This window comes from Panthera tigris, chromosome A2 (genome assembly GCF_018350195.1).
Source record: "Panthera tigris isolate Pti1 chromosome A2, P.tigris_Pti1_mat1.1, whole genome shotgun sequence".
NCBI lineage: Eukaryota > Metazoa > Chordata > Mammalia > Carnivora > Felidae > Panthera > Panthera tigris.
The window spans coordinates 114,595,079-114,660,601 of NC_056661.1; the positions used below are offsets into that span (position 1 = coordinate 114,595,079).

At 38.8% G+C, this 65,523-nt stretch overlaps 1 protein-coding gene across 1 annotated transcript; it reads right to left on the reverse strand.

The window, feature by feature from the left end:
* Positions 1-496: 496 nt before the first annotated feature.
* TRA2A (transformer 2 alpha homolog) lies at positions 497-22,430 on the reverse strand. The gene is made up of 8 exons (XM_007089054.3): positions 22,220-22,430; positions 11,749-11,882; positions 7,931-8,096; positions 6,205-6,393; positions 3,386-3,501; positions 2,196-2,321; positions 1,636-1,703; positions 497-1,479 (listed from the first exon to the last, which is right to left on the reverse strand). Exons 1-8 carry the CDS (start codon positions 22,253-22,255, stop codon positions 1,469-1,471), a joined length of 846 nt encoding a protein of 281 aa, XP_007089116.1. The 5' UTR covers positions 22,256-22,430; the 3' UTR covers positions 497-1,468.
* Positions 22,431-65,523: the final 43,093 nt, after the last annotated feature.

Sequence of the window (65,523 nt, forward strand, 5' to 3'; positions counted from 1 at the left end):
CTTTGCTAAAACACTTTCACCTAACATTAGAGTATGTTCCCTATTAGAATGTGGGCTTCTTGAAGACATAAACCATATTATCTTTCCTTCACCACGGTGCCTGGTATTGAATACTGTCAATATCAACAACTTGGCTGACAGAAAGGGAAGCAGGAGGAAGAGGAAGAGGAAGCACCTGGGTAGCTCAGTTGGTTAAGTGTCTAACTTCAGCTCAGCTCATGATCTGATAGTTCATGAGTTTGACCCCCAGTCAGACTTTGTGCTGACAGCTCAGAGCCTGGAGCCTGCTTCAGATTCTGTGTTTCCCTCTCTCTCTGCCCCTCCCCAGCTTGTACTCTGTCTCTCTCTCTCAAGAAATAAACCTTAAAAAAAATTTTAAAGACTGAGGAAGAGACAGAATTATACAATCAGGTATAGCAAATATGTTAGGAAAGGGACTGGTTCCCAAATCAATCCAGTTATAGTTTCCCATTCTACCACAATAAAAGAGACAGTCTCATTTTCAAAGAAATTAACTTTTATTTGAAAGGAGACTACTTTTCCTCACACTTATCTTCTAAGGACTCTATACTATACAATAATAGCCTGCTTAACCATTGTCCCAATACCAAAATTTCTAACAGCAAAGTATACAATTGCTCTAAGTAATAAATAAGAGTTGTCCTTCACTGATTAAGGGAATACTTAAACTTCAATAAATTCAACACAAAAATCACACTTTAAATTTTAACAGATGTATTTTAAATACAACATGTTTTGTAGGAGTCCACAAGCTTTTCATCTCTTAAAAAAAAAAAAAAGAAAAAAAAAGGACAATTTTTAGGGTTCAAAAATTTCATTCTTCAAAAGAAATGACCAAGTGTTTTCTTTTATAGCTTCAAACTTTCTACACTATTTGACTGCTCCATGCCACCCCAGACAAACTTGACATGACTGAACTACTTTATGTGTTACTATCTTTCCCAAAAGTTGTTAAAAAAGGAGTTTTAAATGCAGGTCTCTAGTACAATGTCTAATACAATATCTAACACAAAAGAAGCTTTAAAAAGATCATTTCTTTCCTCATTTGATTAGCCAGGAGTTAATTTTCTGTAAAAGCAAAGCAAAGGAAAAAAAAAAAAAAACATTTACAAAGTGTAACACTGGGGATTCCTTTTTTACTTAAGATGTTTACTCAAAATGACAACAATTACATCTTTAAGAGTATACTAAAAGGGGTGGAAACAGCAATACAACTGACAAAGTGTAGATGGTAAATAAACCAAAGATTTTTTTTTTTCAAAGGTTCTTTTTAAAGGAGTAAGAAGGATTAGAAGCTTGGGGAAATCCAGAATTAAACAAAACAGAAACCAAACCAAAATCAAAAACAAAAACAAAAACAAAAAACGAAACACACCAAACTAAACCAAAAAAAAAAAAAAGAGAGAGAGAGAGAGAAAGATGTCCTCATCTGCAACCATTCTGTTTATCAATAGCGTCCTGAAAGAGAGCAAAAAATAAAAGTCAAAATGACAATTATAGTTTGACTTGCCTACTATTCGTCAAACTATGAACAATCTCCATATATGCTGATTTTCTAAAATAAACCATTGATTACGAATGGTTCTTAATGCCACAAAGTAAAAGTGTACATACGTGGACTGTAGGAACGAGATCTTGATCGTGATCTGTATCGACTATAGTAAGGAGAAGGTGATCTTCTTCTGTAGGAAATAAAAGATTACTTTGCATACCACATAATCACTGAGGCAGATGAAAATAACCATTACATTCTCTGTGTGCCAATTAATACTAGAACAGCAAGCATATGACACAACAAAATATTGGCAAATACAGATTACTGACCTCTGTTCTCAATCTTGAGAAAATAATTTCCCCCTTCCTCAAGAAACCATCATATAAAATCTATTTTTTTAAAGTTACTTAATTTTGAGAGAAAAAAAGCACAAGTGGGGGAGGGGCAGTGACAGAGGGGGAGAGAATCCCAAGCAGGCTCTGCAAAAGTGCAGAGCCTGAATTTATAAATTGAGATCGTGACCTGAGCTGAAGTCAGTTGCTTAACCAACTGAGCCACCTAGGCATGTCCCTGTAAAATCTATTTTAAATATTTTATTAATGTATATGAAACAAAAATTAAAAGTACTAAATACTATTATAATCTAATTTAGAATGAAAATTACAAATTAAAACATTACCTGTACCGGTAATCATAGTCTTCATATCTGTCATACCCACGATCATATCCTCTATCATAGTAAGAATCCCGACGCCTGCCACCTCCTCCACCTCCACCACCACCTCCGCCACCGCCACCGCCACTACTACAGAAAAATATAAAAATTTTACATCAATGTGATTTTCCAGTATCATTTAATACCAACTGGTGCTTAAATAAAACGGAGGAAGGAGGGAAGACAATGTAGAAAGAAAGATTATCCCTTTTCGCGTCGGTTACCTCCACATCTCACTTTGCTGACTCCCATGGTATTATTCTGCTTTGGCTTCCTATTCATTACATAAATAACCAGGAATGATTTCCCAAAACTCTCCAAATTATAAACTGCTCTTTTATACTACTCAAACCAGCAGGACCTTTTCTTTTCAACAAGGTGAAATGAAGCACTGTGCTAGGAAACAGTACCAAAATGCTTAAGATGTGAGTCCTTAAGACTAATTCAGATGCAATTAATAAACATCATGAATTAAAAAAGGTTAACCAACCCGGAACAGCAAAAAGAATTAACTACCTTACACTGAGGCGCATCACTACAACAATTTTGAGATCTGGTTTATAAGACTTTGGCAGTGAATTTAAACTCTAAGCACTTTCTCCTGTACTTTTCCCAACTCCTAATCATAGGTACATTATTTTCACTTTAGTTTTCTGTAGGCTCTCCTTGCCAAACCCTACATTTTCCTCAGCAAGGCTTCAAAATAACTGAAAGTAATTCCTTCTTTCATTCTTAGCAATACTGTCTTTGGTTGTATTATATTAAAAAAAACATATATAAAAGCCTCTTTATTTTCTGCAATGTGAAAACTGACTTAAAAAAAAAATATGTATCACTATCCAATAACCCTTCCCTATTCACAAGGCTTCCAAAGTCATGTAAGAATAGAAAGAGAATGCTTAAAAGCATACACTATTTTTCTCATCTTTAATAATTTTTCTATTTGTATTAGCATCAAGCAAAGAGTCAGGAACAACTGTGATGGCTTTAATTTGTCCCCCTCCTCAAACAGATATTAGAATATGTACAAATTAAGCTTTCCATTCTAATTATAGGAAAAAATCATTTTATGTGCTAATTAATAAAAAAATTTGCATGCATTTCTGGTGAATTTCTGGCTCTTACAGTTTAGCTTAGAAAACATGTTATCTTACTGAGTTGGTCTGCCCATGTAGATGCCAGGTGTAGGTGTGTGCGCTCTCTTGGTAATAGAATAATCCACACGAATTCTTCGACCATCCAGCTCCATTCCATTTGCTCTTTCCATTGCCTTTAACAGAGAACAGGCACAGAAAGTCATGCATATTTTACTAAGAAGAAACTACTAAAACTGCCAACAAATTTAACACATTTTCCATTTGAAGTCAAAAAAAATTAAAATTCTCTAAACACTTCTTTCCTAAACAATAAGGACCAGGATTTTATATTATTAATCCTTGCTCTATGCATGTCAATAGTATTGAGTTTTCTAATGTACACACAGACACTTAAGCATCCCTCTGCTGAAACACTGGGGGCAGCTACAGAGAAAAAAACCACACAAGTTGGGAAGCCTGCATAACTCTCGAGGCTGCAGTTACTAGTTTCAGTCTAGGCAACTCAAAGCAGAAACTGCCATTCAGCTCACCTAAAACTATTTCTTAGGTAACACACCGCCACCTAGTGAACTCCAAATATAAAAGAACTTTTAAACCGGCCAACAAATGCTCCTGTCTTTATACCTGTGCTCACATTCCCTAACATTCTGCCCTTTGGCACGAATACCAATAAATGTGACAATAATTCAAGTACATTACAAAGTTCTTTGGAACCAATTTCATTTTATCTTATAAAGGAAATAAACCAGGCGGAGTGGTTGTGGGAAGAATCAAGAGCTAGGACAAATAAGTTTCATATTTAAAAAAATCTTAATTGTGGTATTGTTTTATACTTCACAACCTTCACTTCAGGTCAGATATCCTAGTATTTTTATTAAAAAAAAAAAATGTTTACTAATTTTTTTTTTTTTTTGAGAGAGACAGAGCACACACAAGAGGCAGTGAGGAGAGAGAATCCCAAGCAAGCTCCATGCTCAGTACGGAGCCCCCGAGACACTGGGATGAACCAGGAGATCACCAACTGAGCAGATTATCAAAGAGCAGGCTGCTTAACCAAGTGAGCCACTCAGGCACCTCCTCCAGCTACTTTTTAAGCTTATAACTTTATCCCTTGAGACCAGAAATAAATCACAAATATGTAACCAAAAAAGGTAATATTTGACAGATTAAAACATTTAGAGAATGCTAATTAGAACGTCTATTACATAAATGATTTACAACCTGGAGGATTATTTTGTTAGAATTATCTGGGGTTTTTCAACCTTTGCACTTTGGGACTGCTAATTCTATGTTGTGGGTGGCTAGCTTGTGCACTATAATTGTAAGATGTTTAGTATCATTTTTGGCCTCTATCCACTAGATGCCACTAGCATCTATTATTTTTGAAAAATATGCGAACTTTTATTATGACTGTTTATGTCGCAATCAAATACTGTTGATACATAGAGCAACAACCCATATCCAACTACTATCACATGTAAAATAGTAATTGGATAACTACTATAGGTAAAATAGTACCAACGTGAGGCTCAAACTCACGACCCTGAGATCAAGAGTCACATGCTCTACCAACTGAACTAGCCAGGTACCTGACATTTATTAAGGTTCGATAAGAACAAAAAAAGTTTTGATAAAAACTCAACAATGGGCTTCAAATTCCTTAAAATGGAATTTTCTAACCCGATCGCTATGAACTCTAGTATAGAGAAAGTAAGCCTACTGCTCCCTTTATATTCCACTATCAAATACATTAGAATAGCACAACTTCCGGGGTGCCTGGGTGACTAAGCTGGTTAAGCATCCGACCATTGGTTTCGGCTCAGGTCATGATCTCGTGGTTTTGTGAATTCAAGCCCAACATCAGACTCTGTACTGGCAGCGCAAAGCCTGCTTGGGATTCTCTCTCTCCCTGTCCCCAACTTACACTGTGTCTGTCTCTCTCAAAATAAATTTAAAAAATAATTAAAAAAGCAATTTCTTAAAAAAAAATAGCACAATTTCAAATCATTGATATTGATTATGATCACTATTAGGAAAATGAAGAATGGCAATAAAAACAAGAAATGAAAAAAGAGGGGCGCCTGGGTGGCGCAGTCGGTTAAGCGTCCGACTTCAGCCAGGTCACGAACTCGTGGTCCGTGAGTTCGAGCCCCGCGTTGGGCTCTGGGCTGATGGCTCGGAGCCTGGAGCCTGGAGCCTGTTTCTGATTCTGTGTCTCCCTCTCTCTCTGCCCCTCCCCCATTCATGCTCTGTCTCTCTCTGTCCCAAAAATCAATAAAAAACGTTGAAAAAAAGAAAAAAAAAATTAAAAAAAAAAAAAAAAGAAATGAAAAAAGACCAGTTTTTTCTAGGTATATTTTAATTATAGAACAAAAATAGATGAGTATGAATGGAAACATACTCTATACATGGGGAGCTCATGTGACACAAAATTAAACAGATTAACCTAAATATTATATAGTTTCTCTTTAACTTTTAAAAAAAGATTTTATTTTTAAGTAATCTCTACACCCAGCATGGGGCTTGAATTCACAACCCCCAGATCAAGAGTTGCATGCTCCACCAACTGAGCTTGCCAGACAACTGAAAATACCATAGAATTTCTAGAAAGTTAGTTTAATCACCTTCTTGGGAGTATGAATAAGACTTAGTCAAAGAAGAATATTCATATGCTTTATTTTTTCTATTAACTCAAACACATACATCTCACTTCCCAAACTGTAACACTGAGAGGAAGAGTTTGAATAGACTCAGGTCAGGGAATGAAAGAGAACATGTTATGGAACTGGGAGACTATCAGTCAACTTTTAACAATAACCTGACATTATAATTATGTACCTCAAAAATGTCAAATTGACAGATAATTATAAAATTACCTCCTTTGAGTCATCTATTCTTTCAAAATAAACAAAAGCAAATCCTCGTGATCGTCCAGTTCGCTGATCATAAACCACATTGACACCACTCAATGGTCCGTATCGAGAAAATACTTCACGAAGATCTCTCTCTGTTGTGTACAAACTGAGGCCAAACACTCCAAGGCAAGTGTTGGGATCTGGATTTGCCTGTTGAATATTTAAGATGTGATTTAATTTCAAGCTCCAAACTGAAGTAAAAATTAAGCCACACAGAAATACTTTGAACACCTCATCTAATACACAAAGACTATACACTACTTCAAGTTACTTGGAAAGAAGAATTTAAGAGGAAAAAACCCAGATGAGTAATATTTTACAGTTTACATACAGTACACTCACCCCTTCTTTGGAGTATACATCCAGTTGTATCCTAAATAAAAACATCCCTACTTTCTATTTCTAGTCCCGCAATTTTCAGAATGTATCCAAAGAATCCATCCTAGTTTAAATTTAAAGCCTTATTCGTGGCTTATTCAAATGTTATATACCTTACAGATTTGTACTTAATATGACTTCATCTTTAAGTGCTTTCCTCCATTTTCATTAAGGATATTCTTTCAATTTTCCCACAATCCTAACTTGAAAAATGTACTTACACATTTCAAAGCATCATTAAATAACAGCAGATTCTGTTACAGTTAAATGATTCAGTATCACATAGAGGGAAAACACAGCACCAAAGTTAAGCACAGGAAGTTTGAGGCAAGCAGCCTGGTTGAAACCTGGACTCTGCCAGTTAGCCAAAATCCAAACATCAATGTCACATATCCAAGGCTCAACTTGCTTATCTATTACATGCATTGAAAACCTCTGCACAGTGCTGAATGTGTGTTAGCTATTATTATTACTACATGTATTTCCCTGCCAGCTTCCCTCAGCCTCCACCAAAAGTTTTTAATCTCAATATTTTCAGCTCAGTTTTTCATTTTAATTCGTAGAACATATATTTTCTTCACAAATTTCAACTTTTCACTCAAAAGTCAAGAAAATAAAATATATAAAAAATATATATTTTTTAATATTTATCTTGAGAGACAGAGAATCCCAAGCAGGCCCTGCAGTTGGGGCTGAAACCCATGAACCATAAGATCACATTTTGAGCTGAAAACAAGAGTTGGACATTTAACTGACTAAACCACCCAGGTACCCCAAGAAAATAAAATATATTTAAATGAATATAAATAATATTCATATGCTTAAGGATGTTTCTGGAATATCACTTTATTTATTTTTTATTTCCTAAGTAATCTCTACACACAATGAGGGGCTCGAACTCATAACCTGAAGATCAAGAGTCGCATGCTCCACCGACTAAACCAGCCAGGTGCCCCTGGACCGTTTAAAATAACGGTCTAGGGGTGCCTGGGTGGCTCAGTTAGTTAAGTGTCCAACTTTGGCTCAGGTCATGATCTCACTGTTCGTGAGTTCAAGTCCTGCATCTGGCTCTGTGCTGATAGCTCAGAGCCTGAGCCTGCTTTGGATTCTGTGTCTCCCTCTCTCTCTGTCTTTCCTGCGCTCATACTATCTCTCTCAAAAAAATGAATGAATGTTAAAAAAAAAAAAAACAACAACAAAAACCAAAAAAATCCAAAAAGACGGTCTAGTCTCATGAAAGCAAGATATTATGCTATAACTAAACACCTAAGACAAAATAAGTTTTCATTAATTTTTTAAAACTACATACCCTGCTGCCTGTATGTCTTCTCCGGTTAGACATTGGAGAGTGACTTCGGCTTCTACGACGCCGGTATTCAGGTGTATATGACCTACTTCGAGATCGTCTCCTATGAGAGTGAGAATGGGATCTGGATCGAGTGTAACGTCTATGAGAATGCCTCCTTGACCTCGACCTGTGAGAGAAATAAATTTAAGTGAAAATACTGAAGCAAATGGGTAATGCCAAGGATTTATACATGTACCCCAGCTCCTTTTTACTTTCTGAGGCAAGTATATTCTTCTTGTTCTCTTAATCATACAGTCATCTTGTTCTCAGTCTATCCCTTCTACATTCACTCTTTTCACACTATACCTTACAAGCATGTTACACCTCTATCTTCTTTTAAAAGAAAAACACAAAACAAGCACTAAGGAAATCCTGCAATATTCTGAGACATGGATGAACCCTGAGGACATTATGCTAAGGCAAACAAGCCAGCCACCAAAAGACAAATACTGTGATTCCACTTATATAAGGTTCTTAGAGTAGTCAAAACCATATAGCTAGCAAGTAAAATGGTGGCTGCCAAGGGCTGGGAGAGGGGGAAAACAAGGGGCCACTGTTCAATGGGTATAGAGTTTGTTTTACAGGACGAAGAGTTCTGGGACAGATGGTAGTGATGGTTGCACAATGTGAATGTATTTAATACCACTACTCAATAGCACACTTAAACATGGTTAAGACTGTCAATTAAAAAAAAAAAATTTTTTTTTAAATGTTTACTTATTTTTGAGAGACAGAATGTGAGTGAGGGAGGGGCAGGCAGAGAGAGAGAGAGGGGGAGAGAGAGGGAGGGGGAGAGAGAGGGAGGGGGAGAGAGGGGGAGGGGGAGGGAGGAAGGGACAGAGGGGGAGGGAGGAAGGGACAGAAGAAGAGGGAGAGGGAGACAGACAGACATAGAATCTGAAGCAGGCTCCAGGCTCCGAGTTGTTAGCACAGAGCCCGATGCGGGGCTCGAACCCATGAACTGTGAGATCATGACCTGAGCCAAAGCTGGAAGCTCAACTGACTTGAGCCACCCAGGTGCCCCAAGACTGTAAATTTTGTTATGTGTATCTTACCATAACAAAGACCAATCACCAACTGTCATTATCACCACAGTAAAATCCTTTGATTCTTACCATCTTCTCAATATAGTTCTACATTCCCTTCACTGTTAAGTGTCATTTCCTTTCCAATCTTTCTTTAGCCCACTGCAATCCAGCATCTCCTAAATTAATCCAACAACCTAAATGCCCGTGTAATAGTCTTCATGTCTAACAGTCTTCATTTCTTCAAGTTTACTACAGCATCTCACTTGTCTTTCCCCTGCTGATTCCCTAGTTCTTCTCCTTTCTCTATTTCCAGCCACTCTGCTATTTATTTACTATTCACATGATCCATCTTTGATAAACACACAGACCAGGAGCGAGCGATCACAGTCCTTTTTTTTTTTTTTACGTTTATTTATTTTTTGAGACAGAGAGAGACAGAGCATGAACGGGGGAGGGGCAGAGAGAGACGGAGACACAGAATCAGGAGCAGGCTCCAGGCTCTGAGCCATCAGCCCAGAGCCCGACACGGGGCTCGAACTCACGGACCGCGAGATCGTGACCTGAGCTGAAGTCGGACGCTTAACCAACTGAGCCATCCAGGCACCCCATGGAGCGATCACAGTCTTACAAAATAATTTGTTTAAGGCATTCAATAAATGTTATACATGCTAAGGGCCAGAGTGTCTAAAAAGAGAGCACATGCGTGAAGAGAATTAAACTAACAAGGGAAGATTATTCAAAACAAAGAAGGCTAACAATGAAGCTGGGAGACATTTTACTAGGTAGACAGGGGAAAAGTATTCTAGGAACAGCAAAAGCAAAAGTTCCTTGGCAAGACCTGGAGATGTAGTTCCTAGCACATTTAAGATATAGAGATTTCCCATTTTCCTTAACACTAATTTACAGCCTCACTGTAAAAGATAAACAAACATTAATAAGAAATCCTGTCACTTAAAATATCAATTGTTGGGGCGCCTGGGTGGCTCAGTTGGCTTAGTGTCTGACTTTGGCTCAGGTCATGATCTCACAGTTCATGGGTTCGAGCCCCGCATCAGGCTCTGTGTTGACAGCTTAGAGCCTGGACCATGCTTTGGATTCTGTGTCTCCCTCTCTCTCTCTGCTCCTCCCCTATTCACACTCTCTCAAAAATAAATAAACATTAAAAAAAATGAAAAATATTTTTCGCGGGGCGGGAAGGGGCAGAGACAGCGAGGGTGACAGAGAATTCAAAGCAGGCTCTGTGCTGACAGCAGAGAGCCTGATGTATGGGTAGAACCAATGAACCTTGAGATATGACCTGAGCCTAAGTCAGACACTTAAGACAACTGAACCACCCAGGTGCCCTTCAACTGTTATTTTTAAACAGTAATGATAAATGACATAAATTAAAAACCCTTCAGGAGTGCCTAAGCTTTTCTCTGAATCAGATAGTGGTAAGTATTACGAAAAAAAATTAAGAGTAAGGCAATAAGGTGTGTATGTTCTTTAACGTTCTCAGGTGGCACACAGAGAATGAATTAAGTGACTGAATATCTGAGGGAAGAGAATTCTAGGCCGAGAACAACAAGTGTGAAGGTCCTAAAATGAAAACATGCTCATTTCCATTTGCACACCCAAATTCTACACAGTGCTATTCTGCACATGATTTAATTAGAGTGGTTAGTGAATCAAGTTGGATCGTGGATATGACAGAAAAGATAGCTGTGGACTCAAGAAAAGTATAGCCTTTTAATGGATTTTTTTTGTCTCATGCTCCCTTGCAAACAAACTCTACACAAAGAAATTATGTCTCCAATTAAGAAATTATAGGGGCGCCTGGGTGGCTCAGTTAATTAAGCATCACTATCTGACTCTCAGTTTTGGCCCAGGTCATGACCTCATGGTTTTGTGAGTTTGAGCCCCACATGCAGCCTGCACTGACAGTGCAGAGCCTACTTGGGATTCTCTCTCTGCCATTCCCCGACTCATGTTATCTCCATCTCTATCAAAATAAAAACTTAAAAAAAGAAAAAAAAGAAAAAAAAATTACATCGACAAGAGTTCCAACCTAGACCTACTGAGTCACAATCTTCAGGTAAAGGATGTAGCTGGAATATGAATCTTGAAACAGCTTCTCAAATCATTGTGATAGCCAGTACAACATAGACACATCAACCTTCTCCGCTCTAAATTACATGCCAAGTATCCAATGGAGAAATTTACCTTTTGGTTGTACAAATACTGAAATAAAAAACCAATCCTCAGATGCCAAATGCATTTAAATCAATCAATACATATTGAATCTATATTAACAGCCAGCATCTGATAGGTTAACTGGGCTAAGAGATGACTCTGCCTTATCTAAATATTTATCTAGAACACTCATTAAAAAAAAAATCTTTTATTTATTTATTTTGGGAGAGCGTACATGCATGAGAGTAGGGAAGGGGGTAGGGAGAGAGAGAATCCCAAGCAGGCTCCACACTCAGTGCAGAGCCCAATAGGAGCTAGATTCCAAGACCATGAGATCATGAGCTGAAACGAGATCAAGAGACTGACACTTAACTGACTGAGCCACCCAGGCACCCCTAGAACATTCATTTCTAAACTCCACAGTTTGAGAAAAACTACTTCATGTTTTGGATGAAATTTCTTTGGTCTTTGGTCTAATCTTTATACAAAATGCAGCAAAAACAAGGAATTTAGTAAAAAACCACTTTGCTCTGAAAAATCCAAGGAAAGCATTTTAAGTACTATTTTAAGCACACTTACCTGGATTTTGATCTTGATCGAGAATGGGATTCAGAGTGTTTGGAAACCCTTGATGGACTACGAGATCCTGACCTGCTCTCCGATTTTACACGAGCAGGAGTTCCCGTTGGAGATTTTGACTGAGAGCGAGACTCCTAACAAAGAAGACAGTATTACAAATGGCACTGGTCACGTAGATGCCTAACACCTAACATTTAAAGTACCGTAATTATTTATATTGATTGCTCCTGAAAAACAAATGGTTAGGCAACACCCTCCAGAAAAAATTTCAGCTCATTAATAACCCATTGTTAATACTGCTAACTGTCCTCAATAATTCCCTACTTGAACCAGATCACCAATTCTCTATTAACTAAGTAATCATGCAAATTCATCTACAACTTGATCATACAGACACTGGAACATAAACCATACATTTACTTAACCTAGGACCCATTCATTCTTCCAGATTCTTTTAATTCTACTTCACTCTTGCTTTCTACTTCTCTTCATTCTTCATTGAGTTTTTCATTTTTCATACTTCGTGTATTCTTCCCCAATTCAAACAATTCAAAATAGCCTTAAAAAAAATATTCAAGTGCTTCTATCTGACCAATCTTCTGTTCAATTTTTTCCCCCATTCAATTTTAATTTTCTGATCTTTAATACTTTTCATTAGCCTTCTTTTATCTTGATTTATCTTCCACATTCTTGGAAAAAACTCTTCAATTTCTTCACGAACATTAACCTTAATGGAAAAAGAACATTTAGTATATTTAAGCACGTGGGGATTATAAAACTCTGCTGGAGTTCAGAATGTTATCTACCAAATGGAAAAGCCAGCAGGTAAAGTGCAAATAACTAGTTTATTAAAAAACAATTTTATAATCTTTAAAATTTTTCAAAAGTCTAGTTTCTAACAATTAAAGAAAATTTACTGAATTTCTCTAAATGTTTTTTACCATATTCTTCACCCTCCTCCCCTTTCATGTTTCATCCTATTTCCTAAAATGTGAACAATTTTAATATAAATAATTAATCCAAGCATAAATCTAACATTAACTGTAATCCCCCCCACGTATGTATTAAGTATTTACTAATTTATAACTTGAAGTCTTAGTTATCTTAAAATGAGCTTTCACTAAGCCATGCTAAGATACCAAGATACAGTTAAAGCAAAGCATTCTGGGCTGAAATTTGCACACATCTACCTAAACTCAATTATTAGAGAACACATGCTGATGTTCAAAGTAAAAAAAAAAAAAAAAAAAAAAAAATTAGTGAAATTACTAACATCTTTTCCCAATTATGTTTGACCACTATCTTTGCACACTCCAACTTAACCAGAAACATATGTTCTGAAATAAAGCACAAAGATAAACTTACGGGGAAAAGAGGACATGAAATTCTTAAAATGCCCCCTTTGGCTTATAAATTACTAATACATGTAATTTTGCAACTGTGCCATTTTAATATTCTGTATTATCATGAAGTATCATAATGTACAAAAAATTATACAATTAGTATCATGGTCTTTATTTTTTGATCCCACCAATTTTATTAGTTTTCCATGTTTTATGCAGTTACACATACATATATTCCCTTCAGTAACTATATCCTATATCAGAAAACTGACTGGCTTCTGAAAAAGTTGGATATAAATCAAAACTTTCCAAATCAAATGATTTAAAACTGAATAAGAGACTGTTTCTTAATCTGACAGATATATGATTACGACCAAAGTAGGATGGGACAGTCCGGTTTCTCTGTCCATTTACGCCTTGATTATCATTGTAAATAATTACCCCAACCTCACACGCATTTTCATTTATGCCATAAGACTATCATGCAACTTCCTTAAAACTTTCTCTTTGAGTTTAATGTCCAAAGATTTACTTATCAAGAACTGTACAAATGCTGCCAGGCCTATTTATTTTTTCAGATGCAAACAAAACTGAAACATATAGCTACCTTTTCCTTCAATATCAACCTTTCCCATTTAGCTACCTGTAAGTCTTTCACCACATCTCTCTAAATTCTCTATAGTCTCTAAATTCCTGGACAGATGACTGGAGCAGGGACAGCAATTTAGGCTTTTTCATTCACTGAAAACTGTAAAAGCAGCATATTCTGTACTTCAAAAAAAAAAAAAAAAAAAAGTATGGCCAATTTGCTTGTAATTGAAGCATTACACAGGCTGGTTCATTAAGGTGAAAAGAGTATCTTCCCCTCTCTGCTTTCCCTTCTATAACACAGATCCTATGTTATTCATTTATGCTGTTGAACAGCAGTAGATGAAACACTATATGACCACAGTTCATGTTTACATACATAGCAGAATACTCTGTGACACCGTAAAATGTTTAATTTTACAACTGTATAAATCAGTCTTATATTAAAATCTAAGTTTTTTCTTAAATGCTTATGTGAAGCTTTCTAGTACATGGTAAAAATATTATGGTCCAAATATGTGTATGTTTGATTTTCAAGTCTTCCCTCAGAAATAAATATAACAACTGAAAATTATTCAATAGTGCTGAAAATTGCCATTTCTTAGAAATTAATGTAAACAAGCTAACTTAGTAACATCTTAAAATTTAAAGTTTCAATCTCAGTTCTGGCACAGAACTTACTGGAAAAAACTAAACTTTCCTTTTGGTTTGTTAAAACATTAAGACATGACAGAGTATTTTTTCAAAAGACATTAGGCTATTTTAAAAGAAGTCTTGCTGGGGCACCTGGGTGGCTCAGTTGGTTGGGTGGCCAACTGTGGCCCAGGTCATGATCTCCCAGCTCATGAGTTCCAGCTCCTCTTCGGGCTCTGTGTTGACAGCTCAGAGCCTGGAGCCTGGTTCTGTGTCTCCCTCTCTCTCTACCCCTCCCCTATTTGCATTCTGTCCATTTGTCTCTCTCAAAAATAAATAAACATTAAAAAAAATAAAAGAAGTCTTGCTTTTTAATTATCTAAGGTTTCACAAACACCTAATACCTCTTTTGTTGCTTATCCTTCAGTTTTTCTATCATGAAAACTTAAATCTGCATAAATTTCTTCATGGAATCATTCAAGGTTAAGAAACAGTCCTCTTACCTCCCTTGTTAACAACTGGTTACAAAGTTGTCACTATCATTTTAACCTCTGAAAACAATTTAGATACAATCTAAAAAGGTAAAATTAGTAACTGTCAGTGAACTTAACTTGAAGAATAAACTAATTCTTCAGAATTTTTACTGTAATACAAAAAAAAGGCCCCTCATTCTAAGAACTGATATAGTTAACAGTCTTCACAAAGAAAAATGGTCATATCAATTAATATTTGCCATTTTTAAGTAACTTATTTGTCAAAAGCTGGTACGAAGTACCATTTTCACTAAATTGTGCATTAGAAACCAACCTACAACCTTTGTGGACAAATGCTAGATTATCCTTTTCTACCTTTGAGACTTATCTTTATTACAAAATCATAACTTCAACTTTTCCCCCGGAGAAATACATAAAACTTAAATAAAATACTGAGAAGGGCTGTTATCTGTCCTGTTTCACTTGATTACACTGAATCGGCTCTTAAAGCTGCCCAGTCAAGAAATTCTGCAAATTCTTCAGTAACCTGCATTCGGATCCAACAACCATTAAAATAAAAAAAATGGACAGAATGACTCAACCAAGTCATATCCAAATTTTTATAAGCAATCTTAAACAGGCTTCCAGTCTACCTTACCTACTATAAACCAGAAGCCAGGCAGAAAGTTCTCATAGTACAACCTGCTTAAACGGTGTCGGTTCTTTCAACTATTCTTTATTATCAAGGTACCTCTGGTGGCAGCTGAAGGACACAGCCAAAAATAAAAACGAGAGAGCTAACCACAATACTAGGAATGTACCACGGTATATCCAATTCAAGCAATCTGTGTTAAAATACAGCAGCATTTTACACACCGTACATAACTACAACAACCATGTACTATTCTTTTAATCAAGAAAAAAAGGTTATTAAACATATGCACACATTGTTGCAGAACATGAACAATTCCTAAGGTAAGCAATAATTGCAGTCTTTTAATACAGCTAGTATCATAATAGATGGAAGAAAAAAATTTCAACATATATGTTTAGTACTTGAAAGCCCATTAAAATGAACACATCACAATATAAATGCTAAGCTGTAACCCATTCTAATATTATGGCAATGCAAATTCCATACCAATAGTGCCAAGTTTATACAAATTCAAGTTTCTATGATAATAGTATAAACTTTAAAAAACAAGCTCTCTCAAAATATATTTTCCCACTACTTTATGAAATTGGAAATCTATGTCCATAAAAGTACACTAGTGCATTTAGGCAAATTTTATGTCCCAAAGCGGGGGGGTGGGGGTGGTGGGGGGTGGGGTGGGGGTGGTGGTGTACTTAAAATACTCAAATAGCTTATAATATTTATTGTACTAAGAACTTCATTCTTTAGGGCTTATTGGAAACCTGTGTTTATCCAATTCTTTAATTTCAGTCTACATAAACAGCTGTTCTGCCTCCTTCCTCTTGAGTATGATAGGCTGCTTCTCTTAGACTCTTAAGCTTATAAAAGAAATACTTTCACTGTCTTAACCCATAACTGCTATCAGAGTAATTCCTTAAAAAGAAAACACTTGTGTGCTGCATTCTAAGTGAGGTTAAAGTGGTCTTTCCATCTGCAAAGGCTCACAGATATACTAACACTTTGTCTTTACATTCTCTACAGTTTGGAATGATTTTGGAGATGCTTAAAGAAATTTAGAATTGTTACTTATGCATAAATAATGAAATATAAACTAGTCACAACCATGAAATCACCTGAAATATTTATAGCCTTTTCTACAAATTTTAAGTGTGGTCAATAAACTGGCTAGCTGATATGTCATGACCAATTTTAACATGAAAAAAATTTAGTTATATTAAAAGCCAATAAATAATAGCTAAAAAATTTTACTAAGAACCTGCTATAGAATTTCTTAGGTTCTCATCTTCTAATATCATGGGAATATTTATGAATCTTGAGTAAACTACAGGGCCTTAGTTTAAAAAAAATAACTTTTCTTCTACCTCAGATTGGTCAGGCCTAGTCACTCATAATTCAAAATTTCATTTTGGTGAAAATCATGAGACAATAAGGATTATATACAACTATATATTGGCAATAATCTAGAGGAGGGAGGGAAACCACATTTCCTTCATTATTCCCCTCTTAACTTTTTTTTTTTTTTAAACACTGTTTCCAGATTCTTTTCCCCATCTGATCATTAACGCTTCCTCACCTGCACTTCTGTCCTGCTAAATCTGGTAGGACAGGTGAACAAATAACAATCAGTATTAACTAATTTAGCATGTGACTATATACCTTTTACAAAGGTCCCAGGGTTAGTTATTTGATGCCTGAGCACCCAATGATAGTATCAAAGAGTAGGTTTTTACACTGTCAGAAAGGTTCTAAGAAACTATTGATTATCCTTGGCCATTTCACACTTGTTACACTACACAGACCATAGGTAAATAAATTCTGTAAATCCGTAAACAAAGCTCATTCCTAAATATTTAAATCCCTTCACATTCTTTCAGATCTCAAGATTTTTTATTCTCATTTTTGGAATGGCACGAATCATTAAGCATCTGTGACAAATCTGCACTGGGGGTACAATTAGTTACATTGCTCCCTTTAGAAATCCTACCTTCTACCTATATTGAGCAGCGAAAGAATCTCAAATATTAAAATTTGAGCATTAAAAATGTTTCCTTAAGTTTAGCAATTCCTTGCTTAAAAATCCAGAGGGAATAAAAAAAGCATTAAAACTGGATGAAAGCACTAAACTTTAATAAATAAATTAAACGTAAAACAAGACTGTCAAGTTTAATACTGTCACTACTATGGGAAAGAAAGTCTTACCCTTTTGTAACAAGTTGATGTGATGATATATATGAAATTAAATTGCTTAAGAAACTGAACTAAGTATTTTTAAAAGCTAAACGCTGACATTCTTATCTGTAAAATAGAGATTCTTTTTTATTCCTATTTTTTTAAAAGGAAGGGAGAGCGCAAACCTCCCTTGTACTCCCACATTTATTAAAGTTTCATCAATAGAAAAATTTTAAGCCCAGTTTTATTTTATTTTTAAAAAGAAGCCAGTCACCAAGATGGGTTTTGAATAGCTCAATCATCACCCCAATTATTACAAATCAGGATTCAGAGAAGAAAAAAGCTTCCGCTATTTCTGCTATTCTTTAACAAAATATCTTAACGCACACACATTTTAATTCCAAACTGGTACAGACGAATTTTTATTTTGCTCTTTGCTTCTGTCATCCAGTCAAACCATATCATGTGTTAAGAGGAACACTAGGAGTCACTTAAAAATATTCTAGCTACTCAAGAAGCTCTAACAAACTCTGAAAAGGAGACAAGTAGCATTTTTCCTCTTCAACTGTGGAATTATAAGACAGACCCTACATGAAAATCTTTAACCTCTATTAAAAACCATGGGCCAATGAATGAGAAAAAAATGGACTTAACGTTATTCTAAGTTACGTTAAAAAAAAATTAGGGGTAGAGGGTGAATAAGTAAAATGAAAATTTCCATTCCCCATAATTTCTATGAAGAAGTCTAAACATTTTTTGGAGACCTAAATCCTAACTTTAATCGAAGCTGTGGGAAGCAAACAACTCTTTATGAAGATGACATGGAAAGGCACAGCTCAAGTACCAGCCTCACTCTCAGCTCAGAAAGACATTTCCATTTAAAATATTTCTGTAAACTGGGGCGCCTGGGTGGCGCAGTCGGTTAAGCGTCCTACTTCAGCCAGGTCACGATCTCGCGGTCCGTGAGTTCGAGCCCCGCGTCAGGCTCTGGGCTGATGGCTCGGAGCCTGGAGCCTGTTTCCGATTCTGTCTCCCTCTCTCTCTGCCCCTCCCCTGTTCATGCTCTGTCTCTCTCTGTCCCAAAAATAAATAAAAAACGTTGAAAAAAAATTTTTAAAAAATAAAATATTTCTGTAAACTTAATATACATGTCCCAAGCAAATTGTTTTAAGGAACCTACTACTTATTTTAAAGTAAAAATGTCTCATTCTTTACGGACCAGAGTCTTTACAATTTCCTTCCTTAAATACCTCGTGTGCCTTGCTGCTCTTCTTGTACCACCAGTCCCTCTGTTCTTTGCTAAATTTCCTTTCATTATGCCACTCCCAGAATTAAGAATCCATACATGCCTTCTTATAGCATATTGGATTAAGTCCAAATCCCTAAATCTAGAATTCAAAACCCTCTATTATCTAACTGCATATCTAGTCAAATCTATCATCTATTACTGCACCAGCAACCTCCTCATTGTCATCTATTCCTTAACTGTAAGATCCAGTGTTAGGTAAAGCTTTCCCTTTCCCCTACCTCACAAAATCACCCAGCTTCATTTTCTGAATTCCTTATTACTTCTATCGCAGGGAACGTGATTATATACTTTTACCCAGATTTGAGCTGACAGTCACCTCAAATTAGAATCCAAGTTCTATTTCCCTCAAGAACACCTGACCTTTACTTAAAAGGCAGCAGATGCTTGACAGTTTTACCTTAGGCAGAAGGGAATTTTGATTGGGTTAACTGTTAGGGTTACTTATAACAAAATTCAGCCAGTTATATTTTCTTTCCCCACGTTCTTTTATTCCAGTCCTCTACAATGGAAGAAACATTAATCTACAGTGGAAAATTAAGCTCCTGTAAACTGTTTCTCACAAACTCTATTAATGTCTGAGATGCTCAAGTACATGTGCTCCTTTTTAAAAAGTAAATCAAAATATATACAGCATAATGTATGCAATGAGCAATGGACTGGGACCTGTAAATCTCAGATTCCTGGCATGGTCTTCTAGGCCTGCTTTACTTTCTAAAATGGCTAAGAATACTCTAGCCCTCACAAAAGTATCGTGAGGAATAAATTAGAAAACATATCAAAAATCGGGGGAGGAGGTGTGGTGTGGTTAAGATTCTGAAATGCTATAAAAAAGTTGCCCTCTAATTCCAAATATCTTTTCAGTAACATGGGGTTAATATGTGCTATTTATTCTAAAGGTAAAGCAAATGAAATCTCAACTGATCCGTCAATGTTTTCTCTACTTCATTTTAGTTACAAAATTTGAAGTATAACTACTTAAAAACCTCAAAAACATCATTTGAAAATCCTTTTTTGAGTGTTTCTAAATGGTCATTACATTTAGATACAAAGATAACATGACAACTATATTGTTTAAAAACTTTTTTAAACTGCTGGCTAGCAGCTAAGAAATCACAACAGTTTAGAAACCAAAAGCACTAGTGAATGTTAAACTGTTGTTAAGAAACAATTTTAAAAAAGAAAAAAGTACACCCTCAGAAAAGCTTCTGGCATTCTTCTAATTCTTTAACCAATAACAAATAAAGACAATTACCCCAACCTACAAAAGAAAAAAAAGATGTAACAGGTAAGGGTGGGCGAACGCATTATTCAATCTACTGAGTTCATTTACACTAACATACACTTGGGTATCACATGTCAAAAAATATTTTCTATGACAGTAAACACTGTAAGGGGCAGGGAGGAGGAAGAACCCGTTTTCTATTAACATAAAATGTTAATGCCTACATACATTTTAGCTTAAAATTGGGTGGGGATCTTACATATACTGCCTTCTTAGGTGGGTAAAGTGTCAATTACCCCAAACTTGTTCCATTCCTCAATTTGATGACTAATTAAAAAGTAAGAACTTAAAGGACAATAAGGTCCCAAATAGTAGTCCTCTTCACTTCCCCACAAACCAAATCAAAACAAACATTAACAAAAAATAAATTTCTGTACTAAAGTCAACGGAAGGAAAGATTAATGGGCAGCCAAATTTCTTCCCACAACTACCTAATGTTATCAAAACAATCAGCTTATAATTATCACCACATATTTTTATTAGAAGAGTTTTAAAAAGTTTTGTTGGGACAATCAATACGCCACACTAAAAAATAAGCAGGTTCGACTACTCACTTGTATCTGTGACCCAGATTTCATTTAAAAAATCCAATCTTACAGGCATTAAAAAAGTTTTGTTTCTAACCTATTTAAATCTCTTTCCTCACAAAGAATAAAAGCCTCAATCAACCTTCCGATTTCACTGTCTGCTTCTAAGTACTTTTATTACGAACTTCTAAAAAAGCCAAAATTCATTCCAACCAGCACACACCTTAAAGGCTTTTATGCGTTTCCCCTAGTAACCAGAATACCAACACAACAGCAAGAACATGCTGCCTGGGGATTTTCTTTTCAGGGTTTAACACTAAACCACTTCCACCAATTACCACTGTAAGGTAACTTCGGAAGTAGAACTCAAACACTGATTAACGTTCTAGTGTATTTAGGCTGAGGATAACGTATCTTGGTGATGTTTATATTCATCGACCCCAAATAATGAAAATCCCTGAGGCCCTCTTTGCTGGGGGCTGCGGTGAGGAGAGAAATGGGAGAGGGCCTGTAATTTTCAGGTAACGTTTTGAGTAGAGAACAGTATAAACTGACTAGCTATTTTCAAAATACTGAGCCACAAAATTTGTTCAGTTATGTAAGATTTTTTTTTTTTTTTTACCGTAAAGACCTGTAAAGAAGTGGTTTTTAGATGAAAGATCATAGGAAGGAAAGCATTAGAAGTTGAGATATAAAGAAGAGAGAAAAAAACCCAACATCAAGGAATTAAAAAATCAGGCGTTATAGCATTTCCACATTCATTTTGAAGTGAAAAGAAAGTAGAAGGGACATTAAGGGAAAAGGGCTCCTTGCGTAGTTTTCCCCTCACAGCTCTCGTCTTAAGAACGCTTAAGGGTCGGTGCGGTCGTTGACTAACCACTTCATTAGGCTCGTCCCACCTTCAACCTCAAGGCTTTCGCCTTTATAGACGCAACGCCGCCGGTTCCAACAGAGACGCGGCCGCTCACTGCAATAGAGAGCCAAGGAGACACAGGCCCCAGCTAGTCCCACGCCAGCTTCTCCCCGCCCGGACAACAGCCCCGCGCAGTTTCGACCCCGAGACCCTCTACGATGCTCGGGGTCGCCAGAAATGCCACCGCAGGAAGCACCTACCACTATCCGGCCGGAGGGGAACTCCCTGCCGTCTCCTCCCGCCCCACCGCGACGGGGACCCACTCCTCGGAACAGAGATAAGGAAGCCTCAGGGGTGGGGAGAAGGGAGCGCGCCACTGCGGGGGGAAATCGGACCTAGGAGTCCAGGTATCAGTCAGTCTCCAAAAAAAGGGGGAGAGGGGGTTATCCGTGGTGTTTGGGGAAAGAGTGGAACCCAGAAGCCATCTTGGTATGTGAGGAAACAACCGTGATGGCTCCAGAGGCTGCTCCCCGCGGGACCCCGCAGGACTCCCCGCAACCCCGCCCGACCGCGCTCGTCCCCGTGAAACCCCGAGCATCGGGCCGCCGCCGAAGACGGCTCCCGCGGCTTTGTACTCACTCTGCCCTCGAAGTTGTTCTCCTCTACATCACTCATGTCGGCCAGACGCTCCCCAAAACTAAATGAGAGACAAGTCTCGGCTTGAGGGCCGATGGCCTAATCAACCGCTGACTGGACCGTGGGGAGGAGGAAAGAGTCGGCAACAACGGCCGCTCCACTCCACTCCCACTCGGTCGCAGGCTCCGGCAAAATGGCGCCGGCCCCGCCAGAAACCTTCTGGCCTCCTAGAGCGCGACGTAAGGGGGCGGGACGTCTCTGTGACGGCATGGCCCCGCCTCCCGCGAGGCTTTGTGGCGGTCCCGGCCTAGCGGGTGGGGGAATGGCGTGTATGCTGAGTCTTGGCACGTTGGAATCGAATCCTCGGCTGAGTGGTCTCAAAACTTAGGACCCCTTTTTAACGTCAGTTGTTTTGAAGATTTTCAGTCGCCAGATGAGCTTTTATTGATCTTGGGCCCTTTAAATATTTTCAAAATGGATTCTGATGGTACAGAAAAAAACTGGGAGCGTATACAGTATATAATTAATACGGTTTTATGTTGGGGTATTTTCAGCACTTCTGTTATTTTTCTTCAACCTTTTGCCCTTTGTAATGTTATTGACATAATACATGCGCAGGTAGTTTATACTGAAAAATCACAGTTCCTTGCCTCGCTCCTGGCTGGCTCCAGTCTCCACGCAAAGACAACTGTGTCAATTTCTTTTAAAATTTTTAATTTATTTTGAGACAGAGCACTCTGCACTAATGGGAGAGGGGCAGAGAGCTAAGGAAGGAGAGAATCCCAAGCTGACTCCGTGCTGTCAGCGCAGGGTCTGATGAGGGTTCAATTCCACCAACCATGAGATCATGACCTGAACTGAAATCAAGAGTCAGACCACTCCCTGTAATAAGTTCAGTTTTGAATTCCATATCAGACTTTATCAAACACTGTCTCTCCTTGATGCAGTCACTTACTTTGCTCCTCTTTTTCTGCCCTCTTCAACACTGCAGCAGTCTTAAACTTGGTGGTTTCGCTACCCATGTAGATGCGTGCTCCAACATCCTAGACTCTCAGTTCCTTGTGTTCCTTTGCTGCAAGACTCTTGCTCTCCACTCTCCTTCAGTCACTTGCTTACTTATGAAGTTTGTCATTGACTTTAACTGCAACCCTTCCATCATCTCAATTCAAGCAGTCCATTTGATTTATTTATTTATTTATTTTTGGTGAGAACACTTAAGTTCTCTCTTAGCAAATTTTAATTATATGATACAGTATTATCAATATAGTTACCATGTTAGATCCTCAGATCTTATTCATAACTTAAAGTTTATACCCATTTACCAGCTTCTCCCTATTTTTCCTGGCCTCTTAGCCCTTGTAACCAATGTTCTTTCTCTGGGTTCAACTTTTTTTTTTTTTTTTAATTCTGTATATGTGATACTGTGCAGTATTTGTCTTTCTTTGCTTGGCTTATTTCACTTAGCGTAATACCCTCAAACTTCATCCATGTTGTCACAAATGGCAAGATTTCCTTCTTTTCAAGGCTGAATATTATATATATATATATATATATTCTATACATAGATATATTATATATAGATATATATATAGATATATAGATATATATATAGCTATATAATATATATATAGATATATAGACATATAATATATATAGATATATGTATATATCTATATGCACAGCTATATAATATACGTAGATATATATCTATATATCTATATATATAGATATATATAACAGCTATATAATATACATATATATTATATATATATGTGTGTGTGTGTGTATATATATATATATATCACATTTTCTTTATCCATTCAGGTGTCAGTGGAGACTTAGGTTGTTTCCATACCTTGACTATTGTGGATAGTGCTTCAGTGATCATGGGATAATACCCAGAAGTGGGATTGCTGGATCTTATAGGAGTTCTAATTTTAATTTTTTGAGGAAGCTACTTAGTGTTTTCCATAGTGGCTGCACCAGTTTATATTCCCACCAACAGTGTACAAGTATTCCCTTTTCTCCACATCCTTGCCAGCATTTGTTATTTTTTATATTTTTGATAATAGATATTCTAACACATATGAGGTAATATCTCATTGTGATTTTGATTTGCATAAGTTATGCAAATCTTGATGATTAGTGATTTTGAGCATCTTTTTAAAAAAAGTTTCTTTTGAGAGAGAGAGAGAGAGCACGTAAGTGGGGAAGGGGCAGAGAGAAAGTGAGAGAATCCCAAGCAGGCTCCATGCTGTCACCACAGAGCCTGATCTGGGGCTCCCATCTCACAGTCAATCGGATCAGCTCATGACCTGAGCCCAAATCAAGAGTCACTTAACCAACTGATGCACCCAGGTACCCCAAAGCATCTTTCCATGTACCTCTTAGCCATTTATATTTCTTCTTTGGAAAAATGTCTATTCAGGTCCTTTGCCCATTTTTAAATTGGGTTCTTTGTTTTTTGTATGAGTTCCTTGTATACTTTAGGGATTAACCGCTTATCAGATACAACATGGTTTGCAATTTTTCTCCCATTCCATAGGGTGCTTTTCCCTCTGGTTGATGGTTTCCTTTGCTGTGCAAAAGCTTTGGTATGAATTTGTTAAATCAACATTTGTTAAGGAGAGCCCTGGGGTGGATATGGGTCAATAAACGACCGCAAGAGAAATTGAGATAGAGAAGTTTGTTACTCACAACCCTAGACAGAATACATAGTATGGGCCACATACTATACATACATACAGGGCCACATGGGAGGTCAAGGCAGATACGGGCAGAGAGAGTGATAGGACCTGGGGCACATGCCTTTATTAGGGTCTGAGGGTGGAGAGGTTTGAGGCTCTCGACTCACATTTTGTTTGTCAGTTCAAATAAAAAAGGGTGAGGTTTTAGTAAACTCTACATGTGTGTGTGTGTGTGTGTGTGTGGGGGGGGTGTTTCATCTAAGGTGTGCATAAGGGGAGGCCCTGGGAGGCAGGGGAAACTGTTTATCACAACAGCTATTGGAAGAGTCACAAAATTTGTTGAAATATTTTGGTTACATGATGAGTGATATATAAATCTTGACACATCTTCTGGAGGTTGGCCTGTACCTGTCCTGAGTTGTTAATGTCCATGCAGCAAGAAGTGCCCTGTAAAGAACAGATTCCACCCCCTTTAGCCAATAGGAAATCTAATGCCAATTGGTTATACATCACTACTTTGTACTAGTGAGCATTACTACTGCTGCATCAGACTCAGAATATGATGTATTGTCTGCATGTGGTTGGTTAGGGTAGTTGATAATTGCTGAGTGGTTTGGTTTTTTTTCAATATATGAAATTTATTGTCAAAATGGTTTCCATACAACACCCAGTGCTCATCCCAAAAGGTGCCCTCCTCAATACCCATCACCCACCCTCCCCTCCCTCCCACCCCTCATCAGCCCTCAGTTTGTTCTCAGTTTTTAAGAGTCTCTTATGCTTTGGCTCTCTCCCACTCTAACCTCTTCTTTTTTTTTTTTTTCCTTCCCCTCCCCCATGGGTTTCTGTTAAGTTTCTCAGGATCCACATAAGAGTGAAAACATATGGTATCTCTCTCTCTTTATGGCTTATTTCACTTAGCATCACACTCTCCAGTTCCATCCACGTTGCTACAAAGGGCCATATTTCGTTCTTTCTCATTGCCTTGTAGTACTCCATTGTGTATATAAACCACAATTTCTTTATCCATTCATCAGTTGATGGACATTTAGGCTCTTTCCATAATTTGGCTATTGTTGAGAGTGCTGCTATAAACATTGGGGTACAAGTGCCCCTATGCATCAGTACTCCTGTATCCCTTGGATAAATTCCTAGCAGTGCTATTGCTGGGTCATAGGGTAGGTCTATTTTTAATTTTCTGAGGAACCTCCACACTGTTTTCCAGAGTGGCTGCACCAATTTGCATTCCCACCAACAGTGCAAGAGGGTTCCTGTTTCTCCACATCCTCTCCAGCATCTATAGTCTCCTGATTTGTTCATTTTGGCGACTCTGACTGGCATGAGGTGATATCTGAGTGTGGTTTGATTTGTATTTCCTTGATGAGGAGCAACGTTGAGCATCTTTTCATGTGCCTGTTGGCCATCCGGATGTCTTCTTTAGAGAAGTGTCTATTCATGTTTTCTGCCCATTTCTTCACTGGGTTATTTGTTTTTTGGGTGTGGAGTTTGGTGAGCTCTTCATAGATTTTGGATACTAGCCCTTTGTCTGATATGTCATTTGCAAATATCTTTTCCAATTCCGTTGGTTGCCTTTTAGTTTTGTTGGTTGTTTCCTTTGCTGTGCAGAAGCTTTTTATCTTCATAAGGTCCCAGTAATTAATTTTTGCTTTTAATTCCCTTGCCTTTGGGGATGTGTTGAGTAAGAGATTGCTGTGGCTGAGGTCAGAGAGGTCTTTTCCTGCTTTCTCCTCTAGGGTTTTGATGGTTTCCTGTCTCACATTCAGGTCCTTTATCCATTTTGAGTTTATTTTTGTGAATGGTGTGAGAAAGTGGTCTAGTTTCAACCTTCTGCATGTTACTGTCCAGTTCCCCCAGCACCATTTGTTAAAGAGACTGTCTTTTTTCCATTGGATATTCTTTCCTGCTTTGTCAAAGATTAGTTGGCCATACGTTTGTGGGTCTAGTTCTGAGGTTTCTATTCTATTCCATTGGTCTATGTGTCTGTTTTTGTGCCATGCTGAGTGTTTTTTAATATTTGATCTTGTTGGCTAGGATGGAAGCAGTGTTGCTATGCCTATCATCCAGTGGTAATAAGGATAGGGATAAGAATGGCTTTCTTGGCACAACAGCAGGACGTATCTAGTGGAGAGGTGCCAGTAGCATAAAGTGTGGCAAAGTGTAGCTAGAATATTAGAGGTAACAATGTTGCAGTAATAAGGGTCATCTCTGGACTGCTTGCAGACTGGACAGGGTCAAGTGAACTTGCTCCTGGTCCCTTGAATTAGGTACACAGTAGAATTTGAATGGGACATTGCTTATTATTATTATTTTTAAGTTTTAACTTTATTTAAGTAATCTCTACACCCCACGTGGGACTTGAACTCACAACCCTGAGATCAAGAGTTGCATGCTCCTCTGACTGATCCAGCCAGGTGCCCTGGGACATTATTTATTATTAAGGGGTTGTGAGTATACAAGGGTGAAGTCCAGCCTTTTGTGTTTCAGTATACTTGGTAGCCTTTAGAATGTACTGCTGTGAAGAGTTCATTATTATTTATTTTTTTTTAATTTTTTAAAATGTTTTTATTTATTTTTGACACGGAGACAGAGCATGAGCAGGGGAGAGGCAGAGAGAGGGGGAGACACAGAATCTGAAGCAGGCTCCAGGCTCTGAGCTGTCAGCACAGAGCCCGACGCGGGGCTCGAACTCACGGACTGCGAGATCATGACCTGAGCCAAAGTCGGACGCTCAACTGACTGAGCCACCCAGGCGCCCCAAGAGTTCATTATTTTGATGCTTACCCACAGGGTGCCCTGTTTGGGATCTATATTAGGGTTTGGTTTAGCCTAAATGAGGTTTGTGATGTTTGGGGGGTGAGGGTTAGGATGAGGGGCTGATCACTAGGAAGTGGGATAGATAGTGACATGGGGCTGTAGGTCTGACCCTGAATGGTAACAAATCCAATACCATTTTACTTGAAAGGCCTAGGTTGCTATGTTGGAGGTTTGTATGAGTAGCCATGTCAGGTCTGGATCACTAGGTTGTGGTGTGGGGCAGGGTCGTGGCATATAATAGGGAAGGGCTTATGGATAAGATGTGAAGAGGATCGTAGGTAGCAATTTCAGGAGTTGAGAAGGTGCCGGTGATTGTGGTGGGAAAATTGAGAGTAGGGTCTGTCATGGACGGCTAGGGTGGAAAGCAAAAGCTGTAATCTCGTACACTGAGCAGTGAACACAGCAGCAAGATCTCCCTAACTATGGGATCTGAGCAAGTCAAGTTAGAGATGTTGCAACAAAGTGCCTTACTGTGGCTAGTGTTGTTTAGAATGTTTGGCCTGCCATAAGGATGAAGTGATGTCTAGTGCTGCCAGGGCCATTTACAGTTTTGCAAACATTTTGACAGATGCAAAATTCGCAGGGCAAGCAGTTAGCTATTTCAGAAAAATAGTACTCTGTGGGGTTCTCAGGGTGGATCAGCTGGAGGTATTTTTGCAACTCGGTTTTGAGGTTAACAGTCATCACAGTCACTTCTCCCCTGGTGTGGAGACATTCTGGGAGAGGAAAGTCCCAATGTCCATTGAGGCTGGAATGCTTTATCTTCCTCGTCTGTCTCTTGGGTTCTGGCATTGCCATCTGAGATACAGTCAACTCCAACAGTGAGCTGTCAGGCTGGGGCCACGTAGTCTGAGGTGTTGATGTGCTGGGGGTGGTAGAGGCCTGCCCGGGGAAGGATGGCCTTCCCAGGTGGGAATCTATAAAAGGGAGTGGCTGGCAGGTGTTAAATTCCAAGTATATATCTTAAAAAAGACCCTCATTTTGGGGTGCCTGGCTGGCTCAGTCATTATAGCATGCAACTCCTTTTTTTTTTTTTAAGTTTATTTATTTATTTTGAGAGAGAGCGAGCAAGTGAGCAGGGGAAGGGTAGAGAGAGAGACAGAGGGAGAGAGAATCCCAAGCAGGGATGTTGGGTATAGAGATTACTTAAAAATAAAAATCTTAGGGGTGCCTGGCTGGCTTAGTCAGTAGAGCATGTGGCTCTGGATCTCTGGGTCCTGAGTTTGAGCTCCACATTGGGCATAGAGATTGATTATATTAATAAACTCAAATATATATATATATATATATATATATATATATATATATATATAAATCCAAGTGAATATGCTAGAGGCCTGACTTAGAATGGAACTACCAGTATGGGCTCTGTCACTAGGTGAACAGATCCCTGTGAACTCCATGGAGTTAGGAGTGCACCTTGCAGGGGTCATGCAATGTCCATGACCAAGATTTTTGGAGACTTCATTCACAGTTTATATAGATTATGGGCACATTGTACATTAATTGTAGGGGCATTTTGTGGATAGCAGCTTTACAATCCAGAGATTATCCCTTTACAACTACAGGAAATTCATTAGGGCACAACCAGAGGAGTCTAATTTAGCTACACTGGGAAGGCCATTCTACCTGGGAAATAATGAGACATAGTGTCAGGATGGAGTGATTCATGTAAGTATCACTTGCATTCACACCTTTTAACGTAGATGGAGGTAAGCCTTGGGTCAGAATCTATGTCCCATGAAACACTGGTGAAAGCTCTTCCTACAGGGCCCACCAGCATCAGTCCTGTGGCACAGTTGTACACCTGGCTGATTTTATTCCAGCACACCTAAAATAGTGTTAGACCTCAGGGGTCTACTAACAACACCATTATCTGGGTTTTGCACAAGAAGAGTAATAGCCACAGTGGAAAACATTTGCATTCAACTAGCTGGTGGGGCCTCCTTCCATCGAGCAATCTAGATACTGACCAAAGGATGAGTGTACTTGCTTTGGAACAAGAGGTCATTTCCCTCTTCCCTTAAGGTGGGGTAGGGGCCTTGTCTTGGTCTACTGATAGCATCTGTAGATCCCAGGATTTCTGTTTGGATTTCATTTCCTAATGTGACTGGCACCCACTAGGCAGAAGGCCTTTTTTCTTTTCTCTGAGATCTAAACAGTTCTGCTAGTGAGTCCTGGAGGTATAGGTTTAATCTTTTGCAAAATTTTTGATGAATTTGGTTTAATTAGCCAGCCTTTATAACCCAAATAGTGAGGCAAAGCTGGTGACCTTAGCTTTGCTGCTGGTACTAAACCATTGTCTGGGCCAGTGATATTTTGTATAATCGTGATTGCTAAGCAGTTTGGTAGAGGTTTGTCTCCTTGGACTATCTTATAATAGGGTCATATTGCACAATCTGCCCTTGATCAGGCTGTCAGCATGTGTAAGATGGCAAGGTGTTAGAAAAATCAACATGGTAAAGAGAACATTTATCTGATGAGCAGATGAGTGATATCCTCTCTGATAGGAAAGGAGTGGATGTTCCCAGGAAATACTATCAGGGGAATCTTTGGAGGAGACTAATAGTTGATGTGGGAGATTTAGCAGTGTTAAAATTATAAAATTCCCAGTATAAAAAGTCTGGGAATTAAGCGGTATTAAAGCCTGGGGTAAAATTTCTATCTATTTGGGGACCACTTATTGTTTAAAAACTTAAGAAGTGGGGCGCCTGGGTGGCTCAGTTGGTTAAGTGTCCGATTTCAGCTCAGGTCATGATCTTGCGGTCTGTGAGTTCAAGCTCCATGTTGGAGTCTGCTGATAGCTCAGAGCCTGGAGCCTGCTTTGAATTGTGTTTCCCTCTCTCTCTTTCCTTCTCCCACTTGCTCTCTCTCTCTCTCTCTCTCTCTCTCAAAAATAAATAAATAAACATTGAAAAAATGATTACAGAGATAAATTTTAAAAGCTTAAGAAACAAGTCTTTGAGTAGGTAGTTATGGCTATCTCTATAACCCCTTGGGGCCAGTAAACTAGGTTGAAATTCCACAAGATTCCATATTCCAGAGCCTGTGACCAAACAACTTTGGAGGTGAAATGGGTACCTTGATCTGAATCTATGATGTATGGTAAGCCAAAGGGGATGAGCATATACCTGGTTAAGAAGGAGATGACATGCTGGGAGGTGGTCAGGAGCCTAGTGAAGGTATCAATGACTGTGGTTGTATACTTAGTAGCTTCAGCAGAGGCTGGCATCAGCCCCCCCCCCCCCAAGTCAATTTACCATTGTGAGTGGGGTCTGTTTCCCCAGGAGATACATGTCTTCCAGAGCCTTCCAGAGTTTTCTTTGGGAGCAAAGGGAGATAGTTGTTTACCACCAGTTTGGTTAGAGCCAGGATGAGGGAGATGTAAGAACAATATGCCCAATCAGTGAGTGCTGTCACTCCCCTGTGGTCTGATGTAATATGGACCCACTCTGCTGGTGGGTATGACATCTTTGGAGGAATAGTTGTGTCCAGAGCTGTGTCTGATATTTTGGGAGGTCGCTCATACAGGGCCTTGGAACAGACATGTAATTTGGATAAAGAGTCTGCAATATTATTATAATGTGCTCCTGGTGTTTGTTGGGGTGTGTGTGTGTAGAAACATGACTGACCATAATTGGCATATGTGAGTTGGTTATCTCTCTCCAAGTGGATAGGTTTTCCCTGAATCATGAAATTATCCCTTTGTTATTGTCCAGACCAGACTGTGAGCCTATTGGCTACCATCCAGGAGTCAGTAAAAATGTGAGCCCTTGGGAGTCTCATTTTTATGGCCTATTATAGAGTCAGGCACCTGTTACCAACTCTGCTGGTTGGGCTGGGCCAGGAGAGCTTTTCTGGACTAGGGATATGTGGCCAGCAGGATGATATGCTGCAGCCTTTCAGCAGGCTGCATTGTGTACCATGCTGCTGCTACCCACTCCCTTTCCATGTTAGACAGTTGCTCCCAAAGGGCTCCCCAGACTATTAGAGTGACTAGCAGTGAAGGTGCCTCTAGCTGCACCTAAATGTAAGTGGACAAGGGGCTAAGCATGGGGGAAACCTTGGAAAGGCCCTTGATATTGTTTCTAGCCCTTTCCTAAAGGTATGATTTCCAGTGGCCATGCTGAGTCTCTTTTGCATTGAAACCTGGACTCAAGACAAGATGGGGACTTGATGTGTGAAGCTGGGAGCCTATTAATATTTTTGTCTTTAGGGGTACCTGGGTGGCTCAGTCAGTTGAGAGCCTGACTTCGGCTCAGGTCATGATCTCACGGTTCATGGGTCTGAGCCCCACATGGGGCTCTGTGCTGACAGCTCAAAACCTGGAGCCTGCTTCTGATTCTGTGTCTCCCTCTCTCTCTGCCCCTCCCCTGCTCGTGCTCTGTCTCTGTCTCTCTCAAAAATAAATAAACATTAAAAAAATTAAAATATTTTTGTCTTTACAAGGGCCTGGTAGCCTGCCAAAATTTGGTGTTTGTTTTGTACCTGGCTGCTATTTGGGGCAGATATTTGGTCCAGAACCCCATGGGCAGAGCCCATGCTTACTCCAAAGACTACATGAGGTATAATGAAGCATCATCAGTGATTCAATTCAGAAGTCTAAGCCTTGAGAGACTAAGGGCAGGGCCTTCTGCATGTCTTGTTGGGCCAGCCATGATGCAGTTTGTTGAGTTTCTCCCCAGTAGAAAAAATCCAATTTGCACGTAACAGCATAAATAGGCCTCTGTAGTGTGGATAAGTGTGAAATGTGTTGTCCAAAGATGAAGAGACCCTATGTGTGCTGTGCCTGCTATAGTGTAGTGGGAGGCTTGATTGTGAGGAGTGGAGGCAAGGGGAATTTTGCAGCCTTCAGCTGACCAACCATGTTGAGAAACGTAAAAGAAGTGGTCAGTCCTTCGATCTTATGTGGGACAATGGTCCATTCTCTTTGCTGTAAATGCTATGTTGCTAGGTGTAAGTCTTCCCAGACTCAGAGAATGTCATTTATATGATGTTAAAGGCAGCAGTGGGTTAGTTTCAGTGAAATTTATTTATTTATTATTTATTTTTATTTTTTTATTAGAGAGATTGGGGAAGAGGGGGAGAGAGAGAGAGAGAGAGAGAGAGAGAGAGAGAGAGAGAGAGAGAGAATCTTAAGCAGGCTCCATGCTTACTGTGGAGCCTAACACAGCGCTTGATCCAATGACCCTGGGATCATGACCTGAGCTGAAATTAGAGTTGAATGCTCAGCCAACTGAGTCACCCAGGTGCCCTAGTTTAAGTGACTTTAGATCTTGTCTGCATAGGGTATGTACAATGGCAGGGCTATTTAGATAATCCCTGGGCAGCTGAGTAAAGGTGCACTGGGTGCCCTCAAAACTGAAAGCAAATTGAGGTATGGGGCTTCAGTTTTGGGGACCAGATAAAACATGTTGGCTAAATCTTGGACGGCAAAGTAGGGTCCCTGAGCCCTTTGGATGTCATCTATTATCTTTATAATATTGGGAATGGGAGCTATAGTGGTGGGAACCTGTGCTTTTAGTAGTCAATTGTTAGTAGTCAATTTTTTTTAAGGAGATAGAAGTTTATTGAATATACTGCAAGGGAGTGGTGGGCAGGACACTAAAGGAGAGGTTATTTGCCAATAGTTAATTTTTAATAGTCAACTGTTAATCCTCATTCATTGGTGGCTGGCTTTAAAACTGGCCAGATAGAATAAATGAGTGATGAATGAATGAATGAATGAATGAATGAAGGGTCCTTGGGTAGATCAGTTAGTTAAGCATCTGACTCTTGATTTCAGCTCAGGTCATGATCCCAGGGTGGTGGGATTGAGCCCTGCCTTGGGTTCCATGCTGAGCATGGAGACTGCTTAAGATTCTCCCCTTCTCTCCCTCTGTTCATCTCCCCTGCTCATATTCTCTCTCTAAAATAAAGGAAAATAAAATAACTGGCTGGATAGAACTATAAAATGGAGAGATGGTGGGCCTAATGGCCCTGATGTCGAGCATATCTCTAATGATGAGCCCATAGCCCTCTGTATCTTGCTTTGGCCAAAATTGTATTGTATTTATTATTTTCACTGGAGGAAGCATTTGGATAGGTTTCCATTTGGCAGCTATCATAAAAAAGGGCAGAAATTAGGTTTATTCCTCCAGGTGTATAGTTGGGTGAGGGCATCCATTTCTACAACAGGAAAAGAGAGCTGGGGGCCATCACCATTGGTAACTCTTTCAGAAATACAGATACATCTCACTTAGTCTGTACTCTTTTTACAGTTTTGCCTGCTGTGCCTTATAGGCTATATGAGGTTCCTCTGGGGAATTTAGAAAGGTTACCAAGAATTACTGTAACTTGGACTCCTGTGTCTAATAGAGCCAGGAGTATTTTTTAAATCTTTTTTTTTTTTTAAAGTTTATTTATTTATTTTGGAAGAGAGAAAGCATGAGTGGGGGAGGGAGAGAAAGAGGGAGAGAAAGAGAGGAAGAGAGAGAGAGAGAGAGAGAGAGAGAGAGAGAGAGAGAGAATCCCAAGCAGGCTCCACAGAGCTCAATGTGAGGATCGAACTCATGAACCGCAAGATCATGATCTGAGCTGAAATCAAGAGTCAGACACTTAACTGATTGAGCCACCCAAGAGCCCTGAGCCAGGAATATTTATATTAGGCCATTGGATCTTGTGCTAGTATGTGCCAGTGATGAGATCCATAATATCCCATAAGATCAGGGAATGAGGTGTGCCAGCAGCAAGATATGCAGTGACAGAAGACCTTGCCCCAGTCATACTTACCTTTGCAAGAAGCCATGACTTCCTGAGCAAAGATGCCCCTATCATACTGGTTAGGACTCTGAGTCCTGGTGCCATCCACAAACACAGTGGTCAGAGAAGCAGAGTCTCCTTCTTCTAAAGACAATGCCTGGTACCTTGGAAAACCACACTAGGTGGGAGTTGCCATTAATGCAAGGGACTTGTGAAAATCTTAGCCAATTGTCCTAATAGTAGCTGGATCTGTGCTTGGGGTCAAGAAACATGCTGGTTTAATACTCAATGAGGAAATTTACCTTCTGTGGGGTAATTAATAGACTGAAAAACACATTTGAGGCAACTCAAAGTAGTTTTAATGAGCGATGCTCTGAGATTTGGGAAGAATCTGATTGTTTCTTTTGGAGCTTGCAATTTGGGTTGGGAAGCTGCAGTAGCATTCTGCATAGGCAGTATGCTGCAGTGCAGTGGAAAGTAGCAGAAAACATGTGATCCAAGGTGTGCTGTGTACATTTTGCAGGACCTGTGAGTATAAACTTCTTTATCTCAATTTTTCTTTTTTAATTTTAAAAATTTTTTATTAAAAGTTTGTTAATGTTTATTTTTGAGAGAGAGAGAGTGTGTGTGAGCAGGGGAGGGGCACAGAGAGAGGGAGACACAGAATCCAAAGCAGGCTCCAGGCTCTGAGCTGTCAGCACAGAGCCTGATGTGGGGCTCAAACTCACAAACTGTGAGACCATGATCTGAGCTAAAGTCGGATGCTTAACCAACTGAGCCACCCAGGCGCCCCTATCTCAATTTTTCTTATGGTCCTTTGCTGAGCCATGGCTCACCAGGGCTTTTACTTAGCAAATGTTGATTTGACAAAATCATAATAATTGATATCACAAGCAAGATGGTAGAGCTATGCTTGCGATTGACCACAGGGAATGTCTTTTAGCTGCAAGACTGGCTCTTCCAGGTGGATAATTCTATCTGGGAAATGTCCACTCTTTCCTGGTGTTCCTTTCTGCTACTTTGTGGAAACAGCCATGCAGTTTAAGTCAAGTGTTTCCTTACTGTTCTTGTTTGAATGATCTATCCTGTGTTGAAAGTGCAATACTGAAGATTCCTGCTATTATTTTATTGATGTCTATTTCTCTCTTCAGGTCTGTTAATGTTTGCTTTATATATTTAGGTGTTCTGATGTTAGATGCAGAAGTATTTCCATTGTTATATCCTTTTGGGAGGATTGACCTCTATATTATAGAATGACCTTCTTTGTCTCTTATTACAGATTTTGGCTTAGAGTCTATTTTGTCTAAAATAAGTATAGCTACCACTACTTTCTTTTAGTTTCAATTTACCTGGAATATTTTTTTCCGTTGCTTCACTTTCAGTCTATGTGTGTCCTTAAAGCTGAAGTGAGTCTCTTGTAGGTAGCATATTGTTCAGTTTTTTTTTTTTAATCCATTCAGCCTCTCTATGTCTTTTGATTGGAGAATTTATTCCATTTACATTTAATTATTGTTAGTATAAACTTGCAAAATGTACTATTGCTATTTTGTTGTTTTCCAGCTGCTTTGTAGTTACTTTGTTCCTTTCTTCCTCTCTCATTCTCTTCCTTTGTGATTTGATGATTTTCTATTAAAATTTTCAGCTAGTTGTATTCTTCAGCTCTGTAATTGCTGTTTGGTACTTTTTTATATTTTCTATCTCTGTTGAAATTCTGTTTATGAATTGTTCTGACTTCTCTATGACTGTTATTTTGAACTCTATTGGGTAAATCACTTATCTTCATTTCATTACAATTTATTTCTGGAGATTTATCTTGTTCTTTTGTTTGGAATACATTCCCATTTCTTCATTTTCCATGACTCTCTGTGTTGGTTTCTGTGCAGTACATAAGACAGCCACCTCTCCCATTTGACAGACTGGTCTTGTGCAGGAGATGAACTTTTCCAATCAGCTTGGCTTGAGCTCCTGGTTGCCTCTCAAAACGTGTTGTCCAAACTACCATTTTTGTTCTTACTGGCTCCCAGTAAAAGGTGTGCCAAGAGTCTCAAAAGGAAGGCTCACAATTAGCACCTAGATGCAGGCTTATTAGAAGCTAGACTCTTAGGCAGTAAATGTGAAAGTTTGGAGTTAACCCCTTTCAGGGAGAAACCGAGAGATGGGCATTTTTATCTGTTCCCTCTGTGCTGAGTCCAGGTGTGGGGCTCAAGTATTGGGGGCAGGGGAAGTTCACCATTGCATATTTGAAAACTAGTTCTTTTCTGTGAATATAAGCCCCATTGACTCTCAGAGCGAGGTGATTTGGGGGCCCATTCCTTAGGTGGAAGCCTTAAAAATCGGGACACTAGATGTGTGATCCAACTTTTAAGTTGGATCCTCAGGGATATGCTGGTTCTCCTCAATGAGGACTGACCTGAAAGAAATGGAATTGGGGTTTCCTCCTGATTGTGCAGCACTGTGCCAGGGTGGAGTTTATGATGAGAGTGTATCTAAGCCTTTCCTACCCATTTTTATATGGGTATTATCTCATTTGCCTGATGTGCAATCAGCTAATGCACTCACCCAATTTCTGGATTTCTTTCAGAGGGAATTGCTCTGTGTGTAGCTGTATATCTGATGCATCCATGGGAGAAGGGAAGTTCAGGAGCCTTTTATGTCACCATCTTGGTCCCTCACTCCTCTTTTTTCTGTCTTTAATTTCAAAACTTTTCCCTCTTCTACTCACTTTCTTCCTATATCATTAGGAAAACAAGAATTTTCATAAGCTCCTACCACCCTATCTAGTCACCCAACAGTAGTTCTACTGTTACTCTTTCTTCCCTTCTGTTACTAGGCATGAATCATCCATGCTCTTAGACGGGGTCAACTAATCCAGCAGTAGGTGCTGGAGCATGCTCATACAGGCTCACAAGGGCTGATTGTTAACATTGTAGGAATATTGTGAGCTGGTTCTTAAACCACCAAATAACTCAGAATTAGCCACAACAGTAGTATGTATATTACAGAAATAAGCAAATGCTACAAACTGGTGTTTTCCTCTTTCCAGAGGTGGTTAACATGTACTCCTTTCCTATTCATACAATGTACCTTAAGTTATATATACATATATACACATACACATTTACATTTTTATGAGATGCATTCATGTTGATGTTTGTAACTCTAGTTCATTAATTTTTTACTGTCCTGCCTCACTTCACAAGAATATGGCTCCATTTTTATCAGTTATATTCTCTGTTACATTTTTATGGCTTTGAACAGTGCCTGGCACAAAGCAGGCTCAATACATATTTATTTGATGGAACAATGGGGTGCACCTGAAATTCTACCTCTGTTACCTCTCTGAGTTAATATGTTGATCAATTATTTGGAAGTTTAGTAGATCTTTTTATTATTTTTTTAAGTAAACTCTACACCTCATGTGGGGCTTGAACTCACGACCCTGAGATTAAGAGTTGCATGCTGGAAGGACCAAACCAGCCAGGTGCCCCACAGTTCAGTAGATCTTAATACGCTGACCCACTTGGGTTTTCAAACCTTGTCAAGGAATTCATTTTGCATGTCCTTTACAACAAGAAGAGGGCAAGCTTGGAGGGAAGAATGGTTAAGAGATGGCCAGTCATAAATATGGGACCTTACTTGGTATGGGGATTCAGAGATCAGGCTCCTTCAGGGTGGTATGGCAGTAGACAGATTTGGGGATCCAAAGCCACCAGGTGGCAGTGTGAGAATGCTAGAAAGCCAACGTCAGGGATTGAGGCCACATTGGGTCCCTGAATGCAGGTAGGTGCCTCAAAGATTCATGTTTCCTTCTTTTTTTTCCCCCCTTTGGCCAACTCACCTTTTATTAACATTAGTCTCCTGCAGCTTTATATAAGTTGCTTTATATTTCCCCTTACATTTGACAATACTAAATTTAAAATATTAGAGCAAAACAAACAAGATTTAAAAATAATTTTTTTACGTTTTCATTTTTTATTCATTTTAAAAATAATTTTCCTTTACAGTTTATTTATTTATTTTGAAAGAGATAGTGACAGTGCGAGTAGGGGAGGGGCAGAGAGTGGGAGATAGAATCCCAAGCAGGCCCCTCATAAATATGGAGAACAAACTGAGGGTTACTGGAAGGCTTGTGGGAAAGGGGGTGGGCTAAATGGATAAGGGGCATTAAGGAATCTACTCCTGAAATCATTGTTTCACTATATGCTAACTAATTTGGATGTAAATTAAAAAAAAAAAAATTAAAAAAAAAAAAAAAAAAAAGAATCCCAAGCAGGCTCTGCACTGTTAGCACAGAGCCCGATGCAGGGCTCAAACCCATGAAAACTGCAAGGCCATAACCTGAGCGGAAACCAAGAGTCAGACGCTTTACTGATTGAGCCACCAAAGTGTCTCAATTCATTTTTTTAACTAATCTCTACATGCAACATTGGGCTCAAAATCAGGACCCCAAGGTCAAGAGTTGCATGTTCTTCCTACTGAGCCAGTCAGGTTCCTACTCCCAATTTTTTTTATTGAGATAAAATTTACATAACGTAAATATCACCATTTAAACTATTTTAAACTGCATAATTGAGTTTTAGTTTATTTATAATGTTGTACAACCATCATTGCTGTTAATTCCAGAATGTTTGTATCACCCCAGAAAGAAACCCTATACCAATTGTGTAGTCACTCCCTATTCTCCCTTCTCTCCATCCTCTAACAGCCATTAATTTACTTTCTGTCTCTCTGGGCTTGCCTATGCTGGGCATTTCATATAAATGGAATTTACAATACACAGCACATTAAAAAAATTTTTTTTTGATGTTTTTATTTATTTTTGAGACAGAGAGAAAGCACGAGCTGTGGAGGGGCAGAGAGAGAGGGAGACGGGAATTGAAGCGGGCTCCATGCTGACAGCAGAGAGCCAGATGTGGGGCTCAAACTCGTGAGTGATGAGATCATGACCTGAGCTGAAGTCAGATCCTTAGCTGACTGAGCCACCCAGGTGCCCCATGAAGCACATATTTTTAATGGCAAGAGTCATCTATGGTGTCAAAATGAGGCTATCTTCCATCTAATTTTTTTAAAAAATATTTATTTCTGAGAGAGAAAGAGCAAATGAGTGTGCACGTGCACGCACAAGCATGGGAAGGGCAGAGAGAGGGGGAGACAGAGGATCCTAAGCGGAGCCCCATGTAGGGCTTGAACTCATAAACGGTGAGATCATGATCTGACCCAAAGTCGGATGCTTAACCAACAGAGCCACCCAGGTGCCGCAAGGTTATGTTCCATCTAAAATATCAGAGTTTATACAAGATGAGAAAAACATACAGTTTTGGAACAATTAGTAACTCTAACTTGCCTTAATATTTTATAACAGCTTTAGGGGCTCCCCAAATTGGGTTTGACTGCCTGCTTAGGCAGGAACACACCTTAATTCTTTTCATTACAATGAGATAGAGACTAAAGGATGGAAGCAAGGAAGACTGATTAATACAGTTTAAGTCCCCTTAATTCTTTAGCAAATATAAAGCAAAGCAATGTCCAGACATTACCTGTCATGTCATCAGGCTCCTGCTGAAGGCAGGATTCTTTCAGTAGTCTTCATGGCCTTAGGTCCAGACTGGGTACAACTGGTCCTTGATGGGTTGTGCCCACAGCCCACAGCACCTAAGGGGACACCTAAAGGGACAGCTGAGCTATTACCAGCAACAGTTGAAGGAAGCAGGGAGAGAGGTTTGTCCTTTTTATAACTTTCCCAAAGGTAGAAATTGTGAGTTAATGGCAACATTTAATTACAACATCTTTCTTCATCTTATTTGGGATACACAGAAAATAGATTCTCTCAAAATGTTTCTGTAGGCAACTATGTCAAAAAAGCAAATAAAAATTTTAACCCCAGGGGACATAAGCAAGGGACTTAAAGGTGCTTTAAATTCCATCCTGATATGGAATATCACCTTACACACAGTTTGCAGAGGGCACAGATCTTTCCTCAAAGCAGTTGTCACTGGCTGTTAGTCCTTCTGCTGACCATGAAAAACAAAATCATTACATGTAGGTGTGAGGGGTGTCAGGCCCAAGAAGGCTTTTTCTGAGCAGCTTCCATAGTCCTAAGTTAACATCTTTAGTAATTATAAACACAGAAAGATGTGTACGTTTTAAAAATTGTAATTAACTGGGGCACTTGGGTGGCTCAGTTGGTTAAGCATTCAACTTCAGCTCAGGCCACGATCTCATGTTAGTGAGTTTGAGCCCTGCCTTGGGCTCTATGCTGGGAGCTCGGAGCCTGGAGCCTGCTTTGGATTCTGTGTCTCCCTCTCTCTCTGTCCTTCCCCCATTTACACTCTCTCTCTCAAAAATATATAAACATTAAAAAAAATTTTTTTTTAATTGGAATTAACTGAAATAAACATGACGGTAATGTAGGGAGAAAGTGACTCTACCTAAGTCGTAAATTTTTATAACGATATCCAAGCATATTTTAAAAATTACAAAAAAATTCAGATTATATAAAGTTCAAAGAAAAGACAAGCATAAATCCATGGAAGAGATTTTTCATTCATTTATTATTATTCATTAAATATGTATTTGCCCTGTACTATGCTAGATGTACCATGATCAAGAGGATTGGGTTGCCCTTAGATTCTCAATTCTGATTACATAATTTTAAATGGTCTTGATGAAGAAGAAAAGAGGGGGTGTGTTGAAGCTAGTGTGATAACATGAGATATTTTCTTTATTTTTTAAATTTATTTTTATTGTATTTAATTTTAATTTTAAAAAAATGTGTATTTATTTTTGAGAGACAGAGACAGAGCGTGAGCGAGAGAGGGGCAGAGAGAGAAGGAGACACAGAATCTGAAGCAGGCTCCAGGTTCTCAGCTGTCAGCACAGAGCCCGGTATGGGGCTTGAACTCACAAACTGTGAGATTATGACCTGAGCTGAAGTGGGATGCTTAACTGACTGAGCCACCCAGGTACCCCAATTTTTATTTTAGAAAGTGAGAGAGCCTGAGTGGGGAAGAAGGGCAGAGGGAGAGAAAGAGAATCTGAAGCAGGCTCCATGCTCCGTGCAGAGCTCAACGTGGGGCTCAATCCCAAAACCCTGGGATCATGACCTGAGCTGAAATAAAGAGTTGGACACTCAACCAACTGAGCCACCCAGGCTCCCCTAAGGTATTTTCTGATTAGTTCAGATTTTAATAGAAAATTTACAAATGATGGAAATAAGGAAATATGACTAAGGATGAATAGAGAGAATGTCATAAATCTGTAAAAACACTAAAGCCCCAAATGAGTTGAGAATTGAAAATCTGCTGAGGACAAATAAAAAAGCTTCATAAATCCTCTTTAGAGGAGTGCCTGGGTGGCTCAGTTGGTTGAGTGTCTGACTTCAGCTCAGGTCATATCTCATGGCTTGTGAGGTCGAACCCCACTTCAGGCTCTCTGCTGTCAGTGCGGGGCCTGCTTTAGATCCTCTGTCTTCCTCTCTCTCTGCCCCTCCCCCTCTCATTCTCTCTCTCTCTCTCAAAATAAATATGAAAAAAGTAAATCATATTTAGAGCAAAATGATGAAGGAAGATTAGGTCTGATGCTTGGCACTGACTGTAATATGAACAAGTAGCAGAGTAAGCAGAATTCTTTGAGTCTGTTTCTATGTCAAGGAGAGTGGTCTTCATACTTAAAAAGGTAAAACAAAAGTGGGCTGGAAGAAACTAGAGCCTAAGGTGGATGAGAAATGAAGCATCTAAGTTGTGCAGAGGTCTCAATAATTTCAATCAACTAGACTGCATGAATTGTGTCTAGCACACTCCGATGGTCTAGAATGAATAGTTGAACAGTTGTTATTTTGAAAGTCAAGGAGAATGAAATCAAGATCAGATATAAGCAAATACAAAAGAAGAAGTTAGAGGACTCAAATCTGATTTTGCTCCTGAGAAAGATTCAGAAAAGGATTATTCAAGGATTCAAAGGATTATCATTTATGTGCTCTTACCAAGTAAACACATTGGTAGAAGTGAGAGTTTGCTAGGGACATGTATTTTCAGGTTATCTAACTTTCTTTCTTTTGATAGGATTAATGAATTTGTAAAAGAAGAAGTGAAAATGACAGTAAATCTTTTTTTTCTTTAAGTTTATTTATTTTGAGAGAGAGACCACATGTGAGGGAACCGGGGAGGAGCAGAGAGAGAGGGAAAGAGAGAATTTCAAGCAGGCCCTACACTATCAGCATGGAGTCCAATGAAGGCTTGAACTCACAAACCATGAGATCATGACCTGAGCTGAAATCAAGAGTCAGATGCTTAACCAACCAAGCCACCCAGGCTCCATGAGAATGACAGTAAATCTTGACTTCTACAAGGTTTTGGAATAGTTTTCTTGTTACATCTTCTAGACTCCAAGGTCCTTGAGTGTAAGGGATTATGCCTCATTTGTCTTTGGGTTCCCCCAGTGCCTGGAACAGTTCTTAATAGTTTGCTAAAATCTGTGTCTGGATAAACAAATATATTAATTGAATGAAGGATGCAGAAATATGGCTCAGGTGCTGGTACAATTGAGTGGTTACTGGTTAGACAATTTTGCCTAAAAGATCCAGCCAATGGATCAGTATCAAACTAGACAAATGAGAAGTTCAAACTGTGAAACAATAGGTAAAGGACCATACCATTTTGGTTTTGAAAATGATGAATTTGTATGGAATAATAGGGAATATATGTATTTCAGAAGGAGTGTCAGCTAGTATAGCTGTTCTAGAGAGCAATCAATATTCAGTGAAATTAATATGTGTTCTATTTTATATCCCAACAATTTGACTCCTGAGTATGTATCTCAGAGGTACCCTTCACAGATCCTTAAGGAGACAGAAATGAGAATGTTTATCATAATTTTGTTTGTAGCAAAAGACAGGCAGCAACATAGGGGCAGTACCTTAGACATGGGCAAGAGGGGCCTCTGCTCTGCACCCTGTACTTTAGAAGTCTTCACATATCACAAAGATACAAAAAGTATATTTCTTTTATTTTTTAAGTTTATTTATTTTGAGAGAGAGAGACAGAGAACGCCCACACGTGCATGTGGGGGAGGGGCAGAGAGCGAGAGGGAGAGAGAGAATCTTAAGTAGGCTCTGCACTGACAATGCAGCTTAAATTCACGAACCGTGAGATCATGACCTGGGCTGAAGTTGGATGCTTAACTGACTGAGCCACCCGGGATCTCCCCAAAAGTACATTTCTTAAAGTACACATGGGCAGCTTGGTCAGTGATGTGGTACATAGGGCCAGCATGGGCTGACCTGTAACTGAATGTATTCTCTGTTGTTACTCATGCTATTTAGGCTTTAGGGAAATGCATTCACGTATCTTGTCCTATGTCCTTAAAAATGGGTATGAACACCTTCATTGTTGTGTAGGTCTGTAGGTTACACTGCTGCCTGCCTCGGAGATGGACATGGCTTTGGAGGACAGGGAACACTGGCGTGACAAAAATGCTTATGTAAGAGAGAAAATGAATTACTTGGCAACTCCTTCCTCTCAGATGCTACAAATGCAATAGGTTCTTGCACAATGAAGTGTCCTTTCCCAACAGCCCTGAGTATTCATCTGTTCGCTTCTCTCTTGGTATTCCAATTTGTGGTACTCATATATTAGCACTGTATTGCAGCAGATATATATAGCAGCTGAGGAACTTTTGCAATAACGAACAACTCATATTACTAAATGTGTATATGTGGTTTAGACATAACATGCTTGAAATGGAAAGCTGATGCTTTAAATTGACAACTAAATGGACACTGAGTGATAGAATATGAATAGTTTTACTTTCATAAAAATGTGTTAAAAGGTTTAGTTAAATTTTTAGGAAAATAAATTTAAAATTCAGCTCTACTTAAACTATTTTGGCTGAATACTCTAATATCTATTATAATTTATATATTGCATTTTAATGTAAGAAATAATTGTGGATACTTTAGAAGAAAAAAGACTTTTTTTGAAAATAGTATATGAAATTTCAGTTGAATTTTTACTTTTACATGTATTTTAACTTTATGTATTTAATAAATTTTTTTTAACTTTATTTTAGAGAGAGAAAGAGTACAAGCAGGGGAGAGGGGCAGAGGTGGTGGGGGAGAGAGAGAGAGAGAGAGAGGGAGGGAATTGCAAGCAGCCTCCATACCCAGCCCGATCGATGACCCTGGGATCATGATATGAGCCCAAATCAAGACCTGGAGGCTCAACTGACTGAGCCACCCAAGTACCTCCCCCACTCCCCCTGCCTTTTTTTTTTTTTTCTTAACTTTTTTTTTTTAATTTATTTTTGAGACAGAGAGAGACAGAGCATGAGAGGGGGAGGGTCAGAGAGAGAGGGAGACACAGAATCTGAAACAGGCCCCAGGCTCTGAGCTGTCAGCACAGAGCCCGACACGGGGCTCGAACTCACAGACTGTGAGATCATGACCCGAGCTGAAGTCGGACGTTCAACCGACTGAGCCACCCAGGCGCCCCTCCCCCTGCCTTTTAAAGTAAGCTCTACATTCAACATGGGACTTGAACTCATGACCCTCTGAGATCAAGAGTAGCATGCTCTGCTGACTGACCCAGCCATGGGCCTCAAAATAGAAAGTCTTTAAAAAGAAGAAGTCTGCTTAAATTTATAAAAATTGGAAACAATGAAAACAAACAGACTTCTGTTGAGAATAACTCACTTAAGATTCCTGAAGAGATTACAAATTGTTTATTTAATGAGATTTAGTAACTGATCAATGCAGTGAAAGCAGGAAGAAAATTATTCTTTTCATATCACTACTTGAACAGGTCAAATGAAATCTCTGTAATTTCACATTCTTTACTAATTAAGGTTTAGTAACTGACTGAAGCAAATAGAATTCATTGAGAATTATATATGAAATCAGCAGGTTGAATGAATAAGAGAAACCCTGAGGTTTTCAATGTTTGTTGAACAATGATCCTGGACAATGACTATCACATTCTTCTGTTCCAACTGAATGATTATAACTTTGAATTTTTATTTTTACTCAGAAAAAAATTTAGTCATTTCCTTCATACCAAAATGCTTCTAAATGGAATATAGAACTGTAGAATTTATATTTTATACTTTAAGTTTAAAGGCTATGTATTTTGTTATACTGTTACATACTTCACAACCAGTTTTCAAGATCCGCTTTGGCCAGCAAAAGTTTTTGTGACTAGAAATATTTCGGTTTCTGATGAAAAGAACAAAAATGTCACTGGCACACACAAAAACACACATGCTATTCTGGAGCTGGGAAAAGAAAAGGCTGAGTAATCAGCAAACAATGATAGCATTTATCAACACAAGTAAACACTGACATAGGACATTATTGTAATACTCCTAAAGTAATATTATTTTAACAGCACAACATTTACAGAAAACAGTGGAACTAAATTTAGAATAAATTATTTTGAAAGTTGAAGCCAGAATGGGTAAACATTTAAGACAGGTAACTAATGATCACTATCTAGGATGGAAAATTCGGTATGAGATTATTAATATAATGGCTAGTAAAGGGAGAGAAGAAATCATATATAAAATAAAAACTTAAGTATGTACATTATTAACTTCAACTAGATTGTGTAAAGTCATGTTGAATAATTACACACTCACACACACACACACACACACACACTTACTTTTGAACTATGTAAGAAAACAAAGTGAAAATTTAAGAAATATTTGATTGGTATTACCCCTGTTGTAAAAAAAAAAAAAAGTATAGACTTTTGGCTTAAAAGACGGACTGAGAAAATATTTGTCAATTTTAAGCATCGATTCAAAATATTGCTGAAGGTTAAGTCTGCTCAGAAACAAATTTGGATGGCCCTGGAAGAACATTTTCTCATTTGGTAGCTTACCAGAGAGCTGGCTCAGTGGAACTGAACCTGTCTGCAGTGGAATAGCTAAGCCTTTGGCTAATTCCAGGGTTCCTAGCAGGTAGAGACTCTTCAAAACTGTTCCCAAGGCCCTGGGTGGAAGAACTCAGCCTTGGATTTACATACTTCTAGTGTTCTTCTTGGGCCTGAGGTGCCTTGATATATTCTTGTTTCTTGGAGAAACTAGATCTTCTGTACACTCTCTTAGTCCAGTTAATAAATACGTAAAACAGGGGCAGGCAGAGTCCTTCTCATTGAGTGTTTGTGGAAGAGCTAGTCCATTGCCTTAGGCAGGCCCTGGGACTTTGACCAAGATGCACTGAGAACATCTACATCAGGCCTATGTCATAGGGTAGTGAGAATTTAGGAGACTACGTTTGCTTTCCCAGTAAATCCTATGTAATAGATGTATTAGTGGTATATGTACCACTATTGGTACATGTCTGTGATGGTGATCTGGTCCATGCATGATGAAGTCTACCATAAAGGCTTTGCTAAAAGTGTACATACCATAATTTAGCACCAAATCTAGAGATATTCCTGAAACCATTTATGAACTTTGTTTGAATCTGTTGGTCTTAATCATGTCAATTGTAGTGATATTCTTTGGAGCAAATCAAAGATCACATACAACATTCTGAATCTGCTCAAACATTGAACATCTTGAGGAAGCATATACAAAAATCACTTTCTCTCTTTTTTTTTTTTAATGAATTGTTATTCAGGGACTTTTTTTAAAAGTTTATTTCTTTATTTTGAGAGAGAAAGAACAAGTGGGGGAGGAGCAGAGAGTGAGGAGAAAGCAAGGGAGACAGCAAGAATTCCAAGCAGGCTCTGCATTGGCAGCATGGAGCCTGACGAGGGGCTCGAATTCACGAGCTGTGAGAACATGACCTGAGCCAAAGGTGGTCGCTTAACCTACTGAGATGCCCAGGCACCCCTATAAAATTACTCTTGAACATGTGAGGAAAATGTTTCTAAATTTTGTCAAATTGGATTTAATTTAGACAAGATACAAGATGCATTAGAAAAGTTAAAAAATAGAAGATTTCAAACAAAGAGCAATTTGTGGCCTTTGTAGGAAAATGAACTTTATTTTGAAGTTGAGCTGGTCACAATTATTTGGTATCAGCTATTCATTGTTATTACTAATTTTAGCAAAAGTTTACCAAAAAAAAACCAAAACCTTACATAGCTACATTTCACTTTTGAAAATAATAATTTCTTTAATTTTAGGAAAAAGTTTTTCTAAATCAAAAGATCAACAACAATACCATTCAAATGAAATATCAGGAAATTAGACCAAAGAAACAAAAAGGTTTTATATAAATTTCATAAATAAGAAGATTCATGTATAAATAACCATCAAACTAATTTCCATAGAGCATGTTTTCTGGCCACGATAGATTAAGATATAGTCTCAAATGAAGAGATGTTGAACAAATTGATTAGTATACTTGTTTTGGTTTACTTTGTAGTATCACAACATTGGAATTTTATTTTTTTATTATTATTTTTTTTAAAGTAGGCTTCATGCCCAGTGTAGGGCTTGAACTTATGACCCTGAGATTGAGAGTCACGTGCTCCACTGACTAAGCAAACCAGGTACCCTACAATGGTGAAATTTTTAAAAAAGAACTTTAATATTCTAAGGATCTACATGGCTTTAAGAGATGAAGTAGCAATATAACTGAAAGCCATTGTATGGTAAAATGAAAGTACTTGTAATGTTTTCTGTTATAACAATAATTTATCATATGCATTGCAATATTGCACTGTGATGGTATCATTTCATTATCATGTTATATAAGGATGGAGGTAAGAATAGTGGTCACTTTTTGGGGGTACAGATTGGAGAGTAGACCAGCGAGCCTTCTGAGGAGCTGATCTATTTCTTGATCTGAGTGGTGTGTAAGTGTGTATAAGCACATAAAAAGGTATTGTGTTATACACTTAAGATTTGTACATTTATATTGCATGCAAGTTATAGCTCAACATAAAAGTTGAAAAATTTCATGGTTCATTTGTTTTGTTTTGTGACAGAGAGAGAGAGAGAGAGAGTGCAGGGGGAGAGTAGAGAGAGAATCTCAAGCAGAGCCCAATGCAGGGCTCAAACTCACGAACAATGAAATCATGACCTAAGCTGAAATCAAGAGTTGGATGCTTAATCCACTGAGCCACTCAGGTGCCCCTCATGGTTCATTTTTTAAAAATCTAAGTATGGCTTCAGCTGAGTGAGATTTCTCCAAGTTAGTAAGAATTTATAAAATAACTATAACCGCTCAAGAAAGTTTAAGTTGACGTTACTGCCAGTAGAAAACAAAATAGGGGGGAATTTTAATACTTTATTTTTTTTAAAGAATGAAATTGGACCACTTTCTTACACCATACACAAAAATAAATTCAAAATGGATGAAAGACCTAAATGTGAGACAGGAAGCCATAAAAATCCTAGAAGAGAACACAGGCAACAACCTCCTTGAACTCGGCCACACCAACTTCTTACTAGACATGTCTCAGGAGGCAAGGGAAACAAAACTAAAAGGGAACTGATGGATAGGAGAAGATATTTGCAAATGATGTATCAGATAAAGGGTTAATATCCAAAATCTATAAAGAGCTTATCAAATTCAACACCCAAAAAACAATCCAGTGAAGAAATGGGGAGAAGACATAAATAGACGCTTTTCCAAAAAATACATCCAGATGGCTAACAGACACATGAAAAGATGCCCAACATCACTCATCATCAGGGAAAGTTTATTCATTTACTTTGAGAGAGAAAGAGAGAAGGAGGGGCAGAGAGAGAGGGAGAGAAAATCTCAAGCAGGCTCTGAGTCATCAGTGCAGAGCCCTATGTGGGGTTCAAACTCAAGAACCGTGAGATCATGATGAGGGGAAAATTTTGATTATTATTATATAACGATTTTATTGAAGTGAAGGCAAGAAAAAGTTTTGGAATAAATTTCCAATTTTATTTTATTTATGTATTTATTTTATTTTATTTTTTATTTTTTTTAATGTTTATTTATTTTTGAGAGAGTGAGAGACAGAGCATGAGCGGGGAAGAAGCAGAGAAAGAGGGAGACACAGAATCCGAAACAGGCTCCAGGCTCCAAGCTGTCAGCACAGAGCCTGTCGTGGGGCTTGAACTCACAAACCGTGAGATCATGACCTGAGCCGAAGCTGGACGCTCAACTGACTGAGCCACCTAAATATCCAATTTAAAAATTACACATGTCATTATTACTCCTCCAGATGTCACCAGTCCACCAACAGAATAACCAGACATGGGCAAAAAGAATTAAATTTAGTCCTCTTGTTGTTTTTGCCAAATCTAAGTCATGTAAAAATCAGAGTTGTACAGATATGTTTCTATTTTGTGCTTAGGAAGGAATATTTGTCAAAGAGAAGGAATAATTTTACAGTGTCTTACCTTCACTTAATGTTTTTTAAAATGTTTAGACATATGGTGTATAGGCCTCCTGGGTCCTTTGCCTCAGTCCTCACAAACACTAAGGATGAGCCTCATGAAGGGAGTGGACAGTTAAAATGCGGCATGCAGTTAGATTTATATATCATGATATGGTTGATTTAAAAAAGAAAGCATCGAGAGAAATAAACTGAATGCCAGTTATGTTTTTTCAGTGATGCACATTTATTTGACATTCATTTAGCACCTACATCACCTAATATGTGCTGGACACTGTTCTCGGCACTTGATAACTATTAGCTCATTTAATATAACAATCCTATGAGGTAGGTATGATTTCTTTTTTTCTTTTCTTTTCTTTTCTTTTCTTTTCTTTTCTTTTCTTTTCTTTTCTTTCTTTTCTTTTCTTTTCTTTCTTTCTTTCCTTTTTGATTTTTTTCTTTATTTTTTAGGTGACAAAACTGAGATACATAGAAGCTAGTTAACTTGCCTACAGTCACACAGCTGGTAGTGGCAGAGCTGGGATAGAACTCAGGAAATCTGGCTCCAGACTCTTAACCCGTACTCTATGCTATTTACCTGAGTAAATGTAGGGAAGTATGTGGGAAGAACCTCAAGTTAATTACATTGGAGTGTACTCCTGTTGGAAGAAGGAAGTAGGATTGGAAGTGAAGGAATAAATACAACACCAAAAGAGAAGTCTTGCACTGACCAATGTGATTATGGTCACATTACTATAACAAAATACTATAGACTGGGTGCCTTGCAAACAGCAGAAATCCATTTCTCACAGTTCTGGAAGCAAGGAGGTCTGAGAGCAAGGTAGCAGCAGGTGAGAGCCTGCCTCTTGGTTCACGGGTGGCTGTTTTCTCCTTGTGTTCTCAGATGGCAGAAGGGGCAAAGGAGTTCTCTGGGGTCTTTTCATAAGGCTACAAATACCATTCATGACCTAATCACCTCCTAAAGGCCTCACTTCCAAATTCCATCACATTGGGGATCTGGTTTCAACATAAATTTTGAGATAGAGGGAGAGGAGGGACACACAAACATTAAAATCTATGGTATTGATTTTCAGTTTCCATAGTCTATATTTCCATGTTTGATATATATTTTTTTCAATCAATGGTTATTACCTTTGTAATAATAAAAAAAAAACTGCTTACATATGCTTACTTACACATATATGGATATATAGTATTTTGGAAATTACTGAACTGAAGGGAGGTTTCTTTTAATTTGTTTTTGTTTTTAATGTTTATTTATTTTTGAGAGAGACTGAGTAAGCAGGGGAGGAGCAGAGAGAGAAGGGGACAGAGGATCTGAAGGGGGCTCTGAGGTGGCAGCAGGGAGCCCGCCCGATGCGATGCGGGGCTCCAACTCAGGAAATGCGAGATCATGACCCGACCTGAAGCTGGATGTTTAACCACCTGAGGCACCCAGGCACCCCTGAAGAGAGTTTTCTGACTCTAAATCTCCCAGGCTCAATCCTTGAGACTAACATTTTTGTCAGTTACTTGGCTTAAGAAATTTAGGGCTGGCCCATTGAGATGACATACAGAATTTTAAAAGTGTAAGGACTCTATCTCAAAAAATAAACATAAAAACAAAAGGGGGGTGCCTGGGTGGCTCAGTTGGTTAAACTTCTGACTTGGGCTCAGGTCATGATCTCACAGTTTGTGAGTTCAGGCCCCGCAAAGGGCTCTGTGCTGACAGCTCAGAGCCTGGAGACCGCTTCAGATTCTGAGTCTCCTTCTCGCTCTGCCCCTCCCATGCTCATGCTCAGTCTGTCTCTTTCTCTCTCAAAAATAAATAAACATTAAAAAAATTTAAAAGTCTAAGGAGAGTACAGGAATATTTATGTGATTTTATGACAAGTATGTTTAAAATCTGCCTTAATTTTTCAAGCAAAAGTTAAGAGCACAGACTCTAGAAACAGAAGGTCTGGATTCAATTCCTCTCTACCACTTGTTAGCTATAGGGCTTTGGGAAAATTACTTGACTAATCATTTTGAGTTTTCTCATCTGTAGAATGGAAATCATAATAATATTTATGTTTTAGGGTTATTGTGAAAACTGGTCGATTTAATTATTTTGAGCTAATTCTTTTGAGCTAATTCAAAGCTGTTTTTAAAAAAATGTTTATTTTTGAGAGAGAGAGTGCAAGTGGGGGAGAGGCACTGAGATGGGGATAGACAGTCCGAAGTGGGCTCCTTGAGCACAGCAGCGAGCCCAATGCAGGGCTGGAACTCACGAACCGTGAAATCATGACCTGAGCTGAAGTCGGAGGCTCAACCAATTGAGGTGTCCTCAAAACTACGTTTTTTTACCCTTATCTGTGGAGAAATACAAGTCAGTATCCTTAATTTGCATATTGGAATATAAATCTTTCTCCATGCATGCTAGTAGCTGAAGCCCTTGGATGTCCTTTCAGTCTGTGAATCTCTGCTTCTGGGTTTTCACTCATGTTGTGAGCTTTGTTAAACAACAAGGGCAACAGCAACAACACTATTCTTTCTTATTGTAAAAGTAATACATCTGCATTGAGAAACTTTGGAAAATATAGACTAGCAGAAAAAAAAATTGCCATAATGTGAGCAACCAGATATGCCAATTTTATTATTTTATTTTATTTTATTTCATTTTATTTTTGTTAATTCATATTTTAAAGTTTATTTTTTGATAGAGAGAGACAGAGAGCCAGCACAAGTGGGAGAGGGGCAGAGAGAGAGAGAGAGGAAGACAGAGGATTTGAAGCAGGTTCTGAGCTGACAGCAGAAAACCCAATATGGGGCTCAAACTCATGAACCGTGAGATTATGACCTGAGCCCAAGTCAGATAGATGCTTAATTCAATAAGCCATTGAGGTGCCCTATTTTATTACTATTATTTTTTCCTATTTTACTATTTTTTAATGTTTATTTTTGAGCTGGAGAGAGAAAGCACATGTACGGGTATATGTGCACAAGTGGGGAAGATGCAGAGAGAAGGGGACAGAGGACCCCAAGCGGGCTCTGCACTTACAAGAGAGCCAGATGTGGGGCTGGAACTCAGGAACCTCCAGATCATTGCCCGAGCTGAAGTTGGACTGAGCCACCCAGATGCCCCCAGATATGTCAGTTTTAATATTGTTGTCTATGTTCTTTCAGTCTTTTTTCTATGCATGTGTATGTATAGCTTACCAAACTATAATTACACTATAAATACTGCTTTGTAATCAGTCTTTACACTAACAATATAGGGAACATTTTCATATGTGATTAAATATTCTTCCATTACACCACTTTAATGGCTGCATAGTATTCCATTACATGGGTACACAATACCCAAAATTATTATACCAGTCCCCTGCAATTAGACATTAAGATTATTTCCTTTTCTTTTTCCCTGCTATTACACTTGAGACAGAGGAAAAGAGCCCCTGATGTCTGGGTGCTGGTTTGGTACTAACAGCTGGTGATGTAAGTACTATCAGCATCTGATGTTGCTGTGAGCTGGCCTGGCACCCACAGCTATGCCTTGATGTTCTCCTATTGAACATAAATAATTTCACAGAACACCAATATCAGACAAGGCTTCTCTGTGATTGTGATGGACACCTGTCCAAACAGAGACAAAATATGTACAGTACATTATCCAAAATCATGAAAATGACCAAATGTCTCCCTATCCTGGAAAAATATGAGTGATTTTTGCTTCTTTAGCAATTTCAACTTTAGCCTCATGCTAGCTTTAGCCTCTTTCCTGTATCTAGGTAAGGCTTATTAAGATAGTAAGTCATGGGGTGCCTGGGTGGCTCAGTCCGTTAAGCATCCAACTTCGGCTCAGGTCATGATCTCACAGTCGTGGGTTTGAGCCCTGCGTCGGGATCTGTGCTGACAGCTCAGAGCCTGGAGCTTGCTTCAGATTCTGTGTCTCTCTCTCTCTCTGCCCCTCCCCTGCTCGCATTCTCTCTCAAAAATAAAGTAAAACATTAAAAAAGTAATACATCACATAATTGTCCTTTTTTCCTGATATCTAATATTGTTCAGTGCTGGCTATATTTCTAATGATCTTTTGGGTGGAGAACATTGGTACAGTCATCCACTAGTTTTAGAATTATTACCTATTGTACCTGCAAAAAATATTCCCTCCTAAAGCAATAGATATTCAAGTGGGATAACCCAAGGGAAATGTTAACCATCTATTTCTATAAATTCTCTTTTACCCCTATATCAGTTCAAATTATCATTAAGCAGTATGTTTGCAATGCATTACCCTGGGTTCCTTCAGAAATACCCTTTCTCTCAGTTGACATTATATTTTGACTTTCTTAAGAGTCACTTTAAAAAAAAGAGTCACATAAAAAGTCATGGTAAAAGGTAGCAAGCCTTGGTATTTTTTTTAAGTTCTATTTATTTATTTTGAGAGTGAGAGACATACGGGGTGGAGGGACAGAGAGAGGAGGACAGAGAGAGAATCCCAAGCATGTTCTGCACTGTCAACACAGAGCCTGATGCAGGGCTTGATCCCACAAACTGCGAGATCATGACCTGAGCCGAAACCAAGAGTTGGATGCTTAACTGACTGAACCACCCAGGCACCCGACCTTTGTATTTTCTATAAAATTTTAGTAAAAATAACATATGTAATAATTTCATAGTAAAATTCTAGGGAAAAAAGTTGATCTCTGTCTGTGGTAGCTATTCTCCAAAGAAGGCTCCAATGAATTATGTTTCCTGATATTTACACCCTTGGGTAGTAGTCTCTCCTACAAGGAATCTGGCCGGCCTGTGACTTGTGTTAACAAATAAAATGTGGCAAAAGAGAGAATGTGTCAGTTCTAGGCCTACCCTTTAAAAAGACTGGTAGCTTCCATTTCTACTTTCTTGGAATGCTCACTTTGGGTAGCTCTGAGCTCAGGTCAGAAGTCCAGTTGCCATACTGAAGAGGCAACATGAAGAGCTCATGTGGAGAAGGCTACATGGAGAGGAAGAGGCAGAGACAGAGGCCCAGAGACATATGGATAGAGAGGCCTCGCCCTCCTACTATTCCAGCTGGGCAGTTCTCTCAGGTGTCCACAGGGTGCCAGAATTGTGTGTCATCTGGAACCTCTCCAGACCATTTGAGCCCCCAGATGTGGAACACCAAAATCACCCAGCTATGGAGCCCAGTTGACCAATGTCACCATGGGATCAAAAGTGGGCCATAATTAACTGGTTGTTGTTTAAAACCACTAAGTTTTAGGGTGGTTTGTTATGCAGTAATAGACACACCTCCTAATGATCTGGTAAGAATGTTGACATTTCTTCCTTACCTTGAGAACTATGTGATTTTCCTGTCTGCCTTTGCTTCCAGAAAGCACTCATTTTGTACTCATTTTGAGTTTCTTCCTTTTGTTAAGTTTTGTTTTTTTGTTTGTTTTGGTGAGATCATCCTCTCCATCTCCATCATGTCAGTTGGCTGCTACCCTCCCACTTCTGGGTTAAATGTTTCTCTCCTTTGCAGTTTGTGACTGATATGCATCCTTGCATTTAAATAAAAATAGTTTCAAATCCTTTATCAAAGAGGTGAGGTAAAAGCTGGAGATAAGTTTATACAGTGGGGAGGTGAATAGCATTGTGACTATGAGCATGAGTTTGGAGTTAAGATACAGGTGGCTTTGAATCTGGGCTTTATACCTTACTAGCTGTGAGATCTTGGGCATGCCATTTAACTCCTCTGAACCTCAATTTTCTTGTCAGTTAAATGGGAAAAATAACTACCTGATACAGTTATAAAAAGTAAACTGATTGGGGAGCCTGGGTGGCTCAGTCAGTTAAGCGTCCAACTTCAGCGCAGGTCATGATCTCACAATCTGTGAGTTCGAGCCCCGCGTCAGGCTCTGTGCTGACAGCTTAGAGCCTGGATCCTGCTTTGGATTCTGTGTCTCCCTCTCTCTGTGCCCCTCCCCTGCTCATGCTCTGTCTCTCACTGTCTCAAAAATAAATAAAAACATTAAAAAAATTAAAAAAAAAGTAAACTGAGACTATGTAAATCACATCACAGTTAAGTGCTTGATAGACAAAAAGTAGAGCAAATTCCTTAAGTAACCTAATTAGGATCTAAAAAGATCTGCTCAGAACAACAGGCTAAATCTACTAACGTGAAATTTGTGAGAATAAATTTAAGACACTAATTTTGGAATTCCAACTCTCCTTTTTATTATCTATGACCTAGGACAAGTTATTTAAACTTTTAAGGCCTTGGTTTCCGCATGTAATGGAATGTTAAAATAGGACTCTTCTTGTCCCCATTTGGAATGAGCCCCCCAAAATGGTTATAAACTATCCCAAATTCTAAAGTGATGGGTAAGATCACCAAATCAGAAGTTGAAGAAGGGGTAGTTGAACATTGGTTTCCCAATACTTAGCTGACAACACCCCTATCCTGAGGGGAAGGCTGGAAATTAGAATAGGATATTTGGAGAGAACTATTGTGCTAGGTATTCTTGACCCTGAAGTGGGATCCCACTCATGCATTACATTTAGTGTCATGTGTCTTCAATCTCCTTTAATCTGGGCAGTTCTTCAGCCATTTTTGTCTTTTACGACCTTGACATTTTTAAGATTATAGTCCATTTATTTTGTGGGACATCTCTCAATTTGACTTTATTAGATGTTCCCAACGACTAGATTGAAATTTTGCATTTGTAGCAGGGGTATTTCATAACTGACTCTCTGTTCTTCTTAACACTTTATATGAAGAGGCATATGGTGCCAGTTTGTTTCATTATTCATGTTAACTTTTTTTCTTATTTTTAAATAGGCTTCATGCCCAATGTGGGGTAGAACTCATGACCCTGAGATCAAGAGCCTAATGTTCCACTGACTGAGCCAACCAGGCACCCCTCATGTTGACTTTGTTTGGATCGTATGGCATCTGCCAGATTTCTCTACCATAAAATTACGATTTTCCCATTTGTAATGAGTAATTATTTTGAAGGAAAATATATTGAGACAACATAAATTTCCTTTTTCTAATCAAACTTCCACCAACTATGCTTAACATTCATTGATGATTCTTGCTTGAATCAATTAGTGCTATGACCATTGTAGAATGAGAAGTTGGAAGCCATCCTATTACATGGGACTGAATAATTAAAATGTTTAAATGCTGAACTAAGACTGTTTTAGAAGCCTATAAACATACTTTATTACCTGAGTGACCAGAAAAGTCATAGGATTTATGTTAGATTTCATCCTTAAAGAACTGGTGTGAAGGGGAAGGGGAGAAAAGAAAGACAGTTGTTTTTCGAATTATAACTAATGAATCCCACCTGTTCAGTGTATCAGCCTTACTCATATGTAATATGACATAATAACAATAGTGACTACTCAATAGGTTGTTGAGGAAAGTAAGTGAGATGATGCAAATCAAATGCTAAGTGCCTCTTGGTATGCACATCCCTTTGTGATTTTGCTGTTCCTCCCCCAAAGAAGTGGAGTCTATTTATCTACCTCCTTTATTTTATTTTTTTAATTGTATTTTTTATTTTTTTAAATTTACATCCAAATTAGCGTATAGTGCAACAATGATTTCAGGAATAGATTCCTTCGTCCCTTACCCATTTAGCCCATCCCCCCCAAATCCCTCCAGTAACCCTCAGTTTGTCCTCCATATTTATGAGTCTCTTCTGTTTTGTACCCCTCCCTGTTTTTATATTATTTTTGTTTCCCCTCCCTTATGTTCATCTGTTTTGTCTCTTAAAGTCCTCATATGAGTGAAGTCCTATGATTATTTGTCTTTCTCTGACTGACTCATTTCACTTAGCATAATACCCTCCAGTTCCATCCACGTAGTTGCAGATGGCAAGATTTCATTCTTTTTGTTTGCCAAGTAATACTCCATTGTATATATATACCACATCTTCTTTATCCGTTCATCCATCGATGGACATTTGGGCTCTTTCCATACTTTGGCTATTGTCAATTGTGTTGCTATAAACATTGGGGTGCATGTGGCCCTTCTAAACAGCATCCCTGTGTCCCTTGGATAAATACCTAGTAGTGCAGTTGCTGGGTTGTAGGGTAGTTCTATTTTTAGTTTTTTGAGGAACCTCCATACTGTTTTCCAGAGTGGCTGCACCAGCTTGCATTCCCACCAACAATGCAAAAGAGATCCTCTTTCTCCACATACTTGCCAACATCCGTTGTTGCCTGAGTTGTTAATGTTAGCCATTCTGACAGGTGTAGGGTGGCATGTCATTGTGGTTTTGATTTGTATTTCCCTGATGATGAGTGATATTGAGCATTTTTTCATGTGTCAGTTGGCCATCTGGATGTCTTCCTTGGAGAAGTGTCTATTCATGTCTTTTGCCCACTTCTTCACTGGATTATTTGTTTTTTGGGTGTTGTGTTTGATAAGTTCTTTATAGATTTTGGATACTAACCCTTTATCTGATATGTCATTTGCAAATATCTTCTTCCATTCTGTCAGTTGCCTTTTAGTTTTGCTGATTGTTTCCTTCACTGTGCAGAAGGTTTTTATTTTGATGAGGTCCCAATAGTTCATTTTTGCTTTTGTTTCCCTTGCCTCCAGAGACGTGTTGAGTAAGAAGTTGTTGCGGCCAAGATCAAACAGGTTTTTGCCTGCTTTCTTTTCAAGGATTTTGATGGCTTCCTGTCTTACATTTAGGTCTTTCATCCAGTTTGAGTTTATTTTTGTGTATGGTGTAAGAAAGTGGTCCAGGTTCATTCTTCTGCATGTCGCTGTCCAGTTTTCCCAGCACCACTTGCTAAAGAGACTGTCTTTATTCCTTTGGAAATTCTTTCCTGCTTTGTCAAAGATTAGTTGGCCATATGTTTGTGGGTCCATTTCTGGGTTCTCTATTCTGTTCCATTGATCTGAGTGTTTGTTCTTGTGCCAGTACCATACTGTCTTGATGATTACAGCTTTGTAGTATAGCTTGAAGTCCAGGATTGTGATGCCTCCTGCTTTGGTTTTCTTTTTCACGATTGCTTTGGCTATTCAGGGTCTTTTCTGGTTCCATTATCTACCTCCTTTAATCTGAAATGGCCTGTTTTGTTTTTGGCCAATAGAATGTGGAGTACTTAGGCTGGGTCTTAATAGGCCTTGCAGCCTCTGCTCTCACTTTCTTGTTTTCTTGACACTAGTGTTAAAGTAGTCTAGACCTGTTGGGGACAGAAGACCATTTGGAGAGACATGAAGCTGACAGGCAGGCTAACCACTAGACATGTGAGTGAGTCCGTCTTAGACAACCCAGCAACAGTCAAGTTGCTAGATGATGCATAGTGATTCCAACTAAGACCAGTAGAAGAGCCACACAACTGAGCTCAGCTCCAATTGTTGACCTTCAGAATTGATGGACCTTGGAAAAGAGAAGACACAATGTTGGCAGGGTGTGGGTTGGGGTAGGCCACAGGTAGAACAAAGAGTGATTATGTTTGTGAGTATAGTCCTAAAGGATAGGACTCAGGCAGAGAGGTGGATGGCATAGGAAGTTATGTTTTACGTTCTTGTTATTTTTAGAGCATTTTTTAAAATGTTTATTTATTTATTTTGAGAGGTGGGGGGAGGTGGGGAGGCAAAGAGAGAGGGAGAGAAGAGAATCCCAAGCAGGGTCTGCATGCTACTAGTACAGAGCCTGACATAGGGCTCGATCCCACGATCTGTGATATCATGACCTGAGGTGAAATCAAGAGTTGGAGGTTTACCGACTGAGCCACCCAGGCTCCCTGTTGTTGTTATTTTTAAACATGTGGAAGAACTTTAAGCAGATTTCCCTTAGATAAATTTCCTTTGAAAAAATCTCTGCAGATCAGTTTGGCCTGGCAGTTCTGAAAATGCTTTCCTTTTAGAATTCACTATAGTAACAATTTTAACAGTTTTCTAAAAGTTTACAGCAACAAAGATGATTCATTGCAAACATCTGTCAAAGCTATTCCTTTTTGTCCTTTCACTTTATAAAACTAGAGTTTGAACTCCTGAACAAACTCCTGTCATCTTCTGAGTCCCTTAAAATTGTATAAATTCTAATAATTTTATAAATTCACATGTTAGCATCTATGAAATCAGGATATGTCTGCAATCACTATCAGCCAGGTGCAGTTACGACATAGATGTAATTGTCTGGTCAGAGGTAAATGTGGTCATAGCTGTTCAAATTGTCATCACTTCAACTGAGTTAAACACATTATTGGTACCACATATGTTGAATGTAGTTGATCTTCAGAATGACCTACAGAATGGATGCCAGTAGTTTGGTAGATAATCCCAGAGATCATTGAGAACACTTTTTTTTTTTAAGATTTTATTTTTTTCAAGTAATCCCCATAGCCAACATGGGTCTCAAACTCATGACCCCCAGATCAAGAGTCACATGCTCTGCTGACTGAGCTGGTCAGATGCCCCAGGGAGCACTCTTAAGCAATGCTGCATCACCAACATCCCTGATGGCATGGAGGATGAGATTATGTAGAAAAAGTCTAAGTTATAGAAAGCATTGTATCCGAGTTTGATCAGAAGTGATTTTCTTTCATTATAATTCATAAAATAATGATGTATTTTTATAACCGGTAGCATTAATTGATACTGATGAAATACAGTAGCTATTAACTTAGCTTATTATGTGTTAATGTTAGTGCTTGTTATGTTTTGGCCAGGCATAGTTGGAAGGGTTTTACGTGGATTATTTTAGTTTAATCTTCACCAGAACTCTACAAGGTAGGTATATTTATTATCCCTGTTCTTACAAATGAGGAAATTGAGCCCAGAGAAACTAACATTCCTAGGGTTTTGTTCCTCATAAGGGATGGTGGCAAGATTGGGGCAGTGTAGTTCTAGAGCAAGGGTTTTAAGCACTACACTGGACTGTTTTCTATTAGCAGTAACACTTTTTGGCCCATGGCATATGCTATCTTATTTTGAAATTTCTTTTTTATGTGTTTTGTTTCCTCACCTAGACCATGTGGATCACTAAGCCTAGAAAAATAAATATTTTTATTGGTCTCACATTTGGGTCTTCAACACCTTGGTATTGTGCCCACTTAATGCTTATTGAATGTCCTGGGATAGAACATAATTTTGCATTCTATGTTCAGACTTGGTTTTAGGGTATAGCCTTCCTCTGGGGGCTATGTCACAGCTAATTACATTGCAAGAAACAGAAACATATAGTGGAATTTTTGCTTTTTTTGGTAGGCCATTATCCAAGGCCTTACCTGCATGGTGAATCTCTTATTAGATGGCAACTTTTGGGGATACTGTGCTGTGCTCCCCTCCTTGGTTGCCCCAGAAGGGAGTTCCCTTCTCTTCTACTCTTTGTAGCTGGAACACTGGCAGGTGGCCACCTTAGGACTGACCTTTCAGTCTCTTAAACCTGGAGCTTTAAGTCTGGAGCAAATGATGCCTAGGTGAAGAGACTGTTTTTGTTTAAAAAAATTTTTTTTAATGTTTATTTATTTTTGACAGAGAGAGAGACAGAGCATGAGCGGGGGAGGGACAGAGAGAGAGGGAGACACAGAATCTGAAGCAGGCTCCAGGCTCTGAGCTGTCAGCACAGAGCCTGACACGGGGCTCGAACTCACAGACCGCGAGATCATGACCTGAGCAGAAGTCAGATGCTCAACCGACTGAGTCACCCAGGTGCCCTGAGAGACTGTTAAGATTCACTAAATGTACCTGTGAAGCTAGCAATGTCACAGAGCAGTGGTGGAGGTGTTCTGACCAGGTCATCCTTGTTAAAAGACAGTCGTTGGCCCCCTGGACACTCCAGTGAAGCCTCAATTCTTATCTATCTTCTCACTTTTGTTTTATAGTGTCTTATTGACTCACTGAATCCCTGATATATTTCCTTTTTTTTCTTAAGATAATTAGAATCAGTTTCTGTTGCCTGCGATCAGGAAATCCTACTGATCCCTTTAATCAAGATGCCTTCAGACAAGGTACATTTGTTATAGGGATACAGAAGTGTCTTATGGAACTCATTTCATATAGACCTTCCCTGTATAAAATAGTTCCCATGCCCCTTGCCACTCTCCATCTTACCTTGATTTACTATTCCTCGTAGTATTTATCATCCTCTGCTATAGCATCCATTTGTTTATTGACTTCACTGGACTGTCACTCCAGTAGAGTAGGGACTGCTATTTTCCCAGAATCTGGTTTATTGCTAAATAAATACTTCAATAAATGAATCCAAAGGCTGAAACCAAATTGAAGTTCATAAGGGACTGGAACTGAAAACCATCAGGACTGGGGCAGGTCTCTCCCAAGGGTTAATCCTTAGGCCCATGTGTTTGTCTTTCTCTTCCCAATTACTTTTCTTGTTTTAGGTAAACTCTATGCCCAACATGGGGCTTGAACTCAAGACCCCCAAATCAAGAGTTATGTCTGGCATGCTCTACTGACTGAGCCAGCCAGACACCCCTCTTTCCATCTACTTTTTTGCTTTTCTCTACAGACTAATCTGAGGGGAGGGAGGAATAAAGAGAAACAAGATGCTTTAAACCAGAAGTTTCCAAATCTGGTGGCTCATGAGAATTGTTGCAGAATCATTTTAAAAACATTGATTCTTGGGCCTCACTCAAGACCCCCTGAATAAAAATTTCCATGAATTGGGTTCTGGAAACTTGAATAATTTTAAAATCCATATTTAGTGAGTCAGGTAGTGAATTATAGTTTGGTTGAGAACCTCTGCCCTGAGCAAATCAATCTTTCTCCAAAATATTGTATAGGATTGACTTCTTTTTTTTTTAATGTTTATTTATTTTGAGAGAGAGAGAGGGAGGGAGAAAGAGAGAGAGAGAAAGAGAGTGAGTGAGCCAGGGAGGGGCAGAGAGGGAGGAGAGAGAGAATCCCAAGCAGGCTATGCACTGTCAGCATGGAGCCTGATGCAGGGCTTGACCTCAGGTATTGTGAGTTCATGACCTGAGCCAAAATCAAGAGTTGATGCTTAACTGGTTAAGCCACCTAGGTGCCCCTAAGGTTGACTTCCTTGACAAATGTTTATTTGGAACACCTAATATAAGTGAGGCGCTGGTGTAGATAATAGGAAATCGTAGGAAAGAAAACTAAAGTCCCCAACATTCTTATGGTTGCTCCCATACACAGGAAAAGGGAGGGAAATGCTTTTAGTTTTTCGTCCCATTACACAGCTATTCAGAAAACAGACTGCTACTATTATTGAAAGAGTAGAGTCCTCGAGATGTCAGCAAGCATGTGCGTGCATGCACATGGTGCATATGTGAGCAGGAGAGGGGCAGAGAGAAAGGGAAAGAGAGAGAGAATCCCAAGCAGGCTCCACACTTTAAGCATAGAGCCCCACATGGGGCTGGATCTCATGAGACATGAGATCATGACCTGAGCTGAAATCAAGTCGGATGCTTAACTGACTGAGCTACCCAGGTGTCCCTCAAAAGATCTAATTTCTAATCTTGACTCTGCCACCAACAGTCTGTGTCTCCTTGGGCAAGTCATGTCCCTACTCTGAGCCTTTGTTTCCTCAACAAAGAAACTGAGATAATATCTTCTTTGTGTACTTCTCAGAGTGTTATAAAAATTAGATGAGATAATGCAAAAATGCTTTGAAAATTCTACAAATGTTAGCTGCTATGTTTTACCCACACATGTTATTGCCTCTGTACTTATATAGAACATTTTGGTTATGAGTTCCCAATAGTGTTGGTAACAGAAGAATAGGGATCCAAGGATAACAATGTCCTTTCATGATTGAACTTTACTCATCCACCAGACGGTCTGAGTTAAGCACTTTATAAACATTATATTATCTTGTATTTCTGTAATATCACTGGTATCATATCATTTAGTAATATCTATATTGTTCTTTAATTACTCTCCTTGTTGGGCTTGTTTCCCCAAACACCTTGTAAAATCATTAAGCATGGGCCTATTTTGTGCTTGGCTTGTTCTCCAAGGCACTAGCCATGAAGCTGGGCAGTTGGTGCTCCATAAATACTTGGGTGTGGAGTGATTGAATTGACAGTTATTTGTTTGATAACTGAGAGTATGTGCCCTGCTTGTTATCATCAGCCATAAGAGCAGGGAGGCAAGAAGTGAGGAGAGAGTGTCGTTAATGCCTGCTAGTTTTTCTCTTTATTCCCTCCCTCTCATTTTTGGTGGAATCTGAGAGAGATGGCTGACAGGATGTGGGTGGGAATAGATGGATCCGACAGGCACTGAGTTTCAAGGTTGCATCTATCTGTTCTGCCGAAGGATTGATCTGAGTAGTGTGCAATGGGGAATGTATTGGAATGTGTGAATTTTATAGAACACGTTAAAATGGAATGTATGACAGACAAAGCTCTCGGGATCATACGAATTAAACACAATGAGGTTAGGTAATGCTTAGACCAAAATATTGATAAACTCTGCACTATGTAACATCTTTTCTGAAATTCACAGTGTCATACATCTTGATTGACTAGATCTTATAATCAACCTGACAAAAATCAGAGATACCTATATATTAAACATTTATTTTATTTTATTTTTAATTTTAAGTTTTAATTTTAATTCCAGTTAGTTAACATATAATATTTGTTTTAGGTGTATAATATAGTGATTCAACAGCTCCATACAACACCCTGTGCTCATCATGACAAATGAACTCCTTAATCCCCATCACCTATTTCACCCATCACCCCCATAACTAGCCTTTTTTAATGAATGGGTAAACTAAGACATAGCCAAGGAAAGTAGCTTAATCCTTGGGATTAATCAAACACAATTATTAAAAATTGAATCCTTTTTATCCAAATTAGACTATTTGGAGGATGTAATTTCTTTTTTAAAAAAAATATTTATTTATTTATCTTGAAAGGGAGAATTCCAAATGACCTGAGCCAAAAACAGGAGTCATATACTTAACCGACTGAACCACCTAGGAGTCCCTGGAGGATTTAACTTCTAAATCTAGTTCCTTGTGTGGAAAAAAAATGTATAGTAATGAGTTTTGAATGCTATAGAATTCATCATTTCATTTACTTTACAGTGGGTACTCATTCTGAATTTTAAAATAATGAGCAAAATGTAGGTAATTTTGTGGTTAGGTACATCAGCAAAAAAAGATAAATATTTGCACCTTCTCTTTGGTTAAAATCTAACCTACTGAGTGTGTGTGAGTATGACCTTGAGTCTGCTAGGAAATACAGTGGTCATTATGATCTTGATAATTTGGATGTTCACCTCTGCCTTTTTTTAAAATATGAAATTTATTGTCAAGTTGGTTTCCATACAATACCCAGTGCTCATTCCAACAGGTGCCCTCCTCAATGCCCATCACCCACTTTCCCCTCCCTTTCACCCCCCATCAACCTTCAGTTTATTCTCAGTTTTTAAGAGTCTCTTGTGGTTTGCCTTCTTCCCTCTCTGTGTCTTTTTTTCCCCCCTTCCCCTCCCCCATGGTTTTCTGTTAAGTTCCTCAGGATCCACATAAGAGTGAAAACACATGGTATCTGTCTTTCTTTGTATGACTTATTTTACTTAGCGTAACACTCTCCAGTTCCATCCATGTTGCTACAAGAGGCCGTTTTCATTCTTTCTCATTGCCAAGTAGTATTCCATTGTATATTTAAACCACAACTTCTTTATCCATTCATCATTTGATGGACATTTAGGCTCTTTCCATAATTTGGCTATTGTTGAAAGTGCTGCTATAAACATTGGGGTACAAGTGCCCCTATGCATCAGCACTCCTGTATCCCTTGGGTAAATTCCTAGCAG

Excerpts from the sequence above, each read along its gene's own strand:
- TRA2A (XM_007089054.3), bottom strand. The coding sequence starts at position 22,255 with ATGAGTGATGTAGAGGAGAACAACTTCGAGGGCAGA. Across the intron at positions 6,394-7,930 it reads GAAGACATACAGGCAGCAGG|GCAAATCCAGATCCCAACAC; the intron begins GTATGTAGTTTT and ends AATATTCAACAG. Across the intron at positions 1,704-2,195 it reads GACTATGATTACCGGTACAG|AAGAAGATCACCTTCTCCTT; the intron begins GTAATGTTTTAA and ends TATTTCCTACAG.